Below are 60948 nucleotides of genomic sequence, written 5' to 3' on the forward strand. Positions count from 1 at the left end.
GATTTGGTGAAAAGATCGGTGAGATTATCACAAGATTTGGTCTGCAGGATGTTTATTTCCCCACTTTCCTGAAGCTCATGAGGATAAAACAACTTGGGAGCAATATGTTTCGTAATGTTGCTCTTGATGTAGCCGGTTTGCATCTGAGTAACACAAGCGGCATTATCTTCATAGATAATGGTAGGTGATTCCATAGAACCAATACCACAAGATTGCTCTATGTCGTTAATCATTTTGCGAAGCCACATGCATTCGCGTGATGCCTCAAATAGTGCAATGATTTCAAAATGATTTGTGGAGATTGCCACTAAAGTCTGTTTGGATGGTTTCCTAGAAATGGTTGTACCTCCATGTAGGAATACATAACCTGTCTGAGATCTGGCATCGTGGGGATCAGACAAATGACCATCATCAGTATAGCCAACCAAAGTAGGGTCCTAGGTTTATTCTATCAGAAAAACCATCCAATGGCACTTTGTTGGAGCAGCACGATGCCTTGCAAGCAAGTTAACCGTAAATGCAATATCAGGCATGGTGCAATTTGCGAGATACATAAGTGCTCCAATGAGACTAAGATAGGGCTATTTAGACCCCAATATCTCTTCTCCTTCGTCCCGAGGTCGAAAGATATCTTTCTCCATATCAAGGGATCAAACAACCATTGGTACTTTCATTGGATAAGATTTATCCTTATTGAATTTCTCCAATATTTTCTGGATATATGCAGACTGGTGCACTAGTATTCCAGAGTGAAGGTGCTCGATTTGTAAACCGAAGCAAAATTTCCAGAGTGAAGGTGCTCGATTTGTAAACCCAAGCAAAATTTGGTTTTACCCAAATCCTTCATCTCGAACTCCGTCATAAGATGATTGCGGGCTTCATCAATATCTTGGGTGTTGCCAATAATATTTAAATCATCGACATGCACTGATATTATGCAGAACCCTATAGAGGACTTCTTGATGAAGACACACGGGCAATCATTATTGTTGGAGTATCCCTTCTGTAGAAGATACTCACTCAGTCAGTTGTACCACATTCTTCCCGACTGCTTAAGACCATATAATGATCTTTTCAGTTTTACACAACACATGTTGCGATTTGCGCCCGGATTCGGTATAGAGATTCCATCGGGAACCTTCATATATATATGTCCAAATCAAGTGACCCATAAAGATATGCAGTCACTACGTCCATCAACTGCATAGATAGGCGATTTTGCACTGCCACAGATATAAGATATCGAAAAATGATTTCACTCATTACTGGAAAATATGTTTCATTGAAATCAATGCCGGGTCTCTGCGTGAACCCTTGTGCTATAAGCCTCGCCTTATATCTCACCACCTCATTGTTTTCATTCCGTTTTCGGACAAAAACCCATTTAAAACCTACAGGAAAGGTTTTAGGAGGTGTAGGTATTACCGATGAGAATACCTCTCTTTTTGTGAGGGAGGCTAACTCCGCTTCAATTGTCTCCTTCCATTTGTTCCAGTCCGAGCGCTTTTTGCACTCTACCATGGATTTGGGATCTGGTTCATTTTGGAGGTTTTCAACAATTGATGCAGAGAAATATATGTCGACAATTGTAGTGTTATGATCATATGTTTATCCAGAATTGAGATAACCGATGGAAATCTCTTGCACCCCAATTGACGGTTTGGTATTTTCCAATACGATCACATCAGGGTGTTCCGATGTCCTAGCATCAATAATTGAGTGCACTGTTGATGCGGAAGGTGGATGTGGTTCATCCACTTGGTGTCCCTCAACTTATGGTTGAGTTGCATTTACAGGTTCAGAGGGTGTATCCCTTTGTTTCCTATTGCGCTTATGAGAAGCTGCACCTATAGGAATAGCCATACTTCTCCCACTCTTACTAGAAGAAGGAAGTTGAATAGTTTTATTTGGTACCTCTATTCTTTCCAGCACATTCCTTGCAGGAATATAGGATTTTGTGACACCTTTTCCAGCCGTAAATGCATCTGGCAGGTTATTTGCAATGTTTTGCAAATTTAGGATCCCCTGAACTTGTAGTTCAGATTCCTAATTACGGGGATCTTCCTTGGAGATGTGTTGAGCATCCCAATTGATTTACTGGCATTTAGTGTGATACTTATAATCTTCCCCTAATGCCGGGAAATGGTCTTCATTGAAGATACAATCAGCCTACCAGGCCATGAGTAAATCCCCTGTAAGGGGCTTTAGGAATTTAATAATTAACAGAGATAGAAATCCCACATAAATTCCCATTTTCCTGTGAGGGCCCATGGAGGTATGCTTGGGTGGTGAGATCGGTACGTACACAGCGCAACCGAATTTCGACTGATGGGAAATACTTGGAGGATCACCACGTACCAATTGCAGTGGGGAGGCTGAATGATATGCAATTAGGCGAAGTTGCATCAAGTCCGCAACATGTAAAATTGCATGACCCCAACAAGAAGTTGGAAGATTATAACCTTGCAACATTGGTCTGGCAATGAGCTTGATTCTCTTGATAAGAGTCTCTGCTAAACCATTTTGGGTATGAACATAGGGGACAGAGTGCTGAACCTCAATTCCTAGTGCCATGCAATAATCATTGAAGACCTTGGAAGAAAGTTCTGCAGCATTATCCATTCTAATTGACTTTATCCGATGTTCAGTGTGACGTGCTCTAAGTTTGATAACTTGAACAATCAACTTTGCAAATGCATGGTTGCCTATCGATAAGAGAGACACATGAGATCATTGTGTAGATGCGTTTATCAAAACCACGAAACTTCTAATCGGACCAGACAAAAGGTTGATTGTGTCCACAAATGTCTCCTTGAATGTCTTCAAGGAATTTGAGTGGTTCAGTTTTAGTCTTGAGATATGAGGGTCTCAAAACTAATTTCCCAGTGGCGCAAGAAGTGCGCATGACATCCGAAGATTGTGGGAATTTAGCATTGCTCAAATCATGACCAATGGAGTTACTTATGATTTTTCTCATCATCCCGATACCGGGATGGCCAAGGCGGTCATGCCAAGTTTGGAATGCGTCAACATTCTGAAAAATCACCTTGTATGCAACATGTGGTCCGGGTTTAATGTATGTGTAGTACAATCCAGATGAGAGAGAGAGGGCACTTTTTCAAGTGTCTCTTTGCCATATCCATTGTCTCTGCTAAAGAGGAGAAATTCCTCTTTGTTGTCCTCAAAGGTTTTAACATGAATACCATTCTTACGGATATCTCTATAACTTAGTAGGGTACGAGTTGCATCGGGATACAATAATGCTTCCTCGATGGTAATCTGCATTCCCATAGGAAGTATGATAGTGGCTCGGCCTAAACCAACTATCACCGCATCACGTGCAGCGATGGTCAAAACATTTCCCTCTTTCTTTTTAAGAGTTTGGAAATATTTGACTTCCGTAAGTACAGTATTAGTGGTGCAACTATCCACTAGTCACAACTCTTCCTCCATCGCAATGACTCCCATAGAAATCTATATAAATGCAGAATTTAATGAAAACTCATGCAAGTATACATAACACACATACAACTTTATTATTGTAACAAATGTGCTTATTACAATCAACGTAAGGACAACATCATGTCTTTATTACAACCCTTGCAAATTTAAACAAATATCTATAAGATAGGGGAGAGCCTAGTTAAGGTCTCCAAATATGTCATTGGAGGCATACTCCATGAGCATCTTGTCATCACCCAAAGAAGTCTCCCCCTGTGGCAGAGTCTCGGTGTTGCTTGGTCCCGCTTCCGAAGGAATGGGAGGAACATTGGTCTCATGCTTGTCGGTGTTTTAGACCAGCAACCCGCCTAGGGGGTACCCTAGGTGGTCTTTTGTGCGGTAAGGATCGTCGAGAATCAAGGAATCAATGGTGACGCAGGGAACACAATTTAGACAGGTTCAGGCCGCTAGATCGCGTAATACCCTACGTCCTGTATGTTGGTGTGTATTGATCTTGGATGAACTAGAGTTGTTCCCTTTGAGGGGGGTCCTTGCCCGCCCTTATATACACGGTAGGACAGGGTTACAAGTCCGAGTCCTAGTCGAGTACTATTACAGAATTCTACTCGGTATGCCCCGAGTAGTTTTCCATACACATACTTGACTAGTTCGAGTGTGATACGCTTATCCCTTGTCCTGATCATATTCGAGTACGCCCCTTAGTGGGCCGTCCAAGGTCTACTCGTGGGCTTGGGGTGCATGCCTGACAAGCCCCCGAGTACTTTGTAGTCGTGCGCCACAATCTTGGGTACTGCGGGCACTATCCGAGTAGTTCGTCGTAGAGGTTGCAGACCGAAGTGCTCGAGTACTGTCGCGTGGCTGGAAGGTACTCTTCTTGCTCCTTCGAGTTGTTTCTGTTCCAAGAATTTTTATATGGTAGTGCGATGTCAATCGCACTCCATATGGAGTAGCCCCCGAGCCTTAGGTTGAGTTGAAGAGTTGGGCTTAGGGTCAATCCTACTTTTTGCCTGTTTTACCCTTGGAAATCTTGAAAAAGAAAAAACTGACCATCGGGTACGGTACCCGTAGCCCCCAAGCACTTAGGCGATCTCTGTCGTTGAAGTGGTCAGCAATCCGTTGAAAAGAGTAGCCGTTGGGTGTTTAAGGCAATTAATCCACTTAAAATCCGTCTGTTGCGTAACTGACGCTTGGAATCTGGAGGTGGCAGAGATAAAACTGGAGGGCCCCCTTTCGGTTAGGTTTACGTCCTGCTGTAATCAGATATGTTTTTCTTCCTTCCTTGCGCCTCTACTCCGCATTTGCGCCGTCGCAATTGCCAAGTGCCACCACCACCATTGCTGCTCTTTGAGAGAGATCCGAGAGTGAGTGCCTTTTGCTGAGGTGGAAATCGGTGGATGCGCACCAATAAGATGGGCAAGAAACCCGAGAAGATCTAGGGAAAGGCTCCGGCGGCGGGCAAAGTGAAGTCCAAGAAGAGGAAGGAACTGGTGCTGCCGGTGCTGAAGGTGGGGCCGACGAATCAGACTGTGCCGCCACCGCCTGGAGCGACGTGGCAGCATTCGGTGATGAAGGAGGAAGCCGTGCAAGCGCTAGTCAATGCCAAGCTTCTGCAGACGAAGGAGGTACTCGAGTGGCACCCAGCTTTTGCGAATGCGTGGCAATTTGAAGAACATCCTGGAGAGACGGTGATGCTGGCACACTTCATGGAGAGAGGGTTGGCAGTGCCCACTTCCAACTTCTTCAGAGGTATCCTTGAGTACTACAAGCTCCAACTTGTTCATTCGAATCCCAATGGTGTGTTACATATGTCCATTTTCGTACACCTCTACGAAGTTTACTTGGGAGTTCCTCCAAGCCTTGAGTTGTTTAGGAAGTTGTTCCGTTGTAAACCTCAGCCAAGTGCACAAAGGACAGAAGTCTTCGGAGGCGCCGGGTTCCAACTCAGGAACTCGGGCGCATATATTGAGTACAACTTGACTGTCTCCCATGGGGAGTGGAAGAAAAGGTGGTTCTACATCGGGAACCATGATCCTTGCTTGCCTATGGTTACCGGCCACGCGCCGAAGCATGCAGAGAACTGGGTGAGTGAACCCGAAGACACTCCGAAGCTTGACCACTTGATGTAGCGGATTACCGAGTTGAAGGCACTCGGTCTTACTAGGATTAATGTGGCGGCTAGTTTCCTCAAGAGAAGGGTCCAGCCGCTTCAGAAACATACTCACTCAGGGAGTGAGTACACAGGTCTTAATGATCCATCGCGTATGTCCGATGAGGATATATCTGATGATGATGTAGAGGCGCTGCTGGCCAAGTTCTTCAGGAACTACCAGGGAGTACCAGTGATCCTTGCAGCTCTTCAGCAGTATGATGCCTGGTATGAGCCAGAAGTGGTATGTTCTGGCGGTTGACTTGTAATTTTTGACTTGTGTGATATTTGTTTAATATCGACTTTGTGTTTTGTTTTTTTGTAGTCTCGAGTTCTTGCCGGCTACTTGGTGCAGTCGGAAGAAGAAGAGGATACTGTTGTTGAGGAGTCGGAGGACGAGCCCTCCCCTCCTGTGAAGAAATGCAGAGTAGTCCGCAAAATGTCTGCGGCTAAGTCTGCTTCAACTCCTGAGAAGTCTCGGGGTACCAAGGTATGTAGTCGTGTACTCAATTGTAGCTGATGAATTTGAACTTGCAATCATTGTGACTACTTTGTCTTGTTCAAAAAGGCTGTTGATACGGCACTTGGTGATGACGAGGCTGCTTCTGGAGAAGTAGTCGTGACCGACCCAGGCGTCAGTATTGCATCTGTTGAGGAGGTACTAGAGAGAGTGCCATCAACAGATGCTGGAGTAGCCCCCGAGCTGACCGCACAGGCTCCACCGACTACCACACTACTAGTTACTGACCAGGCAGTCCTGGGGTTGCCTGCCAAAGTAGCGGGTGTTGCGAAGGAGGTATCGCCAGTAGTCGCTACTGGTTCCTTGGTGTCTAGTGTGATCGCCAGTGGTAAGCTTTCAGTCCCGACTAGTTTCGTTTGTCTGAGTTGTATTGTAGTCTTGACTTCTGTTTCCCAGGTCTTGGCGAGAAGGCAGCGCCGGCAGCTGTTCCTGCAACGCCGAGTACTCGGCCACCTGTTGCCGAGAAGAAACGTGTGCGATTTCCACCACGCTCAACTCGGTGAGCTTGTTTGTCTTGTGTATATCTTTAAGTTGTCTTGAAGTCGTATAATGACGTATTTTAATGTAGAGATGCAGAGGAAACTATCCCTGTAGAGACAGGGGTAGAGTCGGATCCCCCGACTACCTTACCTGCTCCCTTGGAGGATTTGATTGTTGATGAAGTACCCGAAGTAGACGCTGGTCGCCTTGGAGCTACTATGTCTATGCTTCAAGACGTCATCCGTTCGGTGGAGGTCCCCGCCGCCGCGTCAGCTTCGGGAAGTGCTACCTTATCAACATCCACTAGCGGATCTCTAGTTGTAGTGGGTGTGGGAAAATCCAAAGAGGCAACTGCTCCAGGTATGTCTCTGTAGTCCTGTTATTGTAGTCGTAGCAATCAGGTGACTGATGATAAATGTTTTAGGTGCCACTTTGGGTGCGAATCCTCATCTTGTGGAGAGTACTCAAAGACCAGTACTCAGCCTGCCATCTAACTCAGAGTTCCAGAGGGCCGTCGATATTTTCCGGAGCTTCCAGGTGAATTTCCTTTGCTTTGTTACATAGCGAGTGACTGTGAGGCTTTTAACTGATCGTATTGCTTTGCACACTCAGACCTTTCAAGAATGAAGTCATCAATTGGAGCAGGAATGTGCTCGACTTACAGAAGCCTTGAGGGTTCACGAGGTTGGAGCAAAGTCTTTTGCTGTGGAACGGTCGGATCATGAAGTCCTGCAGCAAAAATTGGAGAGCCGCTACAAGGCTCTGAACAAAAAGTATCAAGGTGAGTACTTTGCATATTCCGAGTATGTCCGATTGTAGTCGGTTGTGTTTGAACTTGTCTGTTTTGCAGAGCTCAAGAGGCAAGAGGCGGCTGCAAGGAGCCAAGTCCTCGACTGGAGAAACGCGCACGATCGAGTGGCGGATGAAGCTGAACGTCTTCGGGCCACACTGACTGAAGCACAGGCTGCTTGCGAGCATCAGCGAGATAGGAAGATGCAGAATGACGTGATGCTTGCTATGGCCATGGTGGCATGCAGAGATCATGCCCAGACCATAGGAAGACTGTAAAGCGAACTCCAAGAGTTGACTGAGGCAGCTCAAGATTTGGTGAACGCCATAGCCCCTGTGGAAGAGAACGCAGGGCACCAATCGCTAGTCGAGCAATTGAAGGCTGCCCCAGGTAAAGTGGCAGGTCTCTACAAAGCTGTTTGCAAACAGGTCCTTGCTGTGGTGAAGTCATACTACCCGAGGGCGGACTTGGCGGCAGCTGGTGACGGCGTGGCTCGCAACTGCACGGAAGAAGCATATGCGCAGTACCTCGAGGAGGCGGAGCCCATCGCGTCGAAGATGTCTGAGTTTGTCTCTCCGGAGAAGCCTTGAAATTTATGTACTCTTTTGTTATTTCGAGTACGTTGGACGATACCTTGATAAATGAATGCTGGTTTTCTTTACTTGAAGTAGTTGTCTTGATGTGGGTGAGGAGTAGTTTACTCCGTCTCGCCCGACCCAAGGTCCCGGGGTCAGATAAGCCCGACCCCTTGAGGAAAAGTCTCTACCTCGCCCGACCTTGAGTCCTAGGGTAGGGTACGCCCGACCCCTGAGCAGAGGGTCGGATCCTTCCAAGCCCCCGAGACAATGATGTGAGTGCAGGCCGTGCTTGGCTAGAGTAGTTCTAAGTTTCGAGTAGCCGCAATGCTGTCGAGTACTTTGCTTTTGAGGGTGCACGGGTGTACTATACTTTTTTGTCCTTTGTAGCATGAATGCTTTCATGTGGGCAGAGTCAGAGGTCATCAGACTCATTGATCACGGGCGCATAGTAACTCCTGGGTGGGTGGTAGTTGTAGCACTTGGCTATAAATAGATCCCCTGGAGGTCGACCCGAACCAAGTTTCTAAGTAGCCATGGATTGCCTTTGGTTGTTGTTGTTTGAGTGTAGAGAGCCGTCAAAGAGTGCACCGGTGCTAGAAGATTCCTCGTAGATTGAGGCCACCTTCCCTCCACAGACTCCTGCGCTCATAGGGATAGCCGCGATCCTAGAAAAATCCTCGTAGGAGGTTTCATCACGCGCCTCATCTTGCAACTCGTGATCTAGTGGATTACGCGCTGGAACTCGCGAGTGATAGGTGACGAGTGCCGTGGTCTTTATCCCACTCTCTTAGATGTGGAGGTGTGGCCGTAGAGTGGGTTGGCTCCGCAAGGCTAGCAAAAGAGCAGCCTTGGTTCCCTCTAGGTGCGGCGCGCAGGATTTATCATTGCCGCTGCCAAGGCGGTGGCGATGCAGGAGTTCCTGGCATTGCCTTGGGTAGAGGACCTGGATATGGCTGCATTTTGCGTAGCTTCCTTGCGTGTAGGCCCTTCCCATTGTAGTCGGCAGACCTGAGTGGCCTTGTGATATAGTAAAAGCCTGATGCTTAAATGCAGCCCGCCAGTAGGCAGTTGCGTGTAGTCCTTTTGTATTTCGAGTACTTTTACTCGTATGTAACTTGTTGATGTATCTTTGGTCCTGAGTAAAGAATTACTCCATTGAACCTTTGTAACAGGGCCGTGATGCCTGTGGAGTTGATAATCTTGAGTCAAGACTAATGTATCGTGAAGTCGGTAGTCGAGCTGTTAGCTCGAGTAGTCAGCATGAGTTTTTGCCTTGAAGCGATTACTCGAGTGCTTCTATGGGTAGTAGCGACAAAGGTGTTCTATATTCCAAGAGTTTGGTACTTGTTCTCCTAAAAGTTCTTGCAGTCTGTAAGATCCAGGTCCCGTAACCTTTTTTACGATGTAAGGACCCTCCCATGGTGAATTGAGTTTATGCAACCCTGTTGTGTCTTGGATACACTTGAGGACCATATCGCCCAAGTTGAAAGATTGTTCCTTGACGTTACGGTTGTGGTAACGCCATAAACCATCAAGGTATCTGGCAGATTGCACTAGTGCTGCGCATCTTGCTTCTTCTAGACTGTCTAGATCTGTTCGCCTTATTTCTTCTGCCAGCTCTTCGTCGTATTGTTCGACTGAGGGTGATTGCCACATGATGTCAGCGGATAGTATGGCTTCTGAGCCATACACGAGAAAATAGGGCGAGAGCCCAGTGGTCTTGCATGGTTGGGTACGTAGTCCCCACAAAGCATTGGGTAACTCTTTAAGCCATTTGCCACCTTTGGTGTTGCCGATGTCATGTTGTCTTTTCTTGAGGGTGTCGAGTATCATGCCATTGGCACGCTCAACTTGTGCATTGGCTCGTGGGTGAGTGACCGAGACATAGCGAACGTCGATGCCACTATTCTCGCAATATTCCCAAAAATCGTGATTGTTGAAGTTTGACCCTAGGTCTGTGATAATCCTGTTGGGAAAGCCGTAGTTGTGTACGATTTTATCCAAGAAGTCGAGGATCCGGTCTGCCTTGGGGCAAGTGACTGGTTTGACCTCGATCCACTTGGTGAATTTGTCGATTGCCACGAGTACTCGGTTGAATCCTCTTGGCGTAGTTGGTAGTGGCCCTATCATGTCGAGCCCCCAGCAGGCGAACGGCCATGTTGGAGGTATTGTGACTAGCTTGTAGGCCGGTACATACTGCTGTTTGGTAAAGAATTGACAACCTTTGCACTTCTGAACTAGTTGTTTAGCGTCGGCCAGAGCCATTGGCCAGTAGAAACCTGCTCTGAAAGCCTTGACCACTATTGTTCGCGAGGAGGCGTGGTTGCCACAGATTCCCTTGTGAATTTCTTCTAATATGTCCTGGCCATCTTCCTGGGTAACGCACTTCATGAGTACCCCTGATGATGCACTTTTCCTATAGAGTTTGTCTCCGACTAGAACGTAATTTTTTACTCGCCGGGAGATTTGTTCAGCCTGATTTTTGCCGTATGGTGACTTGTGATCTTTGATGTAGTCGATGAAGGGCGTGCGCCAGTCGACTTCTATTATCATGACTTCTCGAGTGACGTCAGTAGTCTGGACCACTGGTGGTGTAACTTGTTCAGGTATGGATGGCTTGTGCAGTTCGTATACGAAAATTCCTGCTGTAACCTCTGCACACGTTGAGCCCATTTTGGATAGGACGTCGGCGGCTACGTTGTTGTCGCGGACGATGTGATAAAATTCTAAGCCTGAGAACTTGTTTTCCAGCTTAAGGACTTCTTTGCAGTAAGCGTCCATGTTATCTTTGTGTCGGTCCTACTCGTCATTGACCTGTTTTATAATGACTAGTGAGTCGCCGTACACCAGTAGTCTTTTGATGCTGAGGGATATTGCAAGGCGAAGACCATGTAGCAGTGCTTCGTACTCAGCTTCGTTGTTAGATGCTTCCCAGAAGATTTGCAGTACGTATTTTAGCTGGTCTCCCTTGGGGGAGATGAGGAGTACGCCTGCACCGGCCCCTTCAAGTTTGAGGGACCCGTCGAAATACATTACCCAGTGCTTCGGCCGCTCAACTGGTGTTGGTACTTGGTTTTCAGTTCATTCAACCATGAAGTCGACCAAAGCTTGGGATTTCATAGCTGTCCTTGGCTTGAAGTCCAAGGTGAGAGCTCCGAGTTCGACTGCCCATTTGGAGATTCTACCCGTGGCGTCTCTGTTGTGAAGGATTTCGCCGAGCGGGAAGTTAGAGATGACTGTGATGTTGTGCTCTTGGAAATAATGGCGCAGTTTCCGGGAAGTGAGCAGGATTGCGTATAAGAGCTTTTGTATCGATGAATACCGAGTTTTGGAGTCCGAGAGTACTTCGCTGACGAAGTAGACAGGTCGTTGGACCTTGTAAGCGTGGCCCGATTCAGACCGTTCGACTACTATTGTCGTGCTAACGACATGAGTAGTAGCTGATATGTATAGGAGCAAGTCTTCATTCGGAGAAGGAGCGGTGAGTATAGGAGGCTTTGATAGAAAGTCTTTGAGTTATGTTAGTGCCTTGTCTGCCTCTTCCATCCATTTGAACTTGTCCTGGCGTTTGAGAAGCTTAAAGAAGGGTAGTCCCCGTTCTCCAAGTCTCGAGATGAACCGGTTGAGAGCGGCCATGCAGCCTATGAGTTTCCACACGTCCTTGATGCTAACTGGTGCTTGCATGTTTGTGATGGTAGATATTTTTTCCAGGTTGGCCTTAATGCCACGATGGCTAATGATGAACCCAAGTAACTTGCCAGAAGATACTCCGAAGATGCACTTAGTAGGATTGAGTTTCCATCGGAAAGCTCGTAGACTGGAGAAAGTTTCTTCCAGATCAGCGATGAGTTCCTCCTAGTTTCTTGTTTTGACGACTACGTCGTCAACATAAGCTTCAACATTGCGGTGAAGTTGCTTTTCAAAGCACATCTGTATGGCTCGTTGATAAGTTGCCCCTGCATTTTTTAGTCCGAAGGACATTATTTTGTAGCAGAAAGCGCCGAAAGGTGTGATGAAAGCTGTTTTGGCTTGATCTTCTTCCTTGAGGCTTATCTGATGATAGCCGGAGTAGCAGTCGAGAAAACATAGTAGAGCGCATCCAGCAGTGGAGTCGACCACTTGATCGATCCTGGGTAGTCCGAAAGGGTCTTTTGGACAGTGCTTGTTGAGGTCGGTGTAGTCGACGCACATCCTCCACTCATTGTTTTTCTTACGCACGAGTACGAGATTTGCTAGCCAGTCAGGGTGAAAGACTTCTTTGATGAACCCTGCCGCGAGTAGCTTGGCCAACTCTTTCTTGATTGCTTCTCGCCTATCTTGAGCGAATCTACGAAGTCGCTGCTGTTTTGGGGTAGCTTTGGGATCAACATTTAGAGAGTGCTCAATCAGCTCCTTGGGCACATCTGGCATGTCAGCCGGTTTCCAAGCGAAGATATCGTGGTTAGCCTGAAAGAAACTGATGAGCGCGGATTCCTATTTAGGATCTAGCCCTGTTCCGATCAGGGCCGTCTTGGAAGGGTCACCCGTCTGGAGGTCGACTGGTTTGAAGTCTTGCTCGCTGGCGGGTTTTACCTTTGTAGACCCCGACTTGTTTTCTAGGATCTCGAGTTCAGTTGGATGGAGCTTCTATGAGATTGTGAAGACTTGTTGCATGGGACTAGGTGCCTGAGAGGTCACAGCAATTTCCACGGCTTCGGTGTCGCATTCGTAGGATCGCCGAAGATCTCCTCGTAGCGTTAGTTCGCCCTTGGGGCCTAGCATTATGAGTACCAAGTAAACGTAGTGTGGTATGGTCATGAACTTGGTGAGTGCTGGTCTTCCGAGTATGGCGTGGTAAGATGTCTCAAAGTCGGCGACTTCAAATCTGATGTACTCGGTGTGGTAGTGTTCCTTTGTTCCAAAGGCAACTGGAAGGACGACTTGTCCTAGTGGTATAGCTGCGCTTCCAGGTACGATGCCGTAGAAGGGTGAATCTGTTGGAGTAAGCATTTCAGTAACGTCGAGGCACATCTTCCTCAATGTTTTGGCAAAAATGACATTGAGTCCACTTCCGCCGTTGATGAGTACTTTGGTTAACTTTGAGCCTGCCACAACCGGATCGAGTACTAGGGAGAAACAGCCTGGTTCTGAGAACTTGGTCCATTGGTCCTTTCTGCTGAAGGAAATGGGTACTTCTGACCACTTTAGCGGTGTTGGATCTGTTGGTTCGATGGCCATAATTTCCCTGAGTACGAGTTTGTTGGCTCACTTAGATGTGGTGCCTGGGATTCCACCAAAGATGATGTTGACAGTTTTTGTGGCGTTCTGGAAGTCGGCATCTTCTTCTTCGTCGTTGTGGACTTTGTTCTTGCCTTTATCCTTTTTGGTGCAGGTAAGTCTTGCATTACTCGGCGCATGCTGTAGCAGTCTATTGCCGAGTGTTTGCTAGTCGGGTGCCATGGGCACTGCTTTTTGAATAGTTCAGTGAAGGTCGGCCGTTCATCATTTTTGTGGGATCCCTTTTTCCCGGAGTTGGTCATAGCAGCAACAGTGTTGTCGGGCTTCCTTTTGCGATTGTGATTACTCGAGAAATTGTTTCGAGTATCGTTGTGTCGAGTTCTATCCTGGTCGTTGTTGTTGTCGCGTCCACGGTTGCGGTGGGAGCCGAACCGTTCTCGCTCTTTGTCTTCTTCATCTGCCCACTGTTGCACCATGACTTTGAGGTCTTTGACATTAACTGGCTGTCGGTGACCAAAGTCTTGGTATGTCTGTCGATCGTAGAGTCCGTTCTGGAAGCTCTCGATGACGTCTGTTTCTGAAATGTCAACTATGGTTGCCTTCTTTTCGAAGAATCGATGCAAGTAGTCGCGTAAGGTCTCGCCTTCTTTTTGCTTAATTTGACTTAAGTCAATCTTGTTGCCCGGTCTAGCCATGGAGCCGGCGAAGTTGTTGGTGAAAGCCTTTGTCAAGTTTGCCCAAGAGTCGATTGACTTGGGTTTGAGTGACTCAAGCCAGGTCAATGGTGCGGGTTCCATGCATATGGGGAAGTGGATGACTTTGGTGTAGTTATTGCCCCCGACTGCTTGGACTGCTAGCAAGTAGCATCGTAGCCATTGAATTGGGTCTTGTTTGCCATCGTACTTGGTGATTCCTGTTGGCTTGAACTTATCGGGTAGTCTTATCTTCATTACCCGACTTGTGAAAACAGGAAAGTGGTTGTAGTTGTCGACTTCCCGTTCGTGCCGACTATTGAGGATTTCTCGCAGATCACTAAAGTTTGACACTTCGTGATTCTTCCAAGTAGGGTGAATACTTTTTACTGAGTTGGTGCAGCTGGCCTCTCCAACATCCTTATGGCGTGCTGGGGCCTTGTGTTTTCTTGGGCCTTGGTTGTGTTGCTGGGGCTGGTTGACGACTTCATTGTCATTTCTTGGAGCGTCGTTGTTGTTGGGTGCAGCACCTCTGCTGCCTTCTTGGTGGGCTGTGATGCGAGGAACAGATGGAATTGGTGATTCTTTGTCGAGTAGTTTGTAAGCTTGCTCCGCGAGTTGTGCGATTAGTCCATTGCCGCGCTGCACGAGCTAGGCTGTGGCTTCGTTGTCCCTGTCTTGAGGCATCAACGTTGTTAAAAGATTGATTGAGGCGATTGCTGCAAGTGGAGTATTGTGCTCTTGAGCCTGAACTACGTCGAAAGCTCTTTCAAGGTTTGTGATGGGAATATTTGTGGCCATGGACTGTCGTCGCTCGGCTCGAGTAGCGTTGCGCATCCTTCTTTAGTTTCATTGATCAGAGATTTCATCTTGTGGGGCGTTAGCTGTAGACTCGTCTTCTAAGATGTTATCGAGTTGTGCTAAGCGCCTGGGGGTTCTGTTCTGGCTAGTAACCGGGTTGTTATTTTGAGTAATAACAAGGACTTCCCTGTCAGGGTAGTAGCTTCCAGAGCTTGATGTTGCAATCTCTGTGGAGCTTTCCTCGCGATTGGAAGTGAGTGGGACACCCTCTTGATACGGGAGGTTGTCTATATGAGCGACAAGGTGTGAGTCGTAGTCGCGAGCTAGAGGAGGTGGTCTCAAGCCTAGCCAATGTATGAATCTGCCTTGTGACGTTGAGGTTATTACCAATCCTTGGGTTGGTCCAGATAGTGGTATTTCTGGCGGATAAACCGAGTCGGAGTCATCGTCTTCATTGGCCCGAGTTTAGTTGGATTTGAATAAGAAAACCTTGGTGGACTTCGGCTGCATTGCGAAGTCCTTGTGGAAACCGTTTTGGAGTCGAAATCGAGTTGGGAAGTGACTGGGAGCGATTAGTCCGAATTGAAGTTGAGTCCGACACGTAGTCGATCCCGAAGTTGTCGACTTTGAAATCTTGGTTTTTTTCTGATCAGATCCTCTGATTTCTTCCCCTGGGCGTTGATGATCTGGCGCCGGAATGAACCAGAGCCATCGCGACGCAGAGCCAGGATCCGAAAACGAAGGTTGCGCCCGCTTCGATGACGAAGATGGGCTTGATGATGACCGTTGCCATTGAGTTCACGCTGAGAAACTCGCCGAGTCCCCCTACATGGCGCGCCAGCTGTCGGTGTTTTGGACTGGCAACCCGCCTGGGGGTACCCTAGGTGGTCTTTTGTGCGGTAAGGATCGTCGAGAATCAAGGAATCAATGGTGACGCAGGGAACACAATTTAGACAGGTTCGGGCTGCTAGATCGGGTAATACCGTACGTCCTGTATGTTGGTGTGTATTGATCTTGGATGAACTAGAGTTGTTCCCTTTGAAGGGGGGGTCCCTGCCCGCCCTTATGTACACGGTAGGGCAGGGTTACAAGTCCGAGTCCTAGTCGAGTACTATTACAGAGTTCTACTAGGTATGCCCTGAGTAGTTTTCCATACACATACTTGACTAGTCCGAGTGGGATACGCCTATCCCTTGTCCTGATCATATCCGAGTATGCCCCTTAGTGGGCCGTCCAAGGTCTACTCGTGGGCCTGGGGTGCATGCCTGACAATGCTCACGGGAAGTGGAGTGTGATTCATATTTCTTGCCTTGAGCGTCGTGCCCACGACCCATAGACTTCATGTACAAGTCCACTAAGTGCCTTGGGGTCTTGAATTTCTTAGCCTGATGATTGTAGCAACCACACTTGTAGCAAGTGGTTTTGTTGCTATTGTCATACCTAGGCTTAGAAATGCCTTTCCCCCTGTTGAAGCGTCCACGTGGCATGCGGTGCCTATGCCGCTTGCTTTTGCCTGAAGTGTTTCTAGGTGGGTTGCTAGAACCATCCTTTCTTGTCTTCTCAATGGTAGCATGTACTTCAGGCAAAGGTGCAGTGCCACAGGGTGCTGCTGTGAGTTCCAATCTGTGAGCTCATGATTTTTCTCTGCCTGTCGTAATGACCGAATCAATTGAGAATAGATAGTGAAACCTTTCTCACGATACCGTTGAGTAAGAAGCCTCTGTGCAGGAAGCATTGTAGATAAGGTTTTTTCAATCTTATCCACTTTAGAGGGTTCTTAATCACAAAACTTGAGCTTCATGCTAAGCTTGTGAACAATATGGTTAAACTCATCTAAGGATTTAAAATCCTGAAAGCGTAGATGGTTCCACTCATGGACAGCCTCCAGGAGGACAACTGCCTTCTACTGCTCATAGTGGTTTTTAAGGGCCTCCCACAGTACATGTGAATCTTCTTCATACATGACCTCAGACTTTAAGTTCGGATGTACGTTGTTCCTTATGATGGATAAGGCACCAAACTTGATTGGATCTGGTATAGGCGGCGCACCTGCAGCAGGTGCGGCCAAGCACGAAAAAAGTCCACGGGTTGATAGACCGACTTTAATGTCCGTAGCCCAAGTAGGAAAATTATGTCGGGGATAGATGCCTAGTACCCGCAAGGAAGGAAGAAGACGAACTCCTACTAGGATTCCCCTGTAATCCTACTAAGATTCATACCTTGTAATCCTACTAGGACTTGTCCTTGTAACCGACTAGTAATCCCGCCCCCTGGAGTATATAAAGGAGGGCAGGGATCCCTAGATCGGTAGGCGAAGACCTCATAGAACCACAACGGAGGACCAAATCCTCAACACCAAAAAACACCTAAGCGCAGGGCGCAATATACAACACCCCAAACAAGATGTAGGGTATTACGCTACTCTGGTGGCCCGAACCTAAATAAACCCGTGTCTTATGTCCTTGCTTTTACCTTCGAGTTCCAGGTCCAACGATTCCCCACCAACCAATCTACTACCTCGGAATACCCCTTGGTAGGTTACCAAGTATAAAATACCGACATCTGGTGCGCCGGGTAGGGGTGATCATCGTGATCATCGGGCAAGCTTGAAGGACCTCATCAAGATCAATCTACTCTACAAGACAAGAATGTTGTTCTCCCATCTAATCGACGACTTGATGTGCAACTACGTTGGAGTCCAAAGCGAAGTCGCCGGGTAGGCTAATTTCAAGCTAGCTTCTGTTCTTGCCAAATTGGAATTCGAAACGGAGTGCGGAGTGGAGCAATTCACCTGACACTTATCGTCTCCAAGCATCAAGATCGAGATGGAATAGAATTGGACGGTGTCAAGATGGAATTCTACAGGGAATCGATTTCCTTAGTCAAGTCCGAAGCGGAGACCAGCTTTATTGATCGAAGATGGGAAAGCACGCCAAGCATCAAAATAAAGAAACAGCTGCCGCTATTCCCTCTAGCACTGGAAATCAATGGTGTATTCAGCTATGCGCATACAAAAAAGCTACCAGAAGGACTTCAGCTTGCGTGGCAACACCAAAAAATCTCTGACGATGCGATCGACTACTTCTGCAAAAGAAGGACGTCTACGCTGGCTCGCTAACGACTACTTCAACTACTCATCTCGACTAGAAAACTAGTCGAGGGCGAGCCTCATACCGTCGACAACTAGCCGGAATCAACTCCGACTAGTCAGCTTCATCAACAACGGTCATGGCTTGATCGACAATCGTCCATGAATCAAGCTAAGTCACTTTTTTAATTATTTTATATAAATTTTTTGGCTTCTTTTCTGCATGTAGGGCAACGCGTTGAGTATTTTTTTTATGCCTCTGGACGGAAATTACCCTCCAGAGCTACACTTTACTAATTATTCCTAGGGCATGTTAACCGACAACCATGGGCTTGGTACATCGAATTACGGATGGTATAACCACGGGTTTTGTGCATTGAGTTCCGGAAGCTCCGCTAATAGACTTAGTACATTGAATTTTGGAGGCTATGGCCACTGATTTTGTGCACTAAGTGTTGGAGGCTCGTAGCGGCTACACCCTAAGGAGGCACAAATCCTATGCGCGACAACACACGCTCTCCTCACCAAAAAGGTAGAAAAGTCTCAATGACTACTTTACGTAGAATCGCGTAGTCTTTTTGTCGCATTGCCGACTACTTAATTTAAATGTCTTCTCTTAGCGGTTGTTAATCTACTCGAGCAGAACATGCCTCAATTCATGAAAATCTCGGATTTTCTGTCATGCCTAAATGCTAGGACGCGAGACAAAGATCTCCATAGTAGCAGTGCTAGTACGCGTACACGAGACAAAGATCTCACACGCAGTGGCAACGACTAAATAGGGATTGTGAGCCTAAACGTAATAGGCTAACTACTTGGGAGAAATATGACCGAAATAAGAGCACGACACAAAACATTTAAATTCATCACTGAAAAAATTTCAGTAGTTTCAATATTCTACAAATATGCTACATAATGTATGCATCTCTTTTTGCAGATCAAGCTTCGGCGATGACTCTCTAGGACGCTCAACGTACCTCCAATGGCTCCGCTAGCTTCCAGGCTCTAGGGCTAAGTGCTAATTACTACTCGTAATATCTCCAATGACTCAGCTAGCTTCCCAGCTCGGGGGCTAAGCGCCAATAACTATTCGATGTGGCTCCTACGGCTCACCTGGTGCATAACCTTGGGGGCTGGACGCTGCAAAACTACTCGGATGATGACTTGCGTGAAGACTAAAGCTCGCTAGACCCTTGAATTGATTATTTAATCATTCCAAGGCTTGGGGGCTGATAAGCTACACCCAACAGTTGCTTTTTCAAGACAAAGGCAGAAAATTCAAGATTTTATTGACCCTCAACTTGATTCTTCGATTCAACCTAAGGCTCGAGGGCTACTCCATATGGAGTGTGATTTTTGCCGCCCTCCATATCATGATCCGAAGATGAAGATTAAAAAATCAAGACTATCAGGGCTTGAGCACACCATAGCCTCATGATAGATTTGAAGAACTTTGAAGATTCAGCCAGACAAAGTACTCGAGGAGCACTAATACTACTCAGCGAGGATCTGAAGAGTACTTGAAGACTACTACATTCGACTACGAAGCGCTCGGGGGATTGTCAAGGATAGATCCCCAGTACCCGCAAGGAGGAAGAAAATGGACTACTACTAGGATTCCCCTGTAATCCTACTAGGATTCGTACCTTATAATCCTACTAGGACTCCTCCTTGTAACCGACTAGTAATCCCGCCCCCTAGAGTATATAAAGGAGGGCAGGGATCCCTAAATCAGTAGGCGAAGACCTCATAGAACCATAACATAGGATCAAATCATCAAAACCAAACAACACCTAAATGGAGGGTGCAATATACAACACCTGAAACAGGACGTATGGTATTATGCTACTCTGATGGCCCGAAACCTGTATAAATCTGTGTCTTGTGTCCTCGTACGACGATCCCTCACCAACCAATCTATTACTATAGGATACCCCTCGGTAGGTTGCTGGGTATAAAACACCAACAAATTTTGACCGTCAAGAGCAAGAATCTCAAAGTCTTTGCTAGCCATCTCACCTACAAATTGAATGCCAAAAATTTGAGCAATTTTGGTAATAGTTCAATGCAAAAGTATGTGAATTCAAGAGAAAATGTGAACTCAAACAGTGATCCTCAATAAATTGGAATAAAATAGAAGGCAATCAATAAAAATAGAGTAGACCCTATAATCCAAAATTTCCAAAATTGGGTACGCACATTGAGGATAATCACTATGTATAACATAGTGTAGATCCCACAGTAGTATAGGAACATTACTTTATGTGTGGCCAATATTGAAAAGATGGATCAAGGCAATCTCTAATTTAGTGTAGGCCAAAGTTAATTTAAGTTCAAATTGGGTACACATGTTGAGGACAATCACCATATAAGAATACCGTGTAGATCCCACAGTGATATTTGATATACCACCTTGTGTATGGCCAATTCGAAATTGAACTCATGGTAATCACCTTAAAAAGGTGTAGACCTTTGTTCCAAAAATCCTGAGTTGGATACGCACTTAGGGATAGTCACTATGCGGAGGATAGTAGAAGAATCAGCTCTCAAGGCCGCCCATTCAGATATGAGATTATGTGGGGGACTCATAAGAGCTTAGCACCCCTAGTTGAAAACATTTGGAAGAGATCAAGTTGTAGTAATGTCAAAGAAGTAAATGATAAGCTTGCCAACCTATCTCATGAGCTTAAACTATGGAGTTCGAAAATTTTTGGTGCTGTTAGAAAAGAGTTAAGGGAGTTGAGGAAGAAGCTTGAGTGCCTACGAGCAGACCCAACGAGAGTATGCCCTTCTCAAGAAGAGTCCCAGATTGAAAATTGTATAATTGAGTTAAATTTACATGAAGAAATCATGTGGAGGCAACGCTCTCCAATTATATGGTTAAGAGAGGGGGACAGCAATACAAAGTTTTTCCATCAAAAGGCGGATAGAAGGAGAAACAAGAACAACATTGAACGGTTAACTCGTGTTGATGGCTCACTAACTGAGAATGTGGAGGAGATGTAGGCAATGACAAGGGATTTTTTTATGAAGCTGTATACAACAGAGGGTGTAGTTGGTTTGTTTGTGGTGCTTGACACAGTTCCACGAAATGTGACGAGGGAGATGAATGATTTCTTGTTCGCCCCTTTTATCGCGAAGGAAGTAAAAGAAGCTCTTTTTCAAATGTGTCCGTTGAAGGCACCAGGGCCAGATAGATTTCCAGCACATTTCTTTTAGAAAAATTGGGATATATGTGGAGATGATTTGACCACTGCAGTGCTGAAAGTTCTGAATGGAGATGAGATACCAGATGATATTAACAGTACTTTCATCGTTCTAATTCTAAAGGTTCAAAATCCAGTCTCATTGGGTCAGTATAGGTCTATTAGCTTGTGTAATGTAATATACAAAATTATTTCAAAAGCACTTGCTAATCGCCTTAAGACTGTCCTTGATGATGTAATCTCTATGGAACAGACAGCATTTGTGCCCGGTCGGATTATCTTTGACAACATTATTTTGGCATATGAATGCCTCCACTATATGAAGACTAACAAAGCAAAGTAGAATGCCTACTGCGCTTTAAGTTAGATATGGCAAAATCTTATGATAGAGTTGAGTGGGGATATTTGAGGGTCATAATGCAGAAACTTGGTTTTGAAGATAAATGGGTAAATAATATAATGAAGTGTGTCTCTTTTGTATCACTCTCAGTACTATTCAATAGAGAAAAATTATAGAGTTTCAAACCATCGAGAGGCATTCACCAAGGTGATACGATTTCCCCATACTTGTTTCTTGTATGTGCTGAAGGCCTTTCTTGTTTGCTGAACAACACGGTTGAGAGTAATCTTGGTATTTCTATAGTGGCAACAGCACCTAAAGTGACTCATCTTCTGTTTGCTGATGACATTCTTTTGTTTTTCAAGGCAAATATAGATGAAGCTGAAGAAGTGAACAGACTGCTGACTGCTTATTGCAATGCATCTGACCAACAAATAAATCTCTCCAAATCCTGTATCTTCTTTAGTAAAGGTTGCGCGCAAGCTCTTAAAGATGAGATAAAAGCAGGGATACATGTTGATAACGAATCGCTGACAGAGAAGTACCTGGGTTTGCCTACAGATGTTGGCTAGTCAAAAAATGGGGTGTTCAAGTACCTCAAGGACAGAGTGTGGAAAAGTGTCCAAGGATGAATGGAGCAATCTCTTTCGGCGGGAGGAAAAGAAGTGCTAATCAAAGCAGTGGCCCAAGCAATTCCTACATATTCCATGGGTTGCTTTAAATTGCCGAGAGGCCTCTATCAACATATAAATTCCCTGATTTGTAAATTTTGGTGGGGTTGTTCTAATGGAAGCGTAGAACAAATTGGGTGGCATGGGAGAAATTGATTCAGCCAAAGTACATGGGAGGAATTGATTTAAGAGATATTGAGTTGTTTAATTTGGCTTTGGTCGCTCGCCAAGCATGGAGGATTTTACAAAACCCAGCGAATATAGCTGCACGTCTATTAAAAGCAGTTTACTACCCAAATGGTGATTTTTTACAAGCTTCACTGGGTAGTAGGCCATCTCAGATATGGAGGGCACTAATTGAAGGAAGAGATGTACTAAAGCAGGGTCTTATTAGAAGAATTGGTACAAGTAGGGAAACTAAAGTGTGGGAGGATAATTGGATACCTCGCTCAGGTCTTCTGCGTCCAGTAGCAGCTAAATCTTTTGACCTTTCAACTCCAACGTGGGTGAATGAACTTATTGATTCGACTTCAAATTGCTGGAGAATGGATGTGCTTCAATGGTTCTTTTATGAGATGGATATCGAAGCAATAAAAAATATTCCTTTGAGCTCAACAAACCAACCGGATGTTTGGGCGTGGCATTATGAAAAGAAAGGATCTTTCTCAGTCAGCTCCGCATATAGAATGCTGGTCCATACTAAGATGATACACGAGGATTGGCTGGAGAGCAATACTGAGTGTTCTGGTGTTAAAGAGAAGGTTGATCAATGGAAGAGGCTATGGAAGGTTAAAGTGTCATCCAAAATTCGTATTTTCTCCTAGAGATTAGCTCTGAATTCGATTCCAGTTAATGTTGTTTTAAAGAGTACAACATATGGCGAAATCAGCAGCCTGCAAAATTTGTGGTGCTGACCAAGATACTTGGCGACATGCTTTACTGCTTTGTAATATGTCAAAGTGCGTGTGGGCGCTTGTAGATGATGAGCTGATGGAGCACATAGCAGCATCAAAAGAAGAAGATCCCAGATTATGGTTATTTTCGCTATTGGATTCCTTACATCAGCATGATTTTATCAAACTTTTAATCACATCCTGGGCTATCTGGGGTGCAAGGAGGAATGTAATTCATGAGAAGTTTTTTCAGAGTCCTCTATCAACTTATACTATTATTAATAGATTTCTTGAAGACATGTATATATATGAAAATAGTACTATCGATCTGGAAATGAAGGGCAAGGTAAAAACTATTGCACCTAAATGGGTGGCACCCCCCCCCCTCAAACTTCATGAAAATCAATGTTGATGGTGCTGTGGCAAGATCAGGACGTTCAGGAGCTGTTAGAGCCATCTGTAGAGACACGCAAGGGGTATTTGTAGCTGCATGTGCACGAGTGTTCGATGGGATCTCTAAACCAGCTACTCTTGAAGCTCTTGCTTCTAATGAGGCCTTATCCTTAGCTCTGGACTGTAACCTATCGAGGTGTCTCAATTCTACTGATTGTATGGAGGTGGTTAGAAATTTGGAGGAGAAGAGCTTATGCCCCTACCGTGCTATTTTAAATGAAATTCACTCTAGGAAAAGACTGTTAGGGGAAGTCCATTTGAAGTATGAAAGTAGGACTTCTAATGAAGAAGCACATATTTTAGCTAAGAGTGTGTGTACTTTTGGTCTGGGTAGATATATTTGGCTTCTCAGGCCACTGGAGTTTCTCAGCGTACCTATGAACATTTCTTGGAATTAATGATATGTTTGTTGTTGCTCTCAAAAAAAAATAATTATCCTCTTCTGAAAATGTTTTCTCACTGTTGGGTGCCGGTTGTTGTAAAACACGTTGTTAATGTCGGATCACCCCTCTCTCTCTCTCTCAATAATTACAACAACACAAAAGAACGCGAGAATACTTGGAAAACCTTTTATTTCTAAATTGAATGATTTACAATGAAGATCTCCCTTGTATATATACTCTGGACATTGACTAGAGCCAAACAATCGAATTAGGTTTAGGACTTCACCTTTTCCTTTGAGGAATCTCAGTTTGCATAGCTAGAGATTGAGCACAATGATAAATTTACAGACAACTGCACCGAAGGAAACTCACGGACGATCCGACACGTAACAATCCACCCACACCCATACGCGCCGACCCCACCATCATTTTCTTTTCCCTTTTTGTCTCCCACCTCGGCTCCTCCCATCCGATCTTCCCCTTTACCATTCCCCTTCTCTTTCTCCTCCAGATCATAGAACGAAAAACCAGACTAGTCATCGAACCGGTAGACCATCGGTTCAGTGGTTCACTAGTCCAACCAGTGGGTTGATCGGTCATGGGTTGACCGGTCGAACCACGGTTCAATATTTACTTATAGAATATGTATACTACCTCACTCACGAACAAAATCTTGTTGAGTTGGTCACCGAAGATGACTTTGAGTTCGAAGAACAGGGTTCAAGTCCCCATAGCAGCGCCTTTTCCACACAATTTTGCTGAGTTTTTCTCTTTGGGCCATCAGCATGTCAAATTGGGCCAGTTTTCAGCCCAATATATAGCATCCCTCTGTACTCGCGTGATCGGTTCAAGAAAACCAGCACCGGTTTACTAGTTCATGTAAAAACACACTGGTTCAATTGCATGGCTGATCTTTTAGTTGAATCGAACCACTATACTCGTCGTTTCGCAGTTTTTTCGGTCCGACCGGTTCAGTTGGTTTTTTTCTATGCTCTAGATCCACTGACCACCACCAAGTGGCAGGGAGCCCCACGAGCGACAGCGGCGGCAGGCTCGGTGGGGGTAGGGTAGGGGGCAGTGCAGCAGCTCGTGGCAGCGAGCGTGCAGATGGGCCCGATGACATCGAGCATGGCCCCACACACCCGATGAGGCTCTACCACGGGGCCAGCGGCGAGCGCACAAACGGGCCCAACGAGGCTCCACCTAGGGGTGGGGTGGTGATCCTAGCGAGGCTCCATCTGGAGCGCGGTGGCCTCCGCGCCGGCCAAGTTTGCGAGACAGTGCGACGAGCTCCTCGCTGGCCATATCCCTACATTTTTTTCCTTTTTCTATTTTATTTAGTTTTGTTCTCTATTTTTTTTGTTTCTCAATTTTTGTCCAAATCCTTTTTTGAAATGTGTCCTCATTTTTTCGTCTCAAAACTTTTGTTTTTAACTTTTTTAGTTGATTTTTTTCTCCGAATTTTTGTGAAAGTTTTGTTCAAAATTTTGATTCAAACTGTTTTCCCAACCTTTTTATTTCTGAGTTTCTTACCAAAATTGTGGTTCAAAATTTTGGCCTCCGGATCCTAGGTGTTTGATTCGCAAAATTTTATCCAAAAATTTTTTCTAAACTTTTGCTTCAATATTTTGTTTCTCAATTTTTTTGTTTCAATTTTTTTCTCGTATGTTTGCTGGCGTAAACTTTTGTTTCTAAAATTTTGTTCACATAATATTTTTCTTGAATTTTTTTGTTAAAAGAGAGTGGAAAGGCGGAGCGGAGTGGGGATCGGTTCCCATAGACGATCCCCCTACATGCAGGCGATCGAAAACTTCAATGCTCGAGTTTGAGTCATGTTATTTTACAACACAGGTAAGTAAATGAGCAAATAATCCCACTACATCATGGAAGAATATGATGGCTATTCAAATGTGAAGTCATATAATCTGGACAAGATCCCAATCTGGGCACGAATTCATGGTGTCCCGAAGATGTTGATGAAGAAGAAAGAGCTATCTGAGAAGGTCGCAAAAAAAAGTGGAGGAAATCATCACGCTATTGGTGAATGACGGAAAAATCAACTCCACTCCGTATTTGCGCACGAGGGTTTGGATCGATCTGAAGAAACCTTTAGTTCGAGTGGTGCCGATAAGTCTCAAGGAACGGATGATGTGCCTGGTACAGTATGAAAAATTACCAAGCTTTTGTTTCTTTTGTGGTTGCTTAGGCCATGAGGTTACAAAATGTGGAGATGGTGTCCATCCAAAAGAAACGTGTGATTTGGGGGATTGGTTGAGAGTTCCGTTTATGATAGTAACAATGATGAGGGATGACCGTGGAGGACGTAGTGGTGGGAGAGGGAGGTAGAGGCAGAGGTGTTGGCCACGGGAGGGGGATGGAGTTTGGACCGGATGACATGGACATACCGGAAGAAACAGAAGTAGAAGCAGAAGATAATCAAGTGCACATAAGGATAGGGGGGGCTCCGGTGCAAGCACAGTTGTTGGAGTACCCAACTACGAAGGACGGTGCCATCAGTCCGATAGCAGAACAAGAAAAGAAAAGGCCCTAGGAGGAGTGAAGATGGTGGGGAGGTGAACCAGGATAACCCCAAATGCAAGATCGGCGCTCTCCTTTGAGGAGAGTGACCGGGCACAATGAAAATCTTGGCCTGGAACTGCCAGGGCCTTGCTAGCACCCGGGCAGTTCGTGCGCTTCTGGAAATCCAGGAGCCAGAGAGACCAGATGTGTTTTTTCTATCTGAAACACATTTGGGTAGAGTGAAGGCAGAAAAGTTGAAGCGAAAACTGGGTTGTGATCACTTTTTAATTAATGAAAGTGATGGCCGAAGTGGTGGCTTGCTCATGTTGTGGAGGAAAGAGACTGTGATTCAGTGTAAAGGTGTCTCTCAGTACTTCATTGACGTGGAGATTAGAGGTAATGTGGTGTGGAGATTAACCGGTTTTTATGGAGAGCCGAGATGGGATCATAAACACGTGACATGGGAGACTTTACGGTCTTTGCATGATAACACGTCTATTCCATGGCTGGCTGTAGGAGATTTCAATGAGATCCTTTTCCACCATGAAAAGGAAGGAGGTAGAACTAGATCACAAACTCAGTTGCAAGCATTCCAGGATTCTCTTATAGAATGCGAGCTAGCGGATATTGGATTTGTGGGTGATATTTTTACTTGGCAGCGGGGGAGAATCAGAGAGAGGTTGGATCGAGGAGTGGCAAATGCACAATGGAATATTTCGTTTCCAGATGCTCAACTAAAAAATGGAGAGATGGTCAAATCTGACCATCATCCACTTATTGTTGACACAGATGGCGCCTCTGTCCAGTTCCTCCAGGAAGAAAGACCAAGGAGATTTGAAGCAAGGTGGTTAAAAGAGGAAACAGTGGAGGAAATAGTACAGGCAGCATGGGTATGGGCTGCGGTGCAGGGTAATGGCCCAAGCTTGATGGCAAAGGTGAATGCAGTACACGATGATTTACATGCTTGGGATCGGGAGGTTCTGAAGAAACCTATTTACCGTATGAAAAAACTGAAAAGGGAGCTTGAAAAAGTGAGACGCGGTCCGCTAACAGATGAATCAATAGCAGCACAAAAGGAGATTCTCTTGCGGCTCGAACTTTTATTAGAACAGGAAGAAATCTTTTGGGTACAAAGAGCCAGGGCGAATTGGCTTAAGCATGGAGATCGTAAAACAAATTTTTTCCACCAGTATGCATCGACTCGGAGGAGGAAAAATTTTGTTAAGGGATTAGTTGATGAGCTTGGGGTAAGACATGAGGATGCCGGAGAGATGAAGATGATGGTTAAAGATTATTTTACTGATCTCTTTACGTCTGAAGTGCATGATGTTGATCAGGGAGTTCTAGGGGATATTAATTGCAGGGTAACGGCTGATATGAATCAACTTCTTCTCGCTCCTTTCTCTAGGGAGGAGGTGAAGAAAGCTCTTTTCAGTATTGGTGATCTTAAAGCCCCCGGACCTGATGGTTTACATGCAATTTTTTTCAAGCGTTTCTGGAATATGTTGGGAGAGGAACTGACTGATGAAGTGTTGCAAGTAGTGAACAACTCAACTATCCCAGATGGATGGAATGACACTACAATTGTGATGATCCCGAAGGTGGAGAACCCAGATAAAGTTGGTCAATTCAGACCAATTTCCCTATGCAATGTGGTCTATAAGGTAATATCAAAGATTTTATCAAGTAGACTAAAAGTGATTTTACCAGATATTATAAGTGACCATCAAAGTGCTTTTGTTCTAGGGAGGTTGATTACTGACAATATTTTATTAGCATATGAGTGCATACACTCAATGAAAAGGAAGAAGGGGAGTAGGGGATTATGTGCTGTAAAATTGGATATGCATAAAGCATATGACACAGTAGAGTGGGTTTTTCTTGAGAAAATGATGTTGAAACTTGGATTTCACCAAAGATGGGTAAAGATGATTATGGCTTGTGTTACATCGGTCAAGTACAGGGTCTGATTCAATTCGATGGAAACTGATACTATTATACCTACAAGGGGTCTGAGGCAAGGTGATCCATTGTCACCATATCTTTTCCTGATAGTGGCAGAAGGTTTATCATGTATGTTGAAGGGTGCTGAAGAAAGAGGGGAGTTCGAGGGGGTTAAGGTGTGCAGGGCAGCCCCGGTTATTTCACATCTGCTCTTTGCAGATGATTCGCTCATTCTAATGCATGCCGACAAGAAGAACACAGATTGTCTGACTGATATTTTAAACAAATATTGTGCTAATTTAGGGCAGAAAGTTAGTGAAGCAAAATCAAGTATTTTCTTCTCAAACAATACCAATGTTGATGTCAAAGTGGAGGTCTGTGAAGCTCTGAATATTATGGCTGAATCCCTCAGTGATAAATATTTGGGTTTACCGGTGATGGTGGGGGCAGACCGTTCTGACTGCTTCTGTCATTTGGTTGACCGAGTGAACTCTAGAATAAATGGGTGGAAGGAGAAGCTTCTTAGTATGGGTGGTAAGGAGATCCTAATAAAATCTATTGCTCAAGCTATCCCAGTGTATGCGATGATGGTGTTTAAAATTCCTAATAAAATTTGCAAAGGAATAAGCAATGCTATTTCGCGATACTGGTGGGGTGATGACAATGATAAAAACAGGATGCATTGGCAAGAATGGTGGAAAATGTGCATGCCTAAAGGCTCAGGAGGAATGGGGTTCAGAGATATTCAATCTTTCAACGTGGCAATGTTGGCTAAACAAGTGTGGAGACTGTTGAGAGAGCCTGATTCATTATGTGCTAGGGTACTAAGATCTCATTACTATCCGGATGGAAAGTTACTAAATGCAAAGATAAAAAGTGGTAGCTCTTATACTTGGCAGAGTATCTTAGCGGGCCTTGACTGTTTTAAGCTTGGATACATCTGGAGGGTTGGAGATGGTACACAGATCAACATCTGGAAAGATAATTGGATACCGGGCAGCCATGACATGAAAGTTCAGACACGAAGAGGGAATCACTTAGTAACCTCAGTAGATGAGCTTATCAACCCAATGACTGCATCTTGGGATGAGGATCTGGTACGTGCTATACTTGAGAATGATGCAAATCGTATATTAAAGATCCCCATTACGACAGGAAGAGATGACTGTGTTGCCTAGCATTATAACAGAAATGGCCTATTCTCTGTGAGATCAGCATATCATTGTCAATGGAAGAAGAAATTTGGAGCTCGTTGTGCAGCTGTGCAAGGTAGCAGCACTAGTAATCGCCAGGTGTGGAAGAAACTTTGGAAACTCCAAGTGCCGGGGAAAGTTAAAATTTTTGGCTGGAGTGCTCTCCGAGGTTTCATGCCGTGCAATGCGATCTTGGCAAACAGGCACGTCATACCTGACGGTGGGTGCCCGGTGTGTCGCAATGGTGCAGAAGATATAAAACATCTGATGTTCACGTGTGATCGAGCCAGAACAGTTTGGAGGTCCATTGACATCTGGGAGAAAATCAGAACGTTTATACAATCTGACCGATCAGGTTCTATTTTGATTGAGAATATTATTAACAGAGGTGAGCAGATTCATAGCCTGGAAGTGGGACTCGCTGAGCTTATTCTGACTGGAGGATGGTACCTGTGGTGGGAAAGATGGCAGCTAACGCATGGTGAGGCGGTTCAGCCTCCATCAAGATCAGGCCTAGCTGTTGTTTCATTAACAAAGAATTATAAGCTAGCTATGAAGAAAGGCATCAAGCTACGAGAAGGATGTAAGAAGCCTAATGAAGGGTATATTATGCTAAATATTGATGCTTCTTTTGATGAGATCAGGGGATGTGGTAGTACGGGTGCAATTATCAAAGATAGCTCTGGAGGGATGATTGTAGCTTCAAATACTTTTATCCCATATCTAGTTGATGCACCAATGGCTGAAGCTTTTGCTCTAAAGGAGGGACTAATGTTAGCTCAACATATTGGGGGTAATAAGCTGATTGTTCAAACTGATTGTATGGAGGTCGTTGAGATTATGGAGAATGCGGGATTCACTGCGAATTCAGCTGCTGCAGTTTACGATGAATGTAATATAGTTTGGAGTGGATTCCAAGAGATCTCCATTGAGCACTTGAGTAGGGAAGCAAATCAAGTGGCGCATGAGCTAGCTAGACATGCTATGATTTCTAGAGTAAATTGTATTTGGGACGATGATCCCCCTGGTTTTATTGTTCAGCTCCTATCAAACGATGTAACTATATTTGATCAATAAAGCTTGCCCAAGGGCTTTTATCAAAAAAAAAGTAAATGAGCAAATTTATGAACCAAACATTTTTTAACGACATTATAGCATATATAGATTTAAAATTACCTTAATCTAATGCGTTCAATAGAAAAATCTACTATGAGGGTCTAAGTGGGGCCATGCCCCCCTACCGCGGCTATGTCACTGAATATTTGAAATTTTGTATGACCCCAAGAAAAGAAGCGCTACTTTTTCGATCAGCTAGGGGAGCCTCCCTTAAACTCGCTCCACCGTTGTTGCTGCACCCTGCATCCCGGCGACTCTATGGCACTGTGCGGACTGAAGCTGGATTGGAAACAGGAGATTAGGGAAGGGGATGAGTTTGATGCTCGTGTGTCAGCAAGATAAAAAGAAAGAGATGCAGCTGGGGTATTTTGGGTGATGAAAATACATGGCCTGCAGGCGTGTTCCTGAGCATCAAAGCACAGAAAAAAAACGAACTGATTCACCGGTTCAACCAAGAAACTGTGACCAGTGGCGCTTTGGTTTAATCTAAAGATCAGTCATGCAATTGGACTGGTGTGAACCAGTGCGAACTGGGCGGTTTTGTATTGAACCTGTGAACTGGTTTTTTCTAGTGAAACAGCGATAAGTTCGATGTTTGGATATTGTTACTTTAGACAATAGACTATTATGATATTTCTATATTATCCCATCTATTATGACATGTGTGATATGTTTTGATAATAAAACTTAGATATTGTTCACATAAATCATAGAAATAAATATCATATTAATTAATGATGAACCACTAGTTTGATTAATGAATCACTAGTTGGACCTGACTAGTTCAATCTCCGGTCCGTTTTTTCCGTTCTATGTATCAAAGACCTAAAAAATGACACGGTTCCAAGTAGGTGAATTGCAGTAGTATATCTTCAAAGTTATATATTTGCAACGGCACCTATCCAACTAATCTAAACATCTAAGTTTCTTCAAAACTCGTGCATGCTAGAGTTTGTCACAACCCATCTTGGTCCGGAGGCCTGGTAATATAGTAGCGGGCTTGCGTGCCGTCTTGGGCTAGAAGCCCGTGTATCCCTTGACCGATGTTGGCCCATAACAACTATGTAATACGGCTGCGGAGCTGAAAGAACCCATCAAACAAGTAAAGACCTAAACTATCCTCGTCTCTCCTTCCTCCGGCTACCCGCTTGAGGCTGCGCTTCCGACCTCGCCGCCGCACGTTTCGCCGGCAAACAACTCTAGCTACCCAAGGTGAGTGACAACTGGTGTAAGAGTCACTCTCCATCGTGCAGGACCCGAGTCCCACTGGAGCGGTAGGCAATTTGGGGGCGAATCGGGAGAAATTTTTCTCCGACTTCGCTATCAAATTATGTAAAATCCCAGACGTGGATGACCTCGTGCTGCCGGTGAAGTCGATCTAGCGCCTAAAACCACCACCACTAGCCACCAACCACCATAATCATCAATCATCCCCACCACGATCCCCAACTCACCCACATCAAGTTCTCCACCACCACCACCTCGCAAACCACGACAACAAGTGAAGAAGTTACCAACTCTGACACTCACATCAAGGATGACGATAGCGGAGGAGAAGCTAGAGCTCTTGGTCATGGAGGTGAAGGCCTTACAACAAGGCCAACTCAAGATTGTCACTTCGTTGGATGGGCTCAACACTTGGTTTGTCAACGCTGACAAGTTCTCCGTGGAGTTGAGCAAGGAGATTCATGATCTCACATCGCGCATCAAGGCATTGGAGATAGCAACATCTACTGCACTGCCACTAGCCCCATCGCATGAGGAAGAGGGGCAGGCCACCGGCCACCGCGTCGCTACAAACCACCAGGGTGCCGATGTTGGGGCTTTGATCCCCCATCACACCCTGGTCAAGGGTGACCATCAACTTCCCAAACTCACTACTTTGGATGTTGACTTACTTGAGTCCAGTCATAGAAAATATGTTACTCCTCACAATCATGAGTATACGGAACCTAAATTACCAAAATTAGACTATCCTAGATTTGAGGGTGAGCATCCTAAGATATGGAAGGAAATGTGTGAAAAATTCTTTACCCTGTTTAGAGTTCCTGTGCACCCTTAGGCACCATATGCCACCATCAACTTTCATGGTAATGCTGCTATGTGGCTCCAAACTTATAAAGCACAACACACAATAGATAGTTGGCTAGAGTTATGCATAGCAGTAGATCAAAAGTTTGGGAAGGACTTTTATCAAAACTACATGAGAGATCTCCTATCAATCAGGAAAACTTTTGATGTTTTAGAGTATGCGACACGGTTTGACCAAGGCAAGCATAGAGTTTTGGTTCACAATAGAAATTTGGATGAAGTTTTTCTTGTGCAAAAGTTTTTAGATGGATTGAAATATAACATCAGTGGTGCTATAACTTTACACAAGCCGAGAACAGTTGATGCCACTTTATCCTTGGCATTAATGCAGGGAGAACTACTATAAGCCTCAAACAATAGGTATCATTCAAGAAATAGCAGAGACTTCAACAAATACACTCCAAGACCTCAATCATCTACCTCTGTGTCACAAGAGGTATTGGACTCTACACCAACAGAAGCTAAGTCAACTACTCTAGGTGATATAAAGCTGAAATGGGCAGAGAAGCTGACATCATTACGAGCACAAAGAAGAGCCCAAGGGTTGTGCATGAAGTGTGGAGAAAAATGGAACAAAACACACAGGTGCCCCAAACAAGTCCCATTACATATTTTGGAGGAAATCTTGGATGTCATGAGTCTGGAGGAACAGAGGGATGATGAACAAAATAAGGGCAGTGATTCTAGTGATGAGAAAATTTTGAAATGATCTCTCTCAGCAACTGAAGGGGTGCAGGATAAAAAGAATATAAGGCTGGAAGGGCTTATCAACAATCAGCATATACTCATTTTGATTGACTCTGGAAGCTCTAGTACATTCATCAATTCTAGAACTGCCCAACAACTAGACCTTCATCAAACTGATGCATTTAAAATCATGATCACAATGGCCAATGGCAATAAGTTAGCAAGCAACAAAATGGTGACCACAGTCACTTGGTGGACCCAAGGGCACACATTTGCCACCACTGCAAGAATACTGGATCTCAACTTCTATGACATGGTATTAGGGATGGATTGGCTTGAATAATTCAGTCCAATGTGGGTACACTGGAAGAAGAAGAAGATAAGATTCAATCACAAGGCCAAAGAATCACATTGACTGGTGTTAAAGACTGCACTTCCAAGTGTCAACAATTGAAGCTAAGGAAATTGAAGGGCTTACTGAGAAAAGGTGGAGCGCACAGCTGGTGCAGTTGTCTGATGTAACAGATCAGGTGGAGCAAAGCAATTTGCCTGAGCGTGTAATGGAACTGATACAACAACATCAAGACCTGTTCAAGGTACCAAATGCAATGCCACCTCCAAGAGCTCTAGATCATCATATTACCCTACTGCCAGGGGGTCAAACCAGTTAATGTGAAACCCTACAGATACACACCAACACAAAAGGATGAAATAGAGACACAGGTGAAAGAAATCCTACTCAATGAGGTCATACAACCAAGCACAAGCCCATTCTCCTCACCAGTCTTGTTGGTCAAAAAGAAGGATGGATCATGGAGGTTCTACATAGATTACAGACAACTAAATTCCATCACTGTGAAGAACAAGTACCCATTACCTATAGTTGATGAGTTATTGGATGAGTTGAAAAGAGCCTATTGGTTCACAAAATTGGATATGAGGTCAGGGTACCATCAAATCAGAGTGGTGCCAGAGGACATCCACAAGACAACCTTCAAAACACATCATGGCCATTGGGAATTCAAAGTTATGCCTTTTGGGCTCACAAATGCACCTGCAACTTTTCAGGAGAACATGAATACCATATTTGCACCTATACAATAAGGTAAGAAAATTAGAGTATATATGTGTATACACTCTATAGAGTCATGGACAATCGTGATGCACGAGCTTTTCAATCTTGAAATGCTCACAAGCTTGGAGTTAGGCTTAAGCTTGGCTCATTTAGAAATTGAGCCAATCTTGAATCAAGCCTAAGTGTTGCAAATTAATGGGTGGATTTGAGAGGAATTTTGAATATGAGATAGGAGGAAGAAGAATAGTAAAGTTTGGGGGGAAAATGACTGGATCGATTCTCTCGATCCTTCTTAGGTACTTCACTTATCTCTTTCTTATTTTTACATTTTGGTTCCTAACTCTAACTATATTTATAGCTTGCACCACTACTCTCCCTCAAGATGGGGCAAAGATATCATATAGATCCATCTTGCTACCAAATGAAGAGAAAGTCTTTTCAGGCAACCCTTTGGTCAAAATATTAGCCACTTGGCTAGCTGATTTTACATAAGGTAGGAAGATAATTCCTCCATCCAACTTCTTCTTAATAAAGTGACAATCGATCTCAATATGCTTGGTTCTATCATGATGAAAATGATTGTTAGCTATATCAATAGCCGCTTTGTTGTCGCAGTATAGCATCAAGGGCCCACTCTAAAACAATCTCAATTCAGTTAGAAGAATCTGCAGCCACAACAGCTCACACACACCATGAGAAATAGCACAAAACTCTGCCTCGACCGTAGATCGTGCTACGACACTTTGTTTTTTTACTTTGCCATGCAACTAGATTACCTCCGACGAAGGTACAATACCCAAAAGTTGATCGTTTATCATCCAAAGAACCAGTCCAATCGGCATCGGTATAGCATTCAACTTGCAGGCTTCCTTGTTTAGTGATAAAAGAACCTTCCCTGGGCTACTCTTAAGATATGTCAAAATACGGTAGACAGCATGCATATGAGATGATCTGGGATCATGCATAATTTGACTCACCACACTTATTGCAAAGGCAATATCAAGTCGAGTGTGAGAGAGATATATAAGTCTTCCAACCAGTCTCTGATAACATTCTTTATCCACTGGAGTACTAACATCTTTACTTAAACGATGTTTTTGCTCAATAGGTGTGGCTGCTTGACGACATCCAAGCATTCCAGTTTCCTTTAGAGCAACTCCAAGAGTACTCCAAAAAATTCTTCCCCAAAACTATGTATTGGGGGTTCTTCCAAAAAAAATTTCCCCCAAAAACATATCAATCCACAGCAGATCGCTAATAAATAGCCCCCAATATTTTAAAACAGGCCACGTCATCGTATTGGGCCCATCGGAAGGGACGCGCGAGCGTGCGGGAATCAGGATTGGGGAAGGAATGCCAACGCTAAAATATACGCGGTGGTAGGCTGTTTTTTAGCTTTGCTAAAAAATTGGGGAAGGTTTGGGTGGACTGTTGGAGTTCGTTTTTTCTCTTTTTTTTCCTAAAAAAAGTATTGGGGGTAAGATTAGCAGTCTCTTGGAGTTGCTCTTAGTAGATCTAAAACATATTTTCTTTAAGATAGAAACATCCCCTTTTGTCCACGAGAGATTTCAATTCCAAGAAAATATTTCAATTGCCCTAAATCCTTTACTTCAAACTCTTGAGCAAGATATCTTCAAATCGACAATCTCAACAATGTCATCCCCAATAATCATAGTTATCATTAGTTGCCAGCAAACTTCATATCCATGAGAGCTTAAAATTAATCTTGCATGTCGAGCCCAGCTAATATAGCTCTCCGGACCACATAGCTTGACTAGGTTAGACTTGATTGTGTATTTTAGAACATTTGAAGGTATCCTAAGTTGTTGTTGCTGCTCAAAAATTTTGCTAAATATTTCACAAAGTTTCTCCATGCTTGGATCCATTGCCTTAGCTCCACTAGTATCTGCCATACTCCTCAACTAGTTGTAGAAAGCAACAAGGCAACAGTAAGGTGGACCAAATCGAGGAAGAATGACGGCTTCCTCATGCTTCCTCGCACCCAACAAGCTTGCTGATGACGATGCCTCTTGGTGTGGATGATGACTACGACACCTCCACTCCTCCAAGAAAAGGTTGAAGAGGTTGATTCAAAGAACAGTAGCAGCCCCAAAACAGCCAGCATGAGCACCAAATCATAGTTCACCAACACAACAATCTCCCACGAAATCGACGAAAATGGAGAGGAATCTATAGGATTAACATGCTCTTGATACCATGTTGCGAATTAATAGGTGGATTTGAGAAGAATTTTGGATATGAGAGAGGAGGAAGAAGATCGGTAAAGTTTTGGGGAAAATTGACTGGATCGATTCTCTCGATCCTTCTCAGGTGCTTCACCTTATCTCTTTCTCATTTTTATATTTTGGTCTCTAACTCTAACTATATTTACAACTTGCATCAACACTAAGACGAGCCGACAAAACAAACCCTAGTTTGAGGATAGAACTATAGTATGGATTCTAAAAATCCAGTATCGCTAGACCTAGTTACTCTCGTGCCTCAACTTATAGAGGTAGGAATTTGTAGGGTTTGATCAGTTCTGTAATCCTAAGTATTTTATTGATTAATCTTAAGTATTTTATTGATTAGGCGGCACCCAGATTTGAACTGGGGGTAAAGGATCTGCAGTCCCTTGCCTTACCACTTGGCCATGCTGCCAAAAAATCCGATCTAAAATTGAGAAAGAACAAGTATTCATTTATATTTTTTTACTAAAACCTTTTTTATTTTATTTTGAATCTAATTTTACTTACTTTTTTCTAATCTTTTTCAAAAAAATGGATTTCTGTTTTTTATCTACCGAACACGATGGACACGAGCCTCAAGCTTTTTTGACAGCCATATGCGAAAGTGCGAGAATACTGGATGCCCGGTGGCCAGCACACTATCCTCGATCGGCGGTCTGCATGGCAGCTACGCCGCGTGCTGCAATGGGCTCTCGTCCGGCAGGGTCGCCCGTCGCGGCAAGCATGGAGCTGTGCCAGATGGCCGCCTGCTTGGTGCTTGGAACTTGCAAGATAGATCGAATGGTTTGAAGGTTGGCCCGTGCATGCACTAAGCTGCATGTGTATATGGAAGCAGCTCCTCTGCAATACTGCATAGTGCGGTTGGGCCACTGATACGTGGATTTGGATCCACCTATCAGTGACCCAAACCTGCTCCTCACTACTCCGTACTGCAGAGGAACCCATCCCATGCATGGTGGCCACATAAGCTGCACGCGTACATATGCATGGTGGCCAAACTCCAACGGATGAATGGCAACACGAAGGGCACGGACGAATGACGGATAGGTGGACACTGTTACACTGTAGCTGCCGACATGGTCCAGGAAACTATTGTTAGGATTGATTTGATTAGTCTTTTTGGCCCCATTTGGGACTGCGGTGACTGCGCGGTGCGGCGGGGCACCGTGAATAATCCCACTACGGTCACCGCGCGGTACCACCCCGCAAGGCCCCATCCTCCACCGCGAGTTTCCTACGATCAAAACACGCCTCGCTCCCCGCGTACCAGAAATCGTCTTCGCTTTTACACAGATGTCCTCCGTCTCCCTCCCGTTCACCTCTTACTCCTGAGCAGCAGGAAGGGAGGCGCGGCACTACGAGCGGTCAAAGCAGCAAGAAGGGAGGCACTGGGCTACGGGTGAGCGTGCGGCACCGCAATGCGGCAGGGAGGGAGGCACGGCATGGCTAGCCGAAGGGAGGGAGGAGCGGCGCTGCGAGTAGGAGGGAGGCTGGCAGAACTGTTTCCTTCTCTTTCCCTCCTCGATTCAGCTAGTACCTCTATGTATTTGTGCAGATGAGTAGTAAAATGGGTTCACAGCACATCAATAAAGCTTCAATTGCGAGTAATTGATCTAGGATTTAACGGAGATGATGAATTTTAGCCAAGGGCGGATGCTAACTTTAAGGTAAGGGAAGAGAGAAGCCTTGTGCACCAGCCACACGAGAAAGAAGATAAGCCTAAGTAATAAAAAACAAAAAAAACGCAGAGAGGTGAGAGATAGGGTTATAAATAATTATTTTTATCAAAATTTGTGTTTTACAAATTTCAAAAATATTGATCAAATCATCTTCTGCTCATACTCATAAATCAAATGAACTATCATATGTCCAAGGGTATATAGGTCATTTTACGATCAGAACAGATAATCAACTACAAATAATCAGGGTTGCCAAACTTCCAACTTATCTAGCCAACAGATATTCTCGACATCAGATTCTCAGGAAATCCACATCGTCAGATAATAGATTCTCAGATAAGCTCAAACAAACAAAGTTTTTTTTTCCAAACCTCCATGGGATTCATTTTCACATTCTTCTCCGTTTCCCTTTCGGAAAAGATTTGTTGGTGGAAATGCCCCAATGCAAAGAGCAGTGCTCCTGCGCATGGTCGTCTGCTCGTCGCGACCAAAAGAGCAAGGTCTTGTTTAGGTCTTGTTTAGTTTGTATTTGTGAATTATTGTCCAAATATTGACTAATTAGGCTTAAAAGATCCGTCTCGCAAAGTACAATAAAACTGTGCAATTAGTTTTTGATTTCGTCTATATTCAGTACTCCATATATGTACCGCAAGTTTGATGTGATGGAGAATCTTCTTTATAGTGTTAAAGTTGGAATTTGGGGGTGAACTAAACAGGAAAAAAAAAGTCCCCTGAAATTCCAGCGGAATTTCTTCGTTTCTTCTTTCCAAAGGAACCAAGACTGTCCGAGGGCGAGTGGAAACTGAGAAGGGGAAAAAGGACGCGCTGCACTGAAAGAACACAAACGCGGTGACTGAAATTCTTGCTTAGCGCTTAAGATTCCACCCCGGCCGGACACTCCATCGAAATTCAGAACACGTCTGGCCAGCAAGATTGAAATTCTAATTCCAATCTAGCGGAGGGGAAGGCGAAACAAGGCAGAAATTGCTGGACCGGAGGTGAGGTGAGGTTCGCTAATCGCTGTGTTGAAAGAGCAGACCGAGTCGTTCGCTTCAGTTCGTTCCTCCTCTTCTCTGCTGCCACAAACTGCCCGGAAACAGTGAAACATCTCGAAGGGGGAGGGCCCAGGCGAGATCGAAGCCGCCACCCGCCTTCACCTCCGGGACCGGGGAAAAGGGCGGCGGCGATGTGGGTGGAGATCCTGTGCGGCCTGGTGGCCTACAAGGTCATCCGCCGCTTCTTCTTCGACGATGACGACGCTTCCTACCTCGCCGACCTCGACTCCTCCCACTCCGACCTCTGCTTCGCCGTCGCCTCCAGGTGGGTTCCTTCCCCAATTCTTTCCGTTCCTCGTATCTCCCCCCTCATCGGATTAAGAGAAGAGAAACCCTACTGACGCACTCGTCGGCTCCGATCCCATTCCAGGTTAGAGAAGCTCTACGCCGGCCGATGCTTCGTCGGCCTCCGCATCCCCGACCCCGACGCCGGCGAGCGCCAGCACATCGATGTCGTCCTCGTCACCAAGAGGTCAGCTTGCCGGCTAGTAGTAGGACTAGTAGTAATTTTTGATATCTCTGTACTCGTCTTCTGACTGTCTCTGTGTGTTCGTATCTTCTATATCTGCAAAAAGTTTCTTCCTTCTCAGAGGTTAACAGGATTTTGCCATTGCATTATACAAGTACAAGGTAGCAAGTAGAGAATATGTGTACAGCTAACGGTTTAAGACAATGTATAAACTCTTCAGATTACATAGAATCATAGATGATGTGTTACAGGGTGAGAAAGAAAGTACTTAAAATTTGTTGCTGATCTTTTAGTCTTGCACCTTGCTCTAGTGCTATATCTCACTGTTTAAGCCTTGAAGGTCTCGCGAGATCTTGTATAACAATGACTGGATGTTTCAGTTCGCCACCGCCTGGTCCTAGCATAGCTAGACAGATAAGCAGCAGGCCCGCTGCATCACTGGCACCCTGTTTCCCTGTTCTTGTGGAGAAATGGCTTTCTTTACCTCTCCATACTTCTCCAGCTCTGTTACAGTGGTCTAAGACCCGAAGTTGCTTCTGAATTTTGCCCAGTTTTGCTTTAACTTGCCTTGCCTACGTATTCAACCTTCTTGCACAATCTATCCTACAGCTATTTGCCTTTGGACTATCGTTTTGCCAAAACTGGGAAAAACAAGGTTTTGATCTTCTACACTAAACAGGGAGGTGATGGTGGTGGGGATTAAGAACTTCTCTGGCTTTGTTGAGGCTGACAAGGATGGGAATTGGTCTTGTCCAACTGACAAGAAGCGTAAGCAAGAGATAATTCCAAACCCAGTACGTGACTTCTGCACTACCTTTTCTGCATATTCTTCGACAACTTCATGGCACGGCAGAATGTTATTGAGTCACACATGAGTTGTTATTAACTTTGTGCAGCGGAGGAACCATGTCGACATAATTGAGTGTTGCAATAAGATGATAGATATGATGTCGCAATTGTTGATATCTTTCACTGGATATCTGCTGTTTTTATAGTGTTATTGTGGCAATGGAATGCTCGAGTTGTGTATATCTACTGTTGTGAAGGGAGATTCTTTGTTACAAATATTCTTGATAATAAGCTTTAGTTTCCATAGTCCCTCTGGTCTGAGTTGCATTCCTATCTTTTGATCCGCTGCATTTTGTTCTTTAGGTACAAGAAGTCAACAGACTTGCTGCTAATCTTCAATCCTACTTGGAGCAAAGGGGAGCAAAACTGCCTGACGGGCATATAATCGGAAGAGTTGTTCTACCCAATCCCAACTGCAGGTTAATTCTCTTTATGAGATGATGTTATGGGTTACAATGTTTGTTTGCTATGCTTCTGTTGGATGCTTCTTTGATTTTCTCTTTTCTCGTCAACCCCTTTCTATTGTATTTGTAGCTTTAACAATTTAAGTTGCTCTGTATCAGGCCTTCATATAATATAAGTATTCAACCAGAGGTTATGTTGTATGATCAATGGAAGGATCTTAAGACAGACTCAAAGAGTGGACTCTCAACATGGATTAAAGGTGCATTTACTGGAAGCAAAAGTGACATGCAAGATTCAGTACTCCAGAATCTACATTCTATTCTCAGCACATCGCCTATGTGGGACAGGTAAAATAATCCGTTTCTTGTTGTCCATTTAAAATTACCGTTCCTCTATTTCGTTTCTTCGTTGTGTTATGACAGTGTTTCTATGGGGAAGAAAAAGAACAACAAGAATAGGAACAATTTATGAGGGAAATAGATGAGACTCTTTGTATTTTGTTGGAGAAATTACATTGTCTACCTTCAGCCTCAAGTTTCTTATTTGTGTCTCTCTTCCATTTGTAGGTTGGAACTCAAAGGAGACAAAAATGTTCTTGGTGAATTCATCGAGTTCAAAGGCAGGCATGAGGACATTCAACTTCTCAAAAATCTTAAGAGGTCAAAAGTCAGTCGATTCATCATCCAGAAGTCAACTCTCTTTGGTGGATTTGGTAAGTTCTATGAACCTTCTGTTTTTTTTTTTTTTTTGCTAGTCACTGTCTTCACTCAAACTTTGTAAAGCAATTCATTGTTCAAGGTGAGAGCTTATGGGTGTCTACAACATAGCCACTAAAGCAATTGCTTTACAAGAAGAGCAATGCATTTGCTCATGGAGTTCTAGTAGCTTTGCTGTGCAAGGGACTAGGGAGGATAGAATAAAGGGGTTAACTCAAAGAATAGATGCATAGAATTCTTATAGAAGTGTCACGTGTGCATGCTCATCTTGGTAAAATTTAGGGAAATATATAATGTTTGGTGATGGCCAGTTGGGTATTAGGTGAAAATCTTGTGGTAGTTTTCTTTCTATGAGAGATCTCTGCCTAAATGCTGTACTTGGCGTGCATGACTTACATTTGATCGGTTTGCTGAACTGCTGTGTTGTTTATGCAAATGCAGGTAGGTCACGAGTTCAAATATTGTATTCTCCTCGTGATTATCGAGCTGAGGGGACTTCATCTTCAGAATGGAAAGAGATTTCTGTGAAGCAATACACAGAGATTGTTTTCCAGCCATTGCACTCCAAGAAAGTTCGGAAATTCAAGCTGTCAAGTGTTGTTTCTGTCACACTGAGTGCCTAGCAAGCAGAAATCTTAAGCTGCGGCTTTTCTTGTGTACTTATTTTCTTCCCGTGCAACTAACTGGAATTGTGCTTTTCTGTTTCCACCTGTAATTATGTGTGATGGGTGTGATAATGCGGAGGAAAGTGACTTGTAGCAACGCCTCAGTGGAATAAACTTGAGTACTTGACTAATATTGTTGCCTGACTACAAGCTGCGTTCGATGGAGATGGCTGCAGTACAGTTGCAGCCAGAAGCCAAAGCTTACTAGTACATGCATATGGGCAGCCGTTCGCCTAGCCTGCAGCTCCAGCAGCTGTTTTGGGCTTGCAGCTGCAGCATAAGCGCTGAAAAAAATCAGAAGCGATGAGTAGGTTCTATGCTCTGGTGGTACGGGGACCTGATTGATGAGTCCATGAGCAGGTTGGGGTTACTGGTGGGGGGTTGTCGGCCCAGGCCCAGGTTACTATGTAGTAGTTGCCTTATCCTTCTGGGCTAGGATTTGAATGGTCGTTTTCTGTGGACCACATCATTGATGTGCAAAATTGGCCGAAACGATTCTTTGTGACTCATGTTTGTTGTTGAGACCCTGAAAGCATCACGCGAACGCTGTTTCCAGTACACAGCTTCAACTTGTCGTTTGCAATCGCAAGCCTTGGGTGGTTGGTTTTAGTTGGGGAAAATGACATTTTGTAGGTGTTCACAGAACTACTATCACTTGTCAAGCTCATTTGTCAAACCAATTACACAAGGCATTCTACTTTGTCAACGTTCAGTGTCATGTGACTCATGAAATGTAATGCCTTCTGGGTGATAGACTGAAGCTTGAGCATTTCTCCATCATATTTTCTGTACACAGGCAGTAACAGTACTGCAATTTTATTTGCCCTTTTGTTCAACCTAGAGACATTTTCTTGGCAGATGGATCACTCAAATCCCCCTGGCAGGGCTGTATCAATACATGTGGCATGCTTGGCCATGTACAGCGTATGCACATTTGACCAACCAAACAAATTCCCCCTTTGTGAGTGGGAACCAAAAGAATACAAATACTACTACATACAAAAGAATACAACCCTAGTTGCATCTGTGGGATATAATTTAATTAATTGAATAAATATAGGGAATCCCTCCCTAATCCAGCTCCCCGTATACTCCGCTGGAAAACTCCAGCATGAGCTTGTTGAGCTTCTTGTTCTGGATCCTCTGTGGAATCACCTTCAGCTCATCACTGCACAAAAAAAAAATCCAAATTAAATGTCACGTCATCAGTATATAAAAACAAAGCATTCCCTGTCAATGAAAACATGTACAAGTCGTGAAGATAGGTACCTTGGTGGCGAGCGTGGCGCGGCCGGCGAGAGCATCTGGGCGAGCTTGACGGCGTCCTCTGGGCGGCACACGGCGTTGTCGAAGCAGAGGTACCTGCCGTAGGCGGTGGGGGACTCGAAGGCGGCGACGTGTGCGTCGGCGAGGAAGTCGGCGTCGACGGTGGCGAGGACGCCGGCGCCGTACATGTCCGGGGCGCCCTTGAGGTAGGGGTGCGCGGCGGTGAGCCCCGGGGCCGTGAGCAGGCCGGCGTTGATGGCCACCATGTCGACGCCCCTGTCCATGGCCAGCGCCCACGCCGTCTTCTCCGAGAGCGTCTTGGCCAGGGCGTGCCACAGCTGCAGCGCAAGAAGGAGAGAGTTCAGGACTTCAGGTCAGGCCATGTTGGTCCAAGTTTGCCGCATGTTTCAGAGTAGTTTTGCAGGCTGTTTGTAACGTGATCGCCATGAGGCGAGATACTCGGCACAGGTCAAAACAAGAACAAACGCACGAGGAAGCCGTGGGCCAGAGTAAAACAAAAGCGGTGTTTGTCATTTTTCCTAGGATATCAAGACTCAAGAGCATGTTGTGATCATAGCGACCCAATCATGGAAGGTTATGATAATCTGGATGAGTACCTGATCAGTCAGAATTATCAAAGCAAAAGAACAACGCTCTTCGTACGTCTGATGGGATGTGTTTGTTTGTTTTATTAAGCATATGTATACTCAACTCTCTTTCAGTGTGTCGTAATCCTGAGCCACGGACTGTTGAGAAGTCAGCTTCAGCAGTCCTTTGTTTTGGAAAATTCAGCGGCGGTCTCGATCGTTCAAGTTATCCCTCTTATACGCGCATGCTTGGACATTTACAGCCAAGGCACAAAGCAGCAGCAGCATCTAGACCCCTGAATTGGGCCCTTGTGTTTGTGCCCAAGGGGAAGGGGAGGGAAAGGAAAGGGAGGTCGCTGAAGAAAGTTGGTGACCAATAACCCGGATTCTGAAACACACCCCATTCATCAGGTCGGTCGCCTGCAGGGATTGGACGGCAACCCTAGCTCCATGGCGTGGCGTGCCACGGGACGGCACACATCCACGGAGAGCGACCAGACCTGGCCACAGGAAGGTTTCTTTCCTTGTTGGATTGGGTTTGGTAAAAAGCGACGGCTGAGCTGCGGGGTTTTAAGCTACTACAGCGAGAGGATCAGGCCAGACAGTGGCCAATGGGTGAGGATTGTCTCCCATCCCCGGCTCGTGCATGGCCAAGTGGCCACGCCGCGTCCTGCTCTGGTTCGATTTTATGATGATCCAGCAACAGTGGCGTTGAGCGAAAGTCGCCTACCATCCTTCTTTATTAATGAAGTAAAATAGGCACGCCCTCGCGTCGGAAATCAACCAATGGAATTTATAGCAAGTGCGTGCTACGAGCAGTAAGTGTTGACTACCGAGTGACTCGTACTGTATGTGCTGCACGTGCACGTACACATACACGTTACACGTACCTTGAATTTCCGGCAGAAGGCGAGGTCGCTCCAGCACTTCTCGTCGACGGCGAGGCGCTCCTCGCGGCCGCCGCCGGCGGTGGCGGTGGCGTCGCTGCCCCAGACGACGGCGGTGGCGGAGGAGGTGAAGACGACCCGCTCCATGGCGTCCGTCTGCGCGCACGCCTCCAGCACGTTGTGCGCCGCCCGCACCTCCGTCTCCACCGTCACCTCCTGCACGATGTTCGAAGTTAATTAATTAAAAAAAAACAGTTCATCGATCGGCGAGTTTCAGTCCGTCGGTCGTACTACTACCGTAAGCAGCAGAATTTGATGGCGCGAAGCAGGCCAAATTGGTCAGAAATTAAAACCAGTCAGTGCGAGCTGGAGCTAAGTGCGGTGCTCCAATGGCTGACCGGAGAGAGCAGGGCGCCAGGACGACGACTAGACTCGAGTGGACTTGAGCAGCTGCGGCGGCCATGTGGAGGGTTTAATGCACGCGGGAACTTAAGGTGTAGGTTAGGTCGCCCAGCTCTGTTGCAGGCTGATTAGTGCTCCAGCTTCGAGCAGCTCGGTGCTGGTGGGAAAAAGTAAGAGTTTAATGCGCTAGGGTACTCGACTGTACTGTGCTCCGGAAGAACAGGAGCAGCAGGACCTCGTCGAGCCTGGAGCATGATGATCAGGTCGACTTGGGGAGGATTGGAGGAGGAAGAAGGACGGGCTCACTCTCACTCACAGCCACACATGAGCTGTGGCATTAATGAAGGGGGTCCCGGATCACCTCTGGAACGAATTGAACCAGCGAACACTCTAGACACAAGACACTTTCCATGGCGATGATGAGTCCTAATTCGTTGGGAAGGGAAAGGGAAGAAAAGGGAAGGCTGGAATTGTCTCTGCGCTGCTCTGCTTATGCGTGCACACCACCCACTTGCAGCAGCACTGCTACGGTAGAAGCTGTGTGTATAATTGTATATTTTTTCATATATATAAGCAAATTTTCATTTGTACTAACAAAAATATAAAAGAAAGAAAACAGAGCGAGAGAGAAGCCTGTGGTTTGCACACTCACATCGCATTGCGCCTGGTCGTCGGGCGTGTTGAACATGCAGAAGACGCCGGCGCAGCCGCGGACGGCGTCGGCGATGGCGTGGTAGTCGAAGGGGTCGGCGCGGAACACCTTGAGGCGGTGCCCGTACGCGTCGCCGCAGCCGCCGCGCGACAGGTGCTTGAGCAGCGCGCCCGCCGCCGCCGCCGCCGATTCCTCCTCCGCCTCCCCGCGGCCGTACGTGGCGGCGTGGACGGTGTACCCTCTGCGGAGGAGGCGGTCGACGAGCGCGTGGCCCAGCGGCCCCGCCGCGTCCATCACGCACACGCTCTTCCCCGCCCCCGCCGCCGGCGCCTCCACCGACCCCGGGCACATGCTCGCTCGCTCTGCTTTGCTTTTCCTCTTTGCGTTCGTGGACACAAGCTAGCACGGGCAAAGCAACGCCGGAGCAGAGGAGGAGGGCAGCGGCAGGGACTACTGGACTGGACGAGACCGCAACCGATGATGGGTGGATTCACGGGGCGAAGATGATGATACGGCGCTGCAAAGAGGGGAAGGTGAGGCGGGGAGTTTATAAAAGGGAGGGGAGAAGGGGTCGGAGTCGGAGAGGCGGAGAGCTAGGCCGGCAAGGACGGAGTCCGAACCGGGCGGGATCCGGGTCAGAGGCAGGCGCGGGAGGGGCATTCAAAGGGCGTGCCGTGCCGTGGCGTGTCGTCGTGCCCGTTTTGTTTTCTGTTGCGCTCGCTCGGCGACCGCTGGTGGATGCTGGTGATCGAGCTGGTCTCGTGGTTTTATGTGGACGGTTGGGGAGGCGGAAGGGAATGGCAGATGACATGGATGGATGCGCCGAGACCAGTTGTTCGTTGGTAGCTGGCGCATGTGGTGCCTCTCCTCCTCCGCTACCAGCCGCTGGTCAGCGCCCTCACAGCTTGCAAGATATCACATGAAACAAAAGAAAAGAAAAATAGAAGCCCCACCCGACGTTCCAGACTCGCAGTCTGCTCTAGAAGCTGCTGCATTAGAAGCGAGCAGCCAACCACCTAGCCAAACGGACGGACGGGAACCAGTCGCCACCCAAAATCTAGCCTGAATTCTGATATAAAAGAACTAGCCTGAATTTAAGGGCTGATGGATGGATGGATGGACGGACGGATGGAGTTGGGTTGGGTGAGAAAAAACTAGCCAGAATTATTAAAAAAAAAGAGAGAACAAACTGGCCAGACGGGGTGTCTGCGCGTGCGTGGCGCGTGCGTTGGCCACCGGCTGCACCTGCCTCCGCGGAGCTTCGGCTCAGCCTCTGCCAACCGATTCCGAACACCTCCTCCATGCAATGGCTGCATCTGCCTCTCTCGCCTCGATCAAACACCACATGCTTCAGCTCAGTCCTTTTCTCTTTGTTTTTCCTTTTCTTTTTTTTTATAAAAAATTAGAAGCAGCACACGGTCCCCCGTGAGAGTAGCAGTAGGCCAGTAGCCCAAGGGAGTTGAATGAACGAGCGAGTATTCAGAAGCCGATGAAGTCCTGTCAGAAACCAAGTACGACAAGCGCGCATGATCTAAACATTGCTGCCGAAGCAGAGTTTCCATGTGTTGGATTTCTTTTTCTTCCTAGCGCAAACTTTAGCTCGCAAGTGCGGATCGCTCTTTTGAAAACCAAATCCAGCTGAACATTAAAGGTCAGGTCAAACCAAACTACTAATAATCAAAACCTCTCTCTAATCAGTGGGCAAGAACCCTCCAGCCTGTTCGTTTCAGCTTATTCAGCCAGCTTATCAGTCACCAAACAGTATTTTTCTCTCACAATAAATCAGCCGTTTCAGCTTTTCAGCCAGCTTATAAGCTGAAGCGAACAGACCCCTCATTTTCTTCTCCCAGCTCATCTAGATTCTAGACCATACAAGGTCCAAGAACCATCCAGCAGCTGCCTGTAACAGCCTCCTCCTCTACTAGTCCAGTGGTCCGGTACACACACGCACGCACACACGTACACTCGCAAACATTGATTGGGATGATCCGGTCCGTCCATATGTATGATCGAGCCTGCAACACGATTTGGCTAATTGGCCATCTGTTGGTTCGTGCATCATATCCCCTTATCCCCGTCCCATCGGGAGCCACGATCTGGCAAACATTGATGCGACGTGCGCTTGCTAATCTTGATTAGCCACTTGACGATTGTATATTAGGGCCGGCTGCTGGTCTTTGTTGTGCCTAGCTAGTATTTCTAATGTGCTTAAAACACATTGACTAATCCCGTTGCTTATTAGTTCCGCTGCTATCCCATTGGCTGCCAACAGCAAGCGAGTCAGAGACGTCCGAGGGTAAGCTCGGGAGCTGAGCACGGCACGTGAAAATTAAGCATACCGCGGCGTGCAGGGCGTCTCCATTTTACTTTTACTTTAACCCTCCGAGTCCTTGCACGTTTACTGACTTGTTGGATTGGTTTTGGCTAAAGCCATGGACGGACTTTTCAGACAAATAGACAATGGATAATTGCTCGTGGTTTACACTTTTACCTGTGTGCTGGTGATGGCCACGTGTACCGTGCTTCATGTCTCCCGCCGTCGGCTATGCTACACGCGAAGCATATATTCTTTATTTGCATGATATATACGATAAGATATGTCCAGGGTGTGACGACGACCATGATGTTTCTGTCTATGACCTCAGCTCATGCATCATCTCAGGCACTACTTAAGCCATCTGGAAGTAGTTTTCTTGCTTGGGACATAACCGGATAACACTCTTCTGCCTTTTCCCTCCTTGCTCCTCCCGATCATCCTTGTGGCCCCTGCTTTCTAACCCACCAAACTGCCTTACACCCTCCTCTTATGGAGGGGTGCCGTCTTGCCTCACCACTCTCATACCCACCACCACCGTTGGGCCAACCTCTGCCACCGCCGGCTCTCGCTCGAAGCCCATCCGATGGAGGCGACCCAATTCCAAACCCTAACCCCTAAGCCTAAATCCCTAACTTTATTGAAGTCTCAACTTTATTGAAGTCTCAGTGTAACAGCCTAAATCTTGATTACCTTAAGCATGTCATCATGTGAATCATTAAGCATTGATTAAGGTTGCAAATAAATAAAATTTGTGTTGCACTTTTGCAGCTGCGACGGTACGCCCTATAGGCTGGACGGCGGACCGTTACATATCAGCATGTTGACCTCAGTCAATCATGATCCCAGTCAACTCCTTTGCCACGTCACTCGTGGACGGTTCGCCCGCGGACGGTTCGCCCGCGGACGGTCCGCCAGCACTTCACGGTGCGTCGTACGCGCAGAACCTTTGCGCCACCACTACAAGAAACCTGTTAATCTATGACGGTTTTTTCATGACGAATTCAAAAAATATCATTAACGGTGCACCATCTGTGACGATTTGTGAATTTTCATCACAAATCTACAAATAGCCCATGCAGCCTCAAATTAAGCTCAATTTCTGTGACGAACCTCGGCATTGAAATGAAATCGTCATGGATTTGATACCGTACTCAACCATAATTTTGACAAAACAAATACATCGCTTACTTTATAGAAAATAAGTTGCATTATTTTTTTCTTAAAAAATGTGGGTGTTGTGCTAGATAGGAAAAAATGAAAAGAAAATTGGTGCTTTTGGGCAAAAAGAGAACCAATCTTACTAAAAAAAATCCTCCCGCAGCCTCCCGTAGTATGCTTGGGATTGGAAAAAAAAAATTGGCGATAATAAAACAAAGAGTAGAGTTTAACGGGAATCGAACAAAGGTCACCAAGACAACGATCTTTTATATTGAAGTTCCTGTGTTTTAATTCGGGAAAAAAACAGGGGGCGTAGAGGGTAACGGGAATCGAGATAGGAAGAAATGCGGGAATCGAGATAGGAAGAAATGAAAAAAAAAGTAAGATGCCTTTGGGGAAAAAGAGAACCAACCTTACTAAAAAAATCCTCCCGCAGCATCCCATAGTATGCTTGGGATTGGGAAAAAAATTGGCGATAAAAAAAAACAAAGAGCAGAGGTTAACGGGAATCGAACAAAGGTCACCAAGACAACAATCTTTTATATTGAAGTTCCTGTGTTTTAATTAGGGAAAAAAGGGGGGCGTAGTGTGGCGAAACTGTTCAAATTAAATCGGCTTAAGTATGCTAACCATCATCTTAATGCTTAATCCAGTCACACGCATTTAAAACGGTGTAATCCGACAGTCTGTTGGGTCAAGCCCGATACTGAATACCTCGATCGAAACAACATGCAACAAGTCTCACACGAAGGTGAGCGCAGATGATACAACATAGTATTTCAGTTTACAAACATAGAGTTCCATCTTAATTTACAAACCGAGCTCGAAATTCATAACAGATTACAAGCTAGGGTTCTTAAAACAAACACAGTGGAAGTCTAGATGATAGAGCACGAATAAAGATACGTGACGACATGAGTAGCCCGTCAACATGTCATCCAACACGAGACCACCTCAAGGCGAGGCCGGGGACCACTCAACCGACCACCCTTCAGGTAAAGGACGGCCATCCCAAGGTTGACCGGCAACCAACTCTATCATTTCTTCACTAAGACCTGAAAGTAAACAACAAAGTAAGGCTGAGTATACTAATACTCAGCAAAACTTACCTGACTATAGTATATACTTAGCCGACTCCTAGTATGAAAGACTTTTGGCCGATAGGTGTGTTTTGCCAAAAAGCAACTAAGAATGGATCCTTACTTTTAAGTTTTAGCATCCAATTTAAAGTTGAGCTAACCATTCTACATTAGCAACATTTTCAAAACTTTTTCAGTGTGGAAAAATAATTGATTAGATAACAACATCAACATCATTTCACATTTCCTTTCATTCCACTTCTCTTAACCGAGAACGGCGGCGAATCGATTCGATTTATTAACCTTGCAAGGTGGATCTATACACACGGCATATGCATGCCCCATCGAGCCGCATATGGCAAACGGTTCCCTTAAAGAGCGATGGCAGTTGCGAACTCCTGCGACCCTTGAGTGCTAATCCCTACCGGTACCTCCCCGGGCCAGCCGTGAGTTACTGGCTAGCACACGAATAGGAAACATGACCAACTCAATCTACAATCGCGCCATAAGGTAGTAGGTTTTGTCAATTTCAACTACCTATTACTTCCAGCATGTGTATAGTACAGTTCAAACTCGATCAGTAAGGCCACAACGAACGGGCCTTAATCGACAGTGGCAGAGCGCAACCAACAACACTAACTTCAACTTCATTTCTATCTCCGCCTAGTCTCCAACTTTTTTTTCGTCAGTGATTTATTCTCGAATAACTTGCCATTAATATCGAAAGGTCCTATGTCTCACGAGCGACAGGCAATCACTCAACTTCTATTGTTCTTAATTAAGCATGGCACTTCTATCAACCTACACATACTAGTATTTGAACTTGGGAGTTCTAGGGATCATGCAACTAAGGTTCCATTCAACTCCTAGGAACCTAATGCATAAAGTAAACACTTATTTAAGGCAATTGCATAGTTTTAAAATTAGGGGTCATGCTTCGGGGCTTGCCTTCCAAACTAGCTTTGGGCTCTTCTGAACTCTAGTTCAGGTCTTGTGGTGCTTCAACTAGGGAGGCTTCAAGCTGCTCACTCTCGGATACGGTGATGAATTCATAAATACCGTCTGCTAGCAAGTTATCTACATGAAAATGCATATGTATGAGTTGATTGAAAGGTGATGACACATGCATGAAGTCAAGTTTAGAGAGTGCAGCAACTCAATCATACAAGATTACAAGTTCAAGTAGAGCATAAAAACATATTGCTCAATACACAAGAAACATGCTTAGGGCTAATGTGGCGGAACCACCTCGGATTAGCTTGATTAAGCAGGGTTAAGCCGCCTAACATGCGACACTCCTGCCTAAACCGAGCTAACACGAAGTGCCGTCGGATTTCATCCGATTTAACCACTTAGACAGGATCCAGTTTAGCAAACCCACACGAAGGTGAGTGGTTACAGAGAATACAACAAGTCCACTGAGTTAAACAAGTTTTACCCAATTAGTTCGGCCATAAAATCCAACATCAGAGTTTTACAAATTTCAAAAGAACAACAGAGAAAACACTAGCGGAAGACTTCGTCGGGGTCGGATGTCCGGGCGATGCCAGCCAGAACATCACTGAGTCCTCTCCTCGCCGTCCGAGGAGGGGTCCCACTCGACCGTCCAGCCTGGCGGGAGCTGGGGCGGCCAAGCACCAACCAGAGAGGGGTCGGACGCGGCAACTTCACCTAAAAACAGAAGCCACAACAAGGCTGAGCTACTAAGCTCAACAAGACTTAACCGATAGGAGTAAGGACTACTCCTCCTTCTAGACATGCAAGGCTTCTTGGCTGAGGGGTTTGTTGGCCAAAAGCACTAAGTAACCCTATTTCAAGTTTTAGCTCCGGTTCTAGGTTCATTTACCAGTCTAGGTTGTGCAGCCTATTCTAAGCAATCATAGAGCCAAACAAGATGTGTAGATATAACAACAAACATTGCCATCATCAGATTCCTCATTTACTCAGGGTGACATAGCGATCAAGCAATCTCAAGCTGTGAGAGGCAGACGAATCGATTCGAGTTCTTTAACCATGCATGGTGAACCTAGCCTCACGACATCCGCGCACCCGGAGGTCGCTTCCTGTGTCGGCCTTCCCCATCAATCCCCTAACCCGTGTCGGGCCCATTTCCTTTGGTGCAAGGTTCCACAGACTCGGCCTCTGCCGTCCTATGACCACGCTTGCCACCACATGCGACAACCAGCAGGGGAACTCCGTTCCAAGAACAATGGGGCGACCGCTCACGTCTAGGTTCAATCCGGTACTAGGCTTCCTCATCCCATACTAAGTATGAGGCTAGTACTTTCAAACACTTGATCACGAACACCACCGCTGTCGGGCCTCAGCAAGATTTCATAGACAGACGGGGCGACCATCCGACCACCAAAAAGTTACCAAAACCCTGCCCCGTCCACCGTCCTTATAGTTATAACAGGAGAGTAAACATGCAACCCCTACAACTCGCGAGTGACAGGAAATCACTCGACTTTTACCGTCTCCTAGTTAAGCAGTGCAGCTACTCGGTCCAACAACTAGTGTTCCGATCATGGGTTACCTGAGTCATGCATCTAGGGTTTCACACAACTCCTATACGTAGATGCACAAGCATGTTATACGGAAGGCATGCGCAAGTTTGGCAAAACAAGTAGGATTTCCATGCAACCGGGGCTTGCCTTCAAGCAAGGAGGACGGGAACTGCTCGGCTTCGGGGGCGACTTCGGCTTCGGAGGGCAGGAGCTCGGCTACAGCTTCTTCTTCTGGTGCCGGGTGAAACTCGTAGAAGCCGTCGGCGAGGTGCAGCTCTACACGAATGCAATGCAAGGGTTAGCTTAGACAGTTATTTCAACAGCAACACTGGTTCACCTGCGCCCAGAAACTTGCGACAAAGAGCAGGAGGTTGTGGTGGTTCGAGAGAGCGGATAAAGATCAAGAGGTAAGGGTAGGAAGGAACTAGTGGTCTGATCCTTGAACTAGAGGATGTGATAAACTAGGGGTCCTTAGACGCAAGCGCTGAAGGGCTCCCAAGTTTTACACCTACACCCTCGAGTTGAAGAAAAGATCACAGCCAAGCCCTCGAGCGAGGCGGATAAGGGTCGGCGGAACAGACAGGGTCGGACGAGACGGAACTGGGGTCGGGCGGATAGGAGGGGTCGGGCGAGGCGGACTAGGGTCGGCAACTCACCTTCTTCCTGAAAGGAAAGCTTGGGGTCGGGAAGAAGCAGACTTGGGCGGAGGGACTAAAGCTTCGAGCAAGGGCTACGACTGGCAATGCTCCGGCGGCGGCGCTGCTTCTTGCGGATCACAAGAGAGCTTTTACGCAGCACGGAGGAGCAAGCTGCTGGGTGACTTGGAGAAAACTGAGAGAGAACTGAGAGAAGAACTCCTCAAGAACTGGGTGGATGGCGCTAGGAGCTTGAGCAGGGAGCTAGAGAAGGCTAAAGGCAACAAGAGCGGAGGGAACTCCGGCGACGGGGGCATTCCTTTTATAGCTGCTGGAGCAGGGAAAAGGAAACAGCGCGGAGAGAGAGAAGGGGAGCGGCGCGAAGGCCGGGGAGAAGCAATGGAGTGCTCTGCCGTGGCGGCGATTGAGCAGAGAGGGCGGTGCTGCAGAACTCCGGGGGTGACGCCAGCGATCATTGCATTCTGCCGTCAGGGCGGCGTAGGAGCGGGTAGACTGGTGGTTGAGATTTGGTGGAAAGCGGGCGTCGTCGTGCGGAAGAGGTGATATAAGTGACCGGTTTAACGGTGCTAGAATCGAGGGCGCACAGGTGAGAAGACAGGCGGACGCGGGCACGAGGGAGAGCGCGGAACAACAGATTGTCGGGCGGCTTCTGACAGAGCGGGGGAAAGGAACTGTCGCGGCCGCGGTCGGGGTTGGCGGTGGAGGAATCGTCGTGTAGCGGCGACCGGGCGGCGCAATTGTGGCTGAAGGGACGGAAAAGACGGGCGACATCGGGCTCTGGGGCCGGGATCTGGTGGCGTGATGATGGGCGCGGGAGGCGAGGCTCTACAGAAAGGGGTGCAGAGGGCTTCCGCTGCCATTGGGGAAAAGGGGGCGCGGGAACCCACTCTGTTGCTTGCCAGAGACAAAACTGAGCGGCAGGCGTCGGAGAAGACGAGCCACGCGGCAGGAAGACTCTGAGGCAGCCATGCAACTCGAGTGCGGCTGTCGCGGAGGATCTGGAAAAGATCTCGCGGGTCCACCGGTGGATAGATCGGACGGGTGAGGAAGATCAGCAGAATCTGACGGTGGGCTGAGCTCGCCGGGGTCGGGAGAGGAGCGAAACGGGAAGGGGTCGGATCCAGGGGTCGGGACCTGGCGGAAAACTGAGCACTTGGGTGCGGTCAAGCAAGACAGACGACTAGGATCAAGGGCTGCGATCAAGACTAACTGGAAAGGCTTAGGGGTCGGTCGTTACAGCTAAACTATAGCAATACTCACTAGAGACCAAACAAATAGCACATGCAAGTAACCATAATGATTTTACTAGTGAACTTTTCAGAGGTGAATGTACTACTGATAAAGAGCATAAAAGAATAAATTTATTGGCCAGTAATTCTAGTGCAATTATCTTTAATAAATAAACCAACTCTCGACATGAATAAATGTTCAGGAAGCCTCTGTTGGTATATGAACATGAATGATTTACGGGAGCTTTCTCCCTACACAAGAAATTTACTACAAAAGTTTAGCTTGATTGGACTACTACAGAATTTAAAAAATCAAACATGGTTAAACTGCAGATATGAAGAAGGCATTATAACTAGAGCTCTATGATTAGCTTAGTGCTACAAACTTTCCTAAATAGTTTTCAACACTATTATATATTACTGATTTTATGAGAATGAGAACTATTTATTCCAAAATAAGGAGATTAAACAACATGCATTTTAATAAGCAACAAAAACACATATTTCATAAGAACAAGTATTTTTAGGTAGATCTGAGTATCAGGAAGCCAACAAAATTTATTTCGCATTTTATCATTTTTTTATTATTTTATACGGATTTCCAAAATTTCGGCCATTTCAACTAAAACTAAATCAGAAAAAGAAAAAGTTACTTTCGCAGATAGGTCCTTGAAACAAAACTATCCTAGCGGATCTGCCCTTTCTTTTGCACTAAAGCCCCTAAATCTAGCACTTAGGCCCCTTGAAGTTTTCCACCTCAGCACTTAAACCCTGAAATCTTTCGCACAGCCCCCTGAGCTTCTAATTCTTTCCCAACTGAGTCCCCGTCTCCTTCTTCCTCTGGCACGCACGCACGGCGGCGGTGGCGGCGCGGCCATGTTGGCACAATGGCGCCTCCTCCCACCTCGGAGACTACCCCTTTGTCTTCCCAAACATCTAGTGCAACTCCTCCCTCTCCTACTTCCTCGAATCCCAAACCTTAGACTACCCTCGGCTAGTGGCGGAGGCGCTCCGGTGGCGAGCTCGCGAACAAGCACGGCAACTAACCTAAGAAGGTGAAGCGGCGAGCGCTAGGGCACCAGGAGCTCACCGTAGTTCCGTTTGTGGGGTTGGTGGGGCAAGAGGAAGCTAGGAGGGTAGGGTTCGACGGTGGGGTGGAGATGGGCGGCCGACGGCAATGGTGGCCACTGGAGCTTCAATCCCCAGCACCTATGACCATGGCACAGGGCAAGGAGAGGTAGAGGAGGTAGCGGGAGGGGTGTAGGAGCGGTGGGCGATGGTGATTGGAAAATGGTGGAGTGGAATGAGCGGATTTGGCTGGTGGGTGGAATGGCTCGCCCAGCTCATTTCTATCGCAAGGGGAAAGAAGAAAGGAAGAAGAACGAGGGAGAGGGAAAGACATGGAAGGTGGTAGCTTAGGGAGGAGATAAGGCCAAGGATTGTTGTTTGGTCGTCGTTCTTGCCGTAGCAACCAGTGGCGCGATCAGGCACGGGCAGAGGCGAGCGCAAGTGCAATAGGAGCGAGGCGGCGGTGGCAATGGCGTAAGTGGCATGGGCGCGGTGTAGCAGTTGGAGGATGGGACGGCGGCGGTACGACGCGCATAGGGCTTAGACGGGACGCACGCGTGGTTGACTGCGAGGGCCGCACGGGTGTGAGGCAGGGAGCGACATGGCGGGGAGCCCCGCTCTGTCACCCATGGCAGGGAAAACAGAGGGATGGGAGGAGGGAGAAAGAAGGAGTGATGAGTGGGCCCACACCAATTTTGAAAAAGATCTTCCCAACTTCAAAAGAGCCAGATGTAGATGACCAAAAATCCCCTAAAAATATCCATTGGAAAGATAAAATCACAAATAACAAAAAGAAGCTTGAATCAACTGCAGAGCTCAATAGGTTTGTACATAATTTGAAAAGGAATACAGTTGAAATTAAAACTTCATTGAATTTTTATCACTAGCATACATCACCCAAAAATTAGGAAAAATTCGATGAATTCATAATTTTTCATCAAGTATTTAAATAAAATAAAAGGAGCCATAGTTATATTGCAAAAACTGAAGTTTCTTCACAGAGTTGCATTTGAACCATAAATGTCAATTTAAAGGAGTTTAAACTGATGCAATGACATGATGCTCATTATGCACTAATGAAGTTCTCTAATCCTAAGATTAACACCCGGGGTGTTACATGTAGAGGGTAACGAGAATCGAACCTGGGTCTCGCATGCCTTACCAGTACGCTGCGTGGTCATTCATGTCAGAGTTTGGTATTAAATGTTTAATACTTGCATTCCTTTGTTTTTATTTGGAAAAATTTAAAATGCGCAAAGGGTAAGGAGGAATCAAACACGGGTCTTCAAGACAAGACTCGCGTGACTTACCACTCCGAAACAAACATGACATGAAATTTTTATTCCAGGATTCAGATGAACTCATAAGGTATCAGAGAAATAGAGGGGGAAAATAACAGAGAGCAAGGTATAGTGTTTTTGGATAGGGTAGACATATGAAGAGCATGTGTTTCTGGTTGTCATCTATGGTGCTGGAAATCAGAACTAATTCCTTGTCAATAAACATGTTTAATGTATTGCATTAGTCACTGTAAGTTGTGTTTTCTAGAAGTTGTTTTTTTGAGAGATTGTATCTGATTTATTATGTATTTGCTGAATTCTGATAAATGGGCTAAAAATTAGTGTATATCTTCTAGGCTGAAACTCCTATTATGATAAATGGGCTGAAAATTGGGCTAGATTGGTGGGTTAAAACTTTTATTGGTTGTGTAAGTGGGATAGAATTTAAGTGGTATGCTGAAATTAATAGTGGGCCAAAAAATATTTGGCCCAGCATATGGCCCACTTCTCATATGGGTCTGCTGACAAATGGGCCGTTATGACACGTCATCGTCCACGTCTGCAGCCATGTCAATGTCCATGTCAGTAGCCACGTCATCATCCATGTCAGTAGCTACATCATCATCACCGTCCATGTCATCAGCCACATCAACGTCCATATCTCCAGTTGGTAACGTGGCTGTTTGATCCATGATGAATATTAACATATGTGGCAATTGTCTATGACGTTCCTTTTCATCACTAACGTTGGGCTTGGTCTGGGCTAAGCAAGCCTAAGGTTATTTTATGATGAATTAGAAACGTCATGGATTGGTTCAATCTGTGAAGATTACGCAAGAAACGTCATGAGGTGTAATTTGTGATGCTTAATACATGACGATATGCGAAATCATCACTAATTTGTGATGCTTAATACATGACAATATGCGAAATCATCACAGACACTACTTTATGATGGTTTTTCAGCGATCTGTGATGAAATTTTTCCATCATAGATTAATATGTTTCTTGTAGTACACGTCGCCCCCGCGACCCCACCCGTCAGTTGTGCCTCCAGCCTGACCAGAGCCTCTCCCTGCTCTCTCTCCCCATCCCATTCACTCCCTCTCTCTCTCTCTCTCTCTCTCTCTCTCTCTCTCTCTCTCTTCCATCCAAACCATGGAGGAGCTCCCAAGGCTCCCCCACCATTGAAGCCCCTCAACCTTATCGGAGCTTCGCTGGAGGATTGCCGAAGCTCAACGTCGACAAGCTACACCACCTCGACATCATCTTCTTCCTTGGGCTTGCCGCCCTACACCAACCTGCAGCACCTCACCGGAGTTCTACCCATCACCAGTGAGCCATCTTCATCCCTGATTTGTCCCCTTTGCCCTAGATTTTGAATCCATGGAACCCTTTATGACCAAATCACCATTGATGACCTAAAGCTTTGAATCCTTAATGCATGTTGAATCTATCTGCCTAGATGAACTCTAGACACTCCCGGGAACCCATAGAAACAAACCACATCCCAAACTGACGTCGGAGTTGCTGCCGGCGAACTCGTCGGTGAGTCACGACGGTTGTGCGGATGGTCCGCCACTTGTACCCCAATTACCCATAGAACCGGTTTGTTTCTGTTGCTCGGTCCGTCTTCGTACAACGGACAGTCTGCCATGTGACAACGGACGGTTCGCAATTCAATTCCAAAGTTTACACAAACCCGGTGTGTTTCTAAAGACCATCATGTACTTCACTGGCGAACGGTCCGCCCCCTAACGGAGGATGGTCCGCAGGTATATAGTACCCGTCACAGCCAGCCCTGTTTGTTTAAATGCATACTCATGTAGCATCTTGTATAATTCATATAAAATTGAATATAGCTCCAATTAATATGAAACAAATTTTGATGGTTTCATAATGATGTCAACTACATTTTAAAAATATTTTTGCTCATTAAATAATTAATTAATTATCTGATTTAATTAGATGATTCTTTATCTTGTTAATTACATAATTAATTATCTATTAGTCCAAATATGATAAAATCAATTTCGCTAGTTCACTTGTAGTATGTATAACCAATTGGAGGTGTTTATTTTCATTATTTATGTGTAGATTGGTACAGTTTTAGATATATTTGAACCTAGTTAATTAGCAAAATGCATAGTTATTTCATATGTGCTTCTAAAATCATGAAACAAATCTTATTATTTAGCTATGATCATGATATGCTGTGTTTAATTATTAACTTTCATGAGATGGTTGTATGAGGATACAAATTTAAATATATGCTTGTTCTAAAACTATTTGCTTGCAAAATACCTAGGTAATCAATTGTGCTCATGTAAACTATAAACCCACCTTTGTTAGCTGAAGATAAATGTTCTATGCTTCTTATGATTAGAAACCTCCATGATATAACTTAGAATAATGATGTTTGTCTTAATTAAGTACAAAGCTAGATTCTTATTTAAAAGTGATGTTCTTACTTTTAAAAAATATGTGATGTGCTAGCTATCCATTAATTATTGAATTGTCTAAACTTGTTTAACTAGTGTGGCTAACTAGCTTGCATGAGCATGCTCAACTATTTAATATTGATAACAATCATGAGAGAACTTCCATGGTTGATGCTTTATGTTGTAACAATTTAATTACGTTAGTTCATATGATAACTAAAAGTAGCACAACTAGTGTTAATAACTTCTCATACTACAACTTATCTTCGAATATTATGTGCACATGTATAGCTTATTATTTTAGCGCCTTCTCTCTATGTTGTGCTTGTGTGCTCTACTTCTAACCTTTGATTGCTTGCTTGATAACCTTGAACCATGCTAGCCTTTACCCCTCATGAGTCATCGCATCTCATATGCCTATACATTCATGTCATCCTTTCTAATTCATGCATTCATCTAATTTCGTAGAGGATGATGTTTTAGAGTGTTACATTCTTGGAGCACCTGAAATGACCTAAATCCACATTTCTGAGAATTCAAGTCTACGCACCTCCGTGAGTCCCAGGAAGGCTATCACGGAGGTGCGTAGGCTTCAATTCTCAAAAATAGGGATTCGGGTCGTTTAAGCTGGTATCAGAGCCATACTTGACCGTAGGACGATCCCTAGCAATGAACGTTAGTCTAGGAAGCCTAACCATCCCTGAACTGAGTATATATACCCCTTGACTGTTATACAAATCCTTGTTTATTACTCTGTTGCTACTCTATTTTTCTGTGTTGGTATAGATTTGTACTAACTGAGATAGAGATTCGCACGTGATAGCCTTCTTGGGACTATCACGGAGGTGCATAGGCTTGAATTCTCAGAAATGGGGATTCATGTCATTTCAGCACCAATCTCAGGTTGGCACCTATGTATCTCAACTCTATTTTCTAAATGTGAAATGCTATTATTTATTAATGGTTGTGCATGGGCTTAGCTCTAT

The 60948-nt window shown here is 45.5% G+C and overlaps 2 protein-coding genes and 1 non-coding gene across 4 annotated transcripts; 1 reads left to right on the forward strand and 2 right to left on the reverse strand.

Moving 5' to 3' along the window:
• Positions 1 to 36936: 36936 nt before the first annotated feature.
• Positions 36937 to 37007, reverse strand: TRNAC-GCA. The gene has a single exon. It is a non-coding gene; the product is annotated as a tRNA-Cys (tRNA).
• Positions 37008 to 39058: 2051 nt separating this feature from the next.
• On the forward strand, positions 39059 to 42580 carry LOC101765396. 2 transcript variants are annotated; one of them, XM_004983486.3, is made up of 8 exons: positions 39059 to 39277; positions 39375 to 39594; positions 39700 to 39801; positions 40478 to 40592; positions 40951 to 41066; positions 41211 to 41399; positions 41619 to 41764; positions 42210 to 42537. In XM_004983486.3, the coding sequence occupies exons 2-8, from the start codon at positions 39461 to 39463 to the stop codon at positions 42389 to 42391; spliced, it is 984 nt and encodes a 327-aa protein (XP_004983543.1). In that variant the 5' UTR covers positions 39059 to 39277; positions 39375 to 39460; the 3' UTR covers positions 42392 to 42537. The 2 variants fall into 2 exon arrangements, with proteins under 2 accessions (XP_004983543.1, XP_004983542.1); XM_004983485.3 differs by having other exon boundaries at positions 39059 to 39594; positions 42210 to 42580.
• Positions 42581 to 43165: 585 nt separating this feature from the next.
• LOC101766083 (cinnamoyl-CoA reductase-like SNL6) lies at positions 43166 to 46976 on the reverse strand. The gene is made up of 5 exons (XM_022822954.1): positions 46848 to 46976; positions 46228 to 46744; positions 45177 to 45389; positions 43703 to 44037; positions 43166 to 43601 (listed from the first exon to the last, which is right to left on the reverse strand). Exons 2-5 carry the CDS (start codon positions 46576 to 46578, stop codon positions 43505 to 43507), a joined length of 996 nt encoding a protein of 331 aa, XP_022678689.1. The 5' UTR covers positions 46579 to 46744; positions 46848 to 46976; the 3' UTR covers positions 43166 to 43504.
• Between the last annotated feature and the right edge of the window lie 13972 nt (positions 46977 to 60948).

The sequence above is a fragment of the Setaria italica genome, chromosome IX (assembly GCF_000263155.2).
Source record: "Setaria italica strain Yugu1 chromosome IX, Setaria_italica_v2.0, whole genome shotgun sequence".
NCBI classification, from domain to species: domain Eukaryota; kingdom Viridiplantae; phylum Streptophyta; class Magnoliopsida; order Poales; family Poaceae; genus Setaria; species Setaria italica.

What these genes read in the sequence shown, in the direction of transcription:
- LOC101766083 (XM_022822954.1), bottom strand. Translation starts at nt 46,578, where the DNA reads ATGTGCCCGGGGTCGGTGGAGGCGCCGGCGGCGGGGGCGGGGAAGAGC. An exon ending in ACGACCAGGCGCAATGCGAT is followed by an intron (nt 45,390 to 46,227) that starts GTGAGTGTGCAA and finishes AACATCGTGCAG; the next exon opens with GAGGTGACGGTGGAGACGGA. An exon ending in CCTTCTGCCGGAAATTCAAG is followed by an intron (nt 44,038 to 45,176) that starts GTACGTGTAACG and finishes CTTGCGCTGCAG; the next exon opens with CTGTGGCACGCCCTGGCCAA.
- LOC101765396 (XM_004983485.3), top strand. Translation starts at nt 39,461, where the DNA reads ATGTGGGTGGAGATCCTGTGCGGCCTGGTGGCCTACAAGGTCATCCGC. An exon ending in GTCGTCCTCGTCACCAAGAG is followed by an intron (nt 39,802 to 40,477) that starts GTCAGCTTGCCG and finishes TACACTAAACAG; the next exon opens with GGAGGTGATGGTGGTGGGGA. An exon ending in ACATCGCCTATGTGGGACAG is followed by an intron (nt 41,400 to 41,618) that starts GTAAAATAATCC and finishes TTCCATTTGTAG; the next exon opens with GTTGGAACTCAAAGGAGACA.